The sequence below is a fragment of the Podarcis muralis genome, chromosome Z, assembly GCF_964188315.1.
Source record: "Podarcis muralis chromosome Z, rPodMur119.hap1.1, whole genome shotgun sequence".
Classification (NCBI taxonomy): Eukaryota; Metazoa; Chordata; class Lepidosauria; order Squamata; family Lacertidae; genus Podarcis; species Podarcis muralis.
The window spans coordinates 13,816,686-13,888,102 of NC_135673.1; the positions used below are offsets into that span (position 1 = coordinate 13,816,686).

Genomic DNA, 71,417 nt, shown 5'->3' on the forward strand with positions numbered 1-71,417 from the left:
TTGTGGGGGGTGGTCTTGGGTCACACCCCTTCTGTGATGTATGTATGATGTATGGAGGGGTGGTCTGGAGCTCCAGGGCAGGGAATTTAAAATGTCTATATAAGGCATTGCACACCATTGTTCTGGGTCCTCCTCCTCCTCCTCCTCCTGCGTGTGAAGGGGCACCCTGTTGCAACAGTTCAATAAAGATCAGGCTTACGAGCTGTTTTGCTTCTCAATATTCTCTGGTTGGCCTGTTATTTTCTCCTACCAATGAGGAACCTACGTAAGGACTCTACAAGGGACTCTATAAGGGAATAAGGGCAGATTTTTGTTTATTACACTTTAAAAGCATGAGCCTCCTCCTTCCAAGAGGTTGGAGAAGGGGGAGCCCTGACAAGGTGTCCCCACTCATTTGTGGGGTTGACTAGGCCTCACCCACATTATACATGTAGAGCAGTATTTTACTACAGCCGGCCATTTCGTCTGGGAGTTCCTTTCCCAGACGCTGGCCCTTTACATCTCGCCCCAGTTCAACCCTTGTTTTGCCTTCCTTGGGTGGCAACCACATGTCAATTGGAGGTGCCTAAAATGGCCGCCGCCTGTACTTTAAACAGCCATGGCTTCCCCCAAAGAATCCTGGGAGCTGTAGTTTGTTGTGCTGAGAGTTGCTAGTAAACCCCCATTCCTCTTACAGAGCTGCCATTCTCAGAAGGGTTTCCCCATCAATCCCCAGGGGACTCTGCAGCTTTGAATGGAATAGGAAGTGCCTTCTATCCCTGCATTATTTTCATTCCTGCCGGGCATTTTAAGTAAAATTTAAGAATTGGCACCCAAGCACCATGTGTTCATGTCTTTTAGACTGTAAATCTGCAAGCAGGACGTGTCTCATTTTTTACTGATGGCATGTATTGTAGGTCATCCTAGGTAGTTTTTTTAAGGGGGTACAAATGTCTAGACAAATAAACTCCAGGCAGCTTGTTCTAGGTCTCACACTGCAGCCCAATCTGACATGTACAGTTGTTTACTCCTGTAATAATAAACACACCATAAAACTAGACGTCAAAAGGTTCTTTTTGAAAATTCTTTATTTTGTTGTTGTTTTTTGTAAAGCAAATGTGTTGCTTTTATATCTTCTTAAATACCTCTTCTTCTTTTTTTAAAGTGTCCAGACTTGGTACATTTCCCCACCCCCACAAGACATTTTCACAGTATTTTTGCAAAGACCAAGGGACAGTTCTTATTGCTGCAACACAAATCCAGGCACAACTTTGAATGGGGTTATGGTAACCTGCCCCCTCCCCTTACAGGCAAAATGGGCTTTCTACCTTTTTATTCATAGCCAAGACCTGCTCCCAAAGTTATTCCCTTGGTCTTTTTCGCGTGTGGACAGGTACCGTACTAACTGGTGCATTTAACAGCTGGCAGCCACAAATCAAAGGCTTCGATCACAGTGTAGTAGTGCAAGAGAGAGAGAGAGAGAGAGGTGTGTGTTATTATGCTTACAAGTATGGATGAGGCCTGTCTCCTACCATGTTACCCTGCCCAGGGTTTGAAAACAGTTGGAGTAAATGCAATTTCAGCCACTGTTTCACCTCAGTGTTCCTACTCTGGTCCTTATAAATGCATTACAGCAGACTATTGCCACCCCAACTTTACAAGGTGAAAGTGACTATTGCAGAGAAGTGATGTTTGCTTCATTGAATTCAATCTGTGCTCCTCCAGATGTTGCTGGAGGATGGGAGTTGTAGTCTGAAAACATCAGGAGGAGTACAGTCCCGCCCTCACCGTTCCCTGATCTAAGGAGCAACCCTCACAGCATGCAAGAGATGGGCAAATGCCTGTTTAGAAAAGGCATTCACTTGTGAAAAAAGGAGAATGTTTCACGTTCTTAGATCAAGGGTAGGGGATTTCTGTGGCCTTCCAGATGTTGTTGGACTCCAATTCCCATCAACCTCAGCCAGCATGACCAATAGGAATTATGGGAGTTGTGTGTCTTAGGAACACCCAGAGGTTCACAATTCTCACACACACACACACACACACACACACACACCGCCTTTAAGCAGAAGCTGTATTCACATGAATGCTGTACATTGGGCAACAGTGAGGCAACATTGACCCACCCAAGCCCAACAGTTAAGTACGTTCTCATTTTATGTTGAAAATGGCTCAAAGCAGGGAAGCGTGAGAAAGGACGAAGGCAGGCCAGCCACAGTGATAAAGGTTTAGGCATTCTGAAGAGGGGCATGTGGAAAGATGAGTAACAACCCTAGGCCACGACAGTCCAATCTCCCTCTTTTTCCCTCTTTGTGTGAGTAATTTAGTCACCTGTTAACCTGTCTCCATGCAATGAATGCTGCAGGTCCCTGTGATCAACAGCAAAGGGGAGTGCCACAGCACAAGACCCTCAGGGTTTGCTGTGCTTGATTCATCTAAGGTCTGCCTTGATAGTCTGTCCAGCTAACAGTCTGTCCAGCTAACAGACACTGGGCAGGGAGAAGAGGAACAGCAGTGGGAATTGTCCTACAGCTTTGTTTCTCGTTGTCTTCCTGGAGTCTCTGGTTGGCCACTGCTGGGACTCAGATGATGCTGGACTACATGCAACTTCTTGATTTGATCCAGCCAGTCTGTAATGAAATAACACCTGATCTGCCTGCTCTTAATGTGAATCTAGAGAAGCTCCTTTCAGCATTAGCAGGGCTTTTTTCCCCAGCCAGAACTCACTGGAACTCAGTTCCAGCACTTCAGCTGGGCACCATTTCCATTATAAGAGAACAAGGGAGGTGTTCATGGTGAGTTCTGGCACCTCTTTTTCTAGGAAGATAGCACTGAAAATTAGTATCAGCTCCCATATCTCACACAACCCTCTTACCCCCACCACCCCACCTTCTGAACCCCTTCACCAGCGGTTCTATTCATCTTGAGGGCAGCAACTCAGTCCATCCAATCATTTTCAGACTCAACCCATTTTGTGTTGGATCAAGCCTGTCCGTGACAGCTCCTCCCCCTCCCCACTTAAAGCAGCAGGGTTGAGGAAAACAGCTGAATAAGAAGGCTTTAACAGGGAGGGAGTCTGCTTTCTTGACATGCCCCACAGAAACAGAAAGGACTGGGAAACCACTTCAGCAAGACAAAAGCAGCAGCCTCCTCTCTGAATTTTTTTTTTTTTAAAGGGCTGTAGCTCAGTGGCAGAGCATGTGCTTTGCATGCAGAAGGTCCCAGGTTCAATCCCCAATGACATCTCCTGGTGACAGCTGGGGAAAGTTCCCTGCCTGGGGCAATGAAGAGTTGCTGCCAGTGAGTGTAGACAGTACTGAGCTAGATGGATCAATGGTCCAACTCAGTAGAAGGCAGCTTCCTAAGATGCAGCTGTTATTTCCAAGTATTCTCAATCACTTTTGTAGGGAAAGCTGCTCAGTGTCACAACTGAGGGTCTGGAAACCAAGCTGTATGAGGAACAGTTGGGCATGTTTAGCCTGGATAAGAGGAGGTATGATCAGGAGATATCAGGGAACCACCTTCAAATATCTAAAGGGCTTTCCCATGAAAGTGGGAGCAAACTTGTTTTCTCCAGCTCTGGGGGGTAGGACCCAAACCAATGGATTCAAGTTACAAGAAAGGAGATTCTGACTAAACATCAGGAGGAACTTTCCTGACAATAAGAGCCATTCTGCAGTGGAACAGACTCCCATGAGAGGCGCTGGACTCTCCTTCCTTGGAGGTTTTTAAGTGGAGGTTGGATGGCCATCTGCCATGGATGCTTTGGTTGAAATTCCTGCATTGCAGGGGGGTGGACCTCAGGGTCCTTTCCAGATGTTCTATGATTCTGTGACCCTGGCATGATTCCTTGTCCTCAGGGATATGAGGGTGAGGACTCCAAAGCAGAAGGGAAAGGACAGAGAAGACCAACCACAGAAGCATGTCTGCCAGACAACCTACTAATGCCTGTGCCCCAGCCTGAAGATATAATGGTGCCATCCTTGGGGTTAAAAGACCTTTTCACAGAGGCCCCAGTCAGACCAGAGTCTCCCCTGCTCTGCTGGCAGCACCAAGACCGTTGGGGTGTGCTGTGGCCCTTTAACTCAAAAGGCACTGCTCACTGTGGGAAGAACTAGCAGGAGGGATGGAGATGATGCTGTTCTATCTCAGTTTGATGCTTGCTGAAGCAACATCTTCTCATAGCCTGAGCTGGTGGGGCAGAAGGCTGTGAGCCCATACAGTAGGTAGAGCCACAGTCCAGAACCAATGAGAGGCGGAACCAATTAATTCTGATGCCCCGCCCCATCCATCTCCTTGCTGAGTTCTACAAGGGCAACAGGAAGAGGAAGCCAACAGCCAAGTCTACCCCTTGGGCTGGTTGTAGGCAAGAAGGCAGGGCAGTGACAGTGGGCATTGACTGGTGTGGCAGTGCCCCATTTGCCTAACAGACCAGCCTCCACTGCTTGCGCTTATCCACACTGTGCAACTGAAGCACTCTTACCACTTTTAACAGTTGTGGCTCCCCTTCCCCCAAAGGATCCTGGGAACTGTAGTGGTGCTTTGTTATTTTAATAACTCTGTGAGTATATTACCCTTGCCTGAGAATCAGCCCATGCCTTGAGATGTCCAGGACTCTTGTTCTGGGCATTTTGTAAGTAGTTGTAAGCATTTTCATGCAGGCACAGTGACTGGTGCATTCTGAGTAGCATATTGCACACTCGTTTGGTGCTATATAGCTGTGACCTTCAAAAGTAGCAGCTGTCTAATTTCCTTGGCTTGATTACGGATCATACAGGAGCGAGGGATTTGGCTGATCAAAAACAAGCTTTAGGGCCAACTGCCGCCAAATATGAATTGTTTGGATGGATTAGGTTAATACACCCACACCCTAGATTCTGAATGTGTGGTTTCTCAAGACAAGTATCCATATCTCATATATATATATATATATATAGCTGGTTGTTGAAATTTTAAGCAGCAATGGTAAACTCCCACTTCTAACTGGAACAATAAAAGTGTGTCACTACTGTCCTGTTTTGGAAAAGAAATGGCTTCCATCAGGAGTAAACAACTCCTGTTTTACCCCTGTTCTGAAAACGGAGGGCAGTAACCATGGCTATAACCCCATATGTTGGGTGATGGAGGGAACATGTATATTTTCAAAAGGAATCACTAGCCAAATATTTCTGCAGGTAAACTCTTAATCATGCATTTTGGGGTGGTTGGATGGTTTGTTTTTATTTTGTTTTGCACCATCTCTTTCATGCCCTGCAGGGGGAAAACAGCAGATGAGTGACTTGCAGGCTTTTCCAGCAATAATTTAACACCAAGCTACCCCTTTGCCAAGTGCAAACCCTACAGCAGTAGCAGCAGCAGTAGCAGGGGTCAAATCCAGCAACAGCGGTAAGCGCATCTGATGGTAATCGGCTAGTGCAAACACACCATTACTTAGAGAACTATTCTTTTGAGAAAAAAACAGACAAGTGTGCATTTTAGAATCCTGCATGTTGAGTTGAAAATGTGGTCTCCCCTCCCCACTTCCTTTTCTTTTTAAATTTTAAACCAAACGGCACACTGGGCTCCCCCTTTGGTGAAGAAGGGACCCCTATATTGCCCCGATCCCAAGTGATCCGTGCTGAACGCTGGCTGCCCCGTATCATTAGAGGGGAAAACAGTCCTGTTCCTGTGAATACCAGAAAGAAACGGTGTGTCATGGAAGTTTTGTCCTGGGGCCTGTGCATTTTCAAAACTGAGTCTCTTCCCCTCCACCTCCCCATCCTTGCCACTGCTTAAAATATTTCATATGGACTGTATCTAAGCTTTGCTCAGAGTAGACTCACTGCAATTAATGGACACTGTGACCAATTTCATATATGTTAATAAAAACAATTGGTCCACCAGGCCCAGGACTTACTCTGACCAACAGCAGCTCCTAAAAGTTACATTCAGAGGTCTTTGCCATCACAATAAGCACCCGGACCACAGACTGCACGCAAAAGGTTCTGTGTTCAAAGCATGTGTTTCCCTAGTAAGTTACAGCTCTGCCCCTAAATTAAGTTATTTTCAATATGGGCATGGCTAGTTTAGGTACATTAATTCCATTGGGTCTACTCCGAGTTAGTTGGATACAACTGTTTCTCGCTGCCAAAGGGGAGAGGGTTGGATATGGAGAAGGAAGTAAAGAATCCAGAGTAAAGCATCACCCAGATCACTTCCTGCTATCCTTGCTTGGTACTCTGTTTTCTTTCTAGAAAGGTGTGGGGAACCTTTGGCCCTCCAGATGTTGCTGAACTACAACTCCCATCAACCCTGGCTACTGGCCATGCTTGTCGGGGCTGATGGAAGCCATAGTTCAGCAACATCTGGAGGGTCAAAGGTTCCCCACACCTGATCCTAGAAGCTGTGAGCCACGGCTTCCCGTTCTGGAGCTAAAATTCTTGCTTCTGGAAGGGAAGGCAGACAATTCGCAGCAATTGCACAGGTCACAGCATCCCCATCTAAGCTAGGGAGGATTACTTGGGGGGGGGGGGCTCAAACCAGATTTTTCCCTCCGTGACATAGAAAAATACAATTCCCCCCAAGCAAATGTTGCTTCCACACTAGTTGCTTTCAGTGCTGCTGGTGCATTTCTTTCCCTCACTGTGCAGAAAGTAAAATTAAACTGGTGGTTCTGCACAGCACTTAATATTACACTAAATAGATCAGCAATGCCACTCCCCATGGCTAAGAACCTTCTGTAATGCTTTTTCAGAAGAAAGACTCATTAAACAAAGATCCCCGCAACTGTTAATTAAAAGCTTACTGCTGGCAGGTTCAGCCCATTATATTACTTTTTCTTGAATACAGTTCTCCTGCGTTGCCAATTTCTGTTCCTGTGAGCAGGGAGGCTTTAAAGACTGATTGCCTCTCATTATTTTCTTATCATTTTTATGTAGAAAAATAGTACTGTCTATTTTGCTCTATACAAATAAAAAGGGGCTAAAATGGGAGGCAATGCATACTTAAAGCACCTCTGTTCACAGGATCAGAAACTGACAATATTCGGCAGTGAAGGGACTGCTAATATCCCTCCATTGAACTAAACAGAAAGCAATAAAGTGGGTTGAATCTGTACACAGGAAGTTTGTAATTAAAGAGGAGCCCTGAAAAGTCTTTTTAAAGATAATGGGACCCCTGACCATTAGGTCCAGTCATGGACGACTCGGGGCTTGCGGCGCTCATCTCGCTTTACTGGCCGAGGGAGCCAGTGTACAGCTTCCGGGACATGTGGCCAGCATGACTAAGCCGCTTCTGGCGAACCAGAGCAGCACATGGAAACGCCCGCTGGAGCGGTACCTAGGAGGGACCGAGCAACAGGAGCTCACTCCGTCGCAGGGATTTGAACCGACGACCTTCTGATCGGCAAGCTCTAGACTCTGTGGTTTAACCCACAGTGCCACCCGCATCCCTGAAAAGTCTTTTTTACAAGCCCTAAAATTACCAAAAAAATAGAGACCCCCACACCCCACTACAGATCAGATTTGAAAAAGATGCACAGAGGGTTGTATCCAACTGTGTTCTACTAAAGAGTAGACCCACTGAAATGTTAGTAGCACTGACATCGGAGGCAACACAGGAATGCAATTTGTAAAAACTGAGTAAACATAGGGTGATAATTTTAGGGGGAAAGAAGGGCTAGTGTGGAAGCAACTAGAGTCCCTGCACTACTAACAGCAGCAGTCAGGTGGAAATTAAGCAGGTGCAGTTTCCTTCACCGCCTCTCTGTCCCAAGAGAATCTCTGCTGGTGTAGTTTTAGTTTGTTTCAAAAGCAAGGGGGGAAAGATGGCAACCTCCTTTAGCAACTGGTTGCGATACAAGCTCAATGATTCATTTTCATTCCAAAACAAAACATCTCTCCCCCCCGCTCACTCTAATATCTAGTAAGAAAAAAGAAGCCTTCTTTGCTTGCTTGCTTTCTTATCCCCCACCCCACCCCGCTTTTTTAAAAAATGCAGCTTAAGGCAAAGGTTTGGCAATGCAAAGTAAAATCTACATAAGGCCGCGTGACTTGTGTTTGCAATTTGGAACATCATCTCCGTAAGAACAAAAAATCCACCCACCCATCATCATCATCCTCCAGGGAGAGGAGAAATAAACAAATTGTTGTTTTCTTTTCTACTCTGTTGCATCTGCATCCACTCCCCTTCCCAACTAAATAAAATTAATTTTCTCCCTTCCTCCTCCCATCTCAAAAATAAAACCTCCCTCATTTTATATATATATATTAAAAAACCCTTTTCGTTTTTTCTCTCTCTCAGGTGATCCAAGCTAAGTTAATGAGATTGAACTTGAAAACAACAACTGAAGGAAGGAAAAAAGCAACTTTTACAAAGCTGGAAATCAAGTGTGTGGACATTGATTTGTTCGCTCCCTTAGAAACTCGATGTCTGGTGACAAACGTACACACACACCCCGTCATGCTCTTGAGGGGAGCGTCCTTCCTGTTGAGCGTCTCTAGCACAGTGAGACCCGTTCCGACGGGAAAAGGTAGAATGGTTGCATTATTATTATTATTTCTCTTTTCTGTCAAATGAGTTTTAAAAGTGCATCTGGTTGGTTTTTTTTTTTGCTTAAATATGTTTTCTTAAATATGAAGCGGTTTTTTTCCTCCTCCTCCTCCTCCTCTCTCTGCCCCCACCCCTCCCAATCCACCCCGTGAGGCTGGACACACTTAGGGAGAGAGGGGGTCTCATTACCGATGCTTTGGAGGTATCACCACTAGAGGGCGCCCGTCCTTAGGCCTCCACATGAGTACCTGGGCGTCGTTGGCATTGGGTTTCACGAGGGCACTAGGTGGTATTGGCTCGTTCTTGCTTAGGATCTGTGGCTGCTCCTGAGCATGGGGCTCCTTCAGCTTGGCACGGTGCCCCAAAGGTTTGCTGGGGGTCACATCGATGCCCAGCTTCATCCGCCACCGGATTGTCTGAAGGATGACCATCTCGTTGGTGGCTGTGTTGGTGGCAACCAGCCAGGTAGTAAAGCTCTGATCCCTGTGGATGCTTGTGAGCTTGGCCACGTTGCTGTCACTCACTGGGACAGCCCAGGTGACACTTGGGTAGAAGTTATCGTTCATGCTGACGCTGAACTTCCCTTCCTTTTTGGTGGGCCCCACGATGGTACAGGTCTCTGTGGTGTTCCCATACCAGGGGTAATTGACCCCATCCGAGTCGCTGATCGCTTGGATCTTGCCCTCGAGGAGATCTGGGAGTTCCCAGCTTGACCTGCATTTGAGAGGGAAAGGAAAGGAGAAGATGAGCCTTGTTTCTCCTGCAGGGAAGACTTGCGAATCTTGTACAGTGTAACCTCAGGTTACAGATGCTTCAGGTTACAGACTCCGCTAACCCAGAAATAGTACCTCAGGTTAAGAACTTTGCTTCAGGATAAGAACAGAAATCGCGTTGCGGCAGCGGGAGGCCCCATTAGCTAAAGTGGTACCTCAGGTTAAGAACAGTTTCAGGTTAAGAACGGACCTCCAGAAGTTCTTAACCCAAGGTACCACTATATTCCAGTCTGTAGCACTTCAGCATTTTATCAATTAATGGGCTGCAATGATTGATTTCTAAAATTTATTTATTAATTAAATTTTATTTAATCCCACCCTACGCACAGAGCGGCACACCCTTCTGTGTCCTCTATCCAGGCAAGCTAGAAGCTTTTATCCAGAGTTCAAGGGTACATTCCAGCCAGGCAAAAGCATGCAAAGCAGGGCCAGTGAGCGAAGTGGCCTGGGGAGAGTCTTCAGGGGCCATATAGAGAGGCCTGCAGGGCCACATTTGGCCCTTGGGACTGAGGTACCTGGGAGAATCGGGTTCAAATCCTCCCTCAGCTATGAAGCTCACTGGGTTACCTTTGGCCAGCCACTGTCTCTCAGCCTAACCTACCTCACAGGGTTGTTGTGAGGAGAAAATGGGTGTGAGGGGAGAACCATGCACAGTATCTTGAGTTCCTTGAAAGAATAAGTGGCATCTAAGTGCCATAAATAAATAAATAAATAAATAAATAAATAAATAAATAACCAGCCAGCCAGCCAGCCAGCAAACCAACAGTACTGCAGTAAAATTTGCTGTGATTCCTCGGCCACTTTTGCCTTAGGATATGCCTACCAATGAGTTGTGGTCTTCAAAAGGTAGTCCAGAAAGTTCCCACCCCCTCAGAGCCGTATTTATAGACATATCTATGGACATATTTTTAGCCGATTTTGTGCCCCCCCCTCACCTGCACCCCTGGCAGGGGCCCACCTCACCACCCCCTAGCTATGGCCCTACCCCCCCTGCCATAGCCCCTGCCACAAAATCCAGAGTGTTGCTGTTTCTCTGCTCCCACAGAAGGCCATGTCTTGTCAAACCACAAATGTCCTGTAAGAAGGAGCCTGACCATCTCATTCTCAGGATGCACAAAAGATTAACTGAGCACAGGCTCTCTTGACAGAGGAAAAGGGGCTATGGGGCAATTCTTAGCATATGGGAGGCTGACGTCTGGGGTTACCACAGGACTGAGAAAAGCCTGGAGGATTTTTTGGTGGGGTGGGGGGAAGTACTCATCCAACTTTCTCCAGTGGGGGGTGAATCAGAGATCACAGTAAGAAAGCAGACGTCTGCTCTCTGTCACATCATGTGTGCCCATCTGTCTGTCTCAAAATCCCCAGTGAGAGACCCTTTTGGGGACAGGAGATGATGATGATGATGAATCTGGTTTGGTTTTATTTTCAGGCAGAAATTAAGGCCTAGGAAGGGCAGGGGGTTATCTCCCCAATCCATCACAGGCCAAGTTCAACAGGTAGGCAGAGCCACCTGACTGGCCCATTACCTGGCATTGCAATGATATCAGGTGACCTTTGGAAGCCCTTTCCAAAGTGTTACCTTGGGCACGGGGCTTTGCAGATAAGCTGCTGGGCGGTGCATTGCCACCCTTTCAACTTTTTACTTGGACTGCAGTTGGCAAAGGCAGATCTAGGGTTGTATGACCAGTGTGGTTGCACTGGGTATGGAGCATCTGGGGCGCTGCAACTGCAATATCCAACGGGGTGCCGGATATTGGCGTTGCACAGGGGACCACTGAAATTTGAGACGTCAAGGTCCGCCACTGCAGCGGGCGTTTTACAGAAGGGCATGGGCTTGGGTGGAATGGGCTACAGGGCCAAATGGGTGGGCCTAGAGGTTTCCGAAGCCCTGCAGTAGATATTACAGAAGCACTGCAAGGTGGACAGCAGCGATAAGGAACCTCAGCTATGACCATCCAGATGTTTCTGGCCTCCAACTCCTGGAAGCCAGCATGGTAGCAAATGGCCAGGGACGATTGGAGTTGGAGTTGAGCAATAACAAGGACCCCACAGGTTTCCCCATTGCTGGCACTGAGGGCTGTTTCAGGGCCTTGGCCTTTCTGTATTGGGGAAAGGATTAGGGTGCTCAACTTAAAGAAAAAGAAAAATAACAGTGGGGATTCCTGGAGGAATGCAGGAAGGAGGAAAAAGAAGTCTCCTAAATCTTATTTTAATTACTTGGTTTATTAGAAACATTTATACTCCACCTCTCTGCCTGGTGCTGTCAAAAGAGGCCTGCGGAACAGGCCGAGGCTTATCACTCTGAGCCAGTATGGCAAATCACCCACCTCCCACCCCCATTGTGTGTGATTTTCGCAATGAAAGAGGGGAAACGAGTGTGCGGCAGAGCGCTGTTTAGGAAACCGAAGGGAAGGGGAGGCGTAAAAAGCAGATGGTACGAGGCTGACAGGAAACGTTCTGGCACATACATCTATGGGGAGGAAACTTGCACAACCCCCCGGGGCCCTCGCTCGCCTTGCACGTGGCTAATACTGGCATTCACAAGCTATTAAATCCGCCTACAAATTTCAGCAGGAGGAAGGGAATGGGGATTCATTGCCCTTTTTATGGCTGACAAGAAAGCCCACTGCATACACACACAGAGTCCGTCCCATACCCCTTGCCAGCTGTTGTCCTTGACTCAATCTCACCTGAGGGTGGCTGCAGCTCAGTGGCGGAGCATCTGCTGTGCATGCAGAAGGTCCCAGGTTCGAATCATGGGAACTGGAGCCTTATTGACACTTAGATGAAGGACAACAATTCAGCAGCAGAATATCTGCTTTGCATGCAGAAGGTCACAGGTTCGAATCATGGGAACTGGAGCCTTATTGACACTTAGATGAAGGACAACAATTCAGTAGCAGAATATCTGCTTTGCATGCAGAAGGTCACAGGTTTATTCCCGATTGGCATATCTTGGTAAGGTTTGGAAAGGCTCCCATTTGAGTTTCTGGAGAGTCACTGCTGGTCAGGGTAGACAATTCTGAACTAAATGGACCAGTGGCCTCAATATAAGGCAATTTCCTGTGTTTCCTATGACCTTATCTCTTTCAAACCAGCTATTATATTCACCAGTGGCCGATTTGCAAGAGAGCATGGCCATAGTTCGGTGGGAAAAACCCACCCTTTGCAAGCAAAAGGTCCCGGGTTCATTCCACCCCCACCATCTCCAGTTAAAAGGAGCAGGAAGCAAGATCCCTCTCTGTCTGACACCCTGGACAACCACTGCCAGTCAATGTATGGCCACATCCACACCATATATTTAAAACAGTATCATACCACTTTAAATTGTCATGGCTTCCCCACAAGAATTCTGGGAGCTGTAGTTGGTTAAGGGGGCTCAGAGTTGTCTAACAACCAATCCCTCTTCACAGGGAACTCTGGGAGAGGTGGAAACTGGTGTCCTCTGGATGTTGCTGGCCAACAACTCCCATCATGCCTGGCCATTGGCAATGATGGCTGTGGGGTCTAATGGGAGCCCAACAAAATCAGAGGGCACCAGGTTAGGGAAGGCTACAACTCCCATTATCCCCAACCTGCTGCCTGGAGTTGATAGGAGTTTTGAGTTCAACAATGTCTTAGAGGGGACCAGGTTTGGGGAGGCTAATATGAGCAATATTAGGGTCAGAGGGGCAAATCAGCTAAGACAGAATGGAGCAGGGTTTAATCAATATCCACATTCATGCCTGACCCTTTGCTTCCACATTAAGTGTGGTGCTTTGAGTCCCTTTTTAAACTGGGGCACCTTGGTTGTCTGACATACAAATAGGTATGAGAAGAGGGTGGCGATTGATGGGGTGGCGGCTCAGATGTTGTAACAGCACAGAAAGCTCTGCATAAAGTAGTGGGGGTGATTATATTTTCCTATGAAGATTTTAAGGGGAAGGTGCATCCACAGAGCTTTCTCCCAATAAAAAGTTGCACGTTTCCCAGCTGTCTGTTACCTTCCTTCCCCGCCTCCCTGCTTTCTGCTTTCCAATGCATTTTGCATGCTTAAAAAATAAAGATGGCTGCAAAAGTGATTTAGTAATAATAATAATAATAATAATCCTGTTTTCCAGCCTTCTAAATCCTAGGCTAATCATAATCCTAATTTTCTTTCTAGGCACTGAGTGGTGTTTTTTTCCTCCAGGGTTTGTTTAACTTGAATAGAGGCAACGGAATTTTGTCCTGTTGAGGATTGGCCATCAGCACAATGCTGTATAGAGGATACAGGCAAGATTGTAAAATTCGTGGTTTTGAGTCCAAGGGTGCTAGACCTCTCTAAATTCCTGGATCTAGAAAGTGTTAGAATTTAATGAAGGCTTGAGGTGTTAAAACTGGTTGCAAGATCTCTCAAATCCCTGGATGCAGCAAATGTTAAAAGCTAATGAAGCCAGGCTAGCTTCCTATGTTGAGGTAAGTGACTGAGTTCTGGGCCATCAAGAGAACAAAGGATAATGGGCTTTTGTGAGGCAGATAAAGCCAGAGTTTACAGCAGAGAGGTTTGAGTTAGCTGTTATGTGAGCTAGAAGCTGGAGGCAGTAATGTGACCTAGAAGTAAAGCAGCAAGCCGGAAAGCCAGAGAGGCAGAGCACAATGTTGGATGCCTGTCTAAATGCAAGGCTGGGGCTACGGGAGAAACAAAGCCCTTTTGGGGTGTCAATACAGTGAAACCCTCCATCAAAGGCTCAGTTTGCATATACAGTGGTACCTCGGGTTACAGACGCTTCAGGTTACAGACACTTCAGGTTACAGACTTGGCTAACCCAGAATTAGTACCTCAGGTTAAGAACTTTACCTCAGGATGAGAACAGAAATCACACGGCAGCGGTGGGAGGCCCCATTAACTAAAGTGGTACCTCGGGTTAAGAACAGTTTCAAGTTAAGAACGGACCTCCAGAACAAATTAAGTTCTTAACCAGAGGTAACACTGTATGTGTAAATAAACTGTGTATCATATAAACACCACAGTCTCTGCTGTGTCCCATTCCCAAAAAGGGACACAGACCCTGGGTAAGTACCTGGACCCCCTGGAATCTTGCATCGCTCATAGAGATTGGGGTGCTGGCCAATAATACCTCGTCTGTGGATGGAGCTCGGGGTGGGTGGGAGGTTTAATTAAACCCATACGCTTATCCGCTAAGCTCCATCCTTGAAGCACTGGAATCCACCAGCCCCTACCGCTGCCTCCCCAAAGAAACCAATAGGCCTCACCTGGCATCTGTGCTACAGTGGCTACCATGGTTCTCTATGGGGAGATATTAAAGATGTTGGGGTGATGGTGGTGGTCATTCATTCATACATTCATTCAGTCCATTTATAGACTGTTTGGTTAAAATCAACTATAAGCTGTGAACAAAGGGCAAAGGCAGGTGGAAAGGACTGGCTCAGCATTGTGGCAATTCATAGACTAAGTCCAGCCCCAAAGATTGTGGGGGTGGGGGGAGAGGGAGAAAAAAGTATGGCAGCCATCTTATTCAAAGTGTTGGTGCTGACCTTTAAAGCCCTAAACGGCCTCGGTCCAGTATATCTGAAGGAGCGTCTCCTCCCCCATCATTCAGCCCGGACACGGAGGTCCAGCACCGAGGGCCTTCTGGTGGTTCCCTCACTGCGAGAGGCCAAGTTACAGGGAACCAGGCAGAGGGCCTTCTCGGTAGTGGCGCCCACCATGTGGAACACCCTCCCATCAGATGTCAAAGCGATAAACATCTACCTGACATTCAGAAGACATCTGAAGGCAGCCCTGTTCAGGGAAGTTTTTAATATGTGAAATTTTAGTGTATCTTTCATCTTGTTGGAAGCCGCCCAGAGTAGCTGGGGAAACCCAGCCAGATGGGCGGGGTACAAATAATAAATTATTATTATTATTATTATTATTATTATTATTATTATTATTATTATTATTATCTCTCGTGTAGAACTATGCAAGCTTTCTGAGTTTCACAGAACACTTCAGCAAAGCTACTAATGGAGGAAACCTAGACAAAATCCGCAATCTTATTCCTTTCCAATCACATCTCTCTCGCACAAGGGACAACAGGGAGTCTGCTGTTTTTAAGAGGATTGCAGATTTAGTGTTTGCGGCATTGAGCACATACAAGCACCAAATCCATCCCTGGCATTTCTGCCATTCTGAAATGTAATCTCTCAGATGGGGAAGGTTTTGTGCTTAAGGAAACACAACAGAGAACACAGGAGGGTGGGGGTGGGGGAATCTCCATGCAATTTTGTTCTTCACAATCCCTTTGGCCCTATTATTCTACAAATGTACTTGCCATTTCGCTTAAAATGATCTCCTGTCGCTTTTCAAATAGCAACCTTTAAAACCAGAGACTTGTCTAATCTGGCCAGAGTTCACCTCTGCTTCACACTACAAAGAGACCAGGCGGGTAGTATAAAAGCGCAGATTTTCCTGTGCCAGACATCAGCCCCACAGTTTGCCTTACTGCACTTCATAGTGGGTGGAGCAGGGCAGAGAGGCTGTGAACCAAATAGACAGAAGCTCTTGGGCAGACAGAATGCAACACCCCCCCCCCCTTAAAAAGCCATTCAAGAGATTTAATAGAAATGGGATTAAGATACAGACAGGGTTCTGTTTAAGCCATGAATTCTATTTTAGATTTGCCCTGAAATGAGTGGAATACTTGCAGGTCTCCTGAGCAGTTGGGGGGGGGGGGGGTATTTGGCCTTGCTACTGCTACTGTACAACCATCACCAGCCCCTGCATGCCTGGGATTTAGAAGTAAAGAGTAGGGTTGGTCCTAAGTGCCTTGGACTAAAACTCACCAGGGTGGGAGCTCTAGAAATCTGTTTGTAAAGAGCTTCAGCATGCATATAGGGTCACAAGCTATGTGACAGGCTGGCTGGAACTCCCAATTCCTTCTCTTTAGAATGGGGGGGGGGGAGGCAACTTCCTTCTTTGAAGTGCTGTTGACTCCACAAGAAAAAACCCAGTTGGAACCAACATTGGAGGGCCCAGAATGTCTGCAGGGCCACATTAAATTAAGCTTAGGGCCGCATGTGGCCCCAAGGTTTCAGGTTTCCTAGTGCTGCTTTAGAAACTAACCCTTCCCTTTCAGCCGTCTGCTAAGATGGGAAAGGTGAGCAGGGTAATTGTAGGCACTTAGACACACACACACACCCCTCAGAAGCTGGCAGAATTTTTGCCAACACACTGAAGAATGGGGGTTATAAGTAGGGCATTTCTTCTCCTGTTTTACTTCCTGCTTCAACCTGCTGTTTCCGTTTAGGTTCAGAATGCTGCAGACACCGTTTGAAAAAATATATATATATATATATATATATATATATATATATATATATATATATATATATTAAATCTTAGGATGGAGAATAAGTGTGTGGTAGAGGAGAGAAATCACTTGATAGGAAGCAATAAGATCTGCCATTTGGTCACATGGTGACCAACGAACGACCCATCGCCCATCTGTCTAGTGCCAAGGGTGAAATGCAATTGCAGTAGTTCATTCAATCTCCAGCATCTTAATGTATTTTAAAGTACACTTTACCCTAGTATATGCACGTTCGTATAAATTACTTGGCTGAAGAACTGCACTGGGGGGGGGGGATCAAGAGCATATTGAACTTCGATGCATGGCTATGTTTCAGTACGTGTGTTCTTTGGGAAGTGTGATTTAGGTAGGTTCTCCTTTAAATGCAGACTGAATCAAATTTACGCCCCAATCTAACCTCTGGATGAACACAGAAAGCTGCAAGATAATTGGACCATCTAGACAGTGTACTGTCCACACCACAGCCTTCCACAAATTGGGGGCTCCAAATGTTTTGTACTACAATTCCCATCCACCCCGGCAACATTGCCTATAGTCAGGGGTAGGGCTAGGTGCATGAAGTTTGTATTTTTTGAATTGCTTACAAAATATGTAATTCGCTAGGCTATTTCATGCCTTCATCAAAGCAAGCACACATCAAGTGAGATTCTGTGAGTGTTCATAGGATTACAATGCCATGAATTTTTTGGGAATAGTTTCTTTTTTGGAATAGGAGATGTTTTTCGTAAGTATCCTGCTAAGTTAGCTCCACTTTTCGCAAGTAATCTCATTAACATGTATATTGTACTCCTGTAGTACAATTATTTATACCAAAGAAGCGCTATTGATTGCGTGGCCAGAATCCACGTGATGAAACATACACCAAAGTTTCCGAAAATAATTACAAAATCTTAACACGGGCAAAGAGTGCAGGGATGAAGGAGAAACAAAATTATGGCTCTTCCCCTCACCACATTGAGGTCTGCCAGGCTGGAGCAATTTGAAGTACTTATGTTAAAGTCATAGATCAGAGATGGGGAGGGCCACATTCGCTCATGGTCAGCCTTCTGGGGGCCACATGTCATTGGTACGTGATGCCAGAGGTTCCAGGCAGACAGGAGCACCTATGGGTGAGGGTGTGAATTGGGGAAAGTCCCAAGGGCCAGATAGGCTTTCAGGGCCTCATTTGGTCCCTGCACTCTTGCCATTTATAATTTTTATAGTTTAGAGGGAGATTCCCCGAAGGACCACCAGCGCACACACCAGCGCTTGCCCTGGTTCTTATAATCAATTTCTATTAGATTTGGGACAGGGCCTTTTGGTGGCGGCCCCTGTTCCTGTTGATCTACCTCTCAAAGAAGGAATGTACATCTGGTCCCTTCTTTTTAGCTTTCAAACTGACCTTAAAAGCTCTTATATTTCAACATGGCGCCATGAGTCAATGAGTCTGGCTATTAAACATAAGGTTGATGGTTTGACTCCACCCAGGGATGGCTGTGGGCAGGATTCCTGCCTTGAGGGGGTTGGAGTAGATGACCCTCAGGGTCCCTTCCAACTCTACAAACCTATGATTCTATGATCATGCTTTTATGATGTGAACAGGGCAAATATGCTGCTTTAGCTAATCCTCTCCTTTTAGTTTTGGGTATGGATTGATCCTACAAGATTTTTGTTCTAAAACTTTTATACTGTATTAGTCACTTTGGGGGAGACTTTTCCCTGAGAAATGGCACATGCATAGTGAATGGATGAGCAGCATTTCACCCAAAGTGCATTTAAATATTTTGCTCTGTTGTACTACCAAGCATATCAAATACAAATAATTGGGGCAGGGAGCTGTAAAAGGGGAAGGGGGAAAGACGTATTTATAAAGAGATTGAATTATCATATACAGATGGTATCCAAACGCATTCCAGAAGGGAAGGAATCCAAATGACACCCAGTTTCACACACCTGTCTCACAATTTTATATAATTATATTTTTATATTACCTTTGGCTCTTATTAAAACCTCCCAAACCTTACGCAACCATTCATCCAGCAAGGAATATCTCCTGTATTTAGAGTGCTAAGTAGCAGCCAATATTGTAGCTGTTTCTAGGTCATGAACCTACCCTCCTTCAGGAGAAACTTTGAACCAACTCTGAACCTTTCAAAAGAAACAGCTCAGGTGAGCCTACGAGTGGGAAAATCTGAGCATTGCAGTTTCTCATTGTTTAAAATCGTATGTTCAGTTTGCTGCGTTACCATATCACCTTGTCATTTATTTTATTTTATTAGAAAAACAGTTTTCACAAAAAAGTCAGCATTTTCGTGTTCACTTTGCCTTAAAGGTAAAGGGACCCCTGACCATTAGGTCCAGTCGTGACCGACTCTGGGGATGCGGCGCTCATCTCGCTTTATTGGCCGAGGGAGCCAGCGTACAGCTTCCAGGTCATGTGGCCAGCATGACTAAGCCGCTTCTGGTGAACCAGAGCAGCACACGGAAACACCGTTTACCTTCCCGCCGGAGCCAGTATTTACCTACTTGGACTTTGATGGGCTTTCGAACTGCTAGGTTGGCAGGAGCAGGGACCGAGCAACGGGAAATCACCCCATTGCAGGGATTCGTATCGCCGACCTTCTGATCGGCAAGCCCTAGGCTCTCTGGTTTACACCGCAGCGCTTGCACTTTGCAATTAGCCGCCCTAACCAGTGCTGTTTTTCATGGTGAGGTACCAGAACTCACCATGAACACCTCCCTTTTTCTCTTAGAATGGCAATGGCACCCATCTGAGAGGTGCCGGAACTGAGTTCCAATGAGTTCCTGCTGAAAAAAAGCCCTGAGCCTATCCAGACACATAGATGTTCACCTGTTTTAATCTCTTTTACTGCTAATTTTATTTTTAAATATTTTAAACTTCTTTTTTTACAAGCTGTCTTGTAAACTGCTTAAACAATCCAGTGGTGTATAAATTTTGTTAACTAACTAACGGACGAACTAACATTATTATTATGTACTTATTTTTCTTATTAAATTTACTTCCTGCCCTTTCCCCCAAAGGAACCCAGGGTGGCAAACATACAACACTGATAAAACAAAATTTCTTAAAAATAACTCCAATACATGTGGTGACTTGGGAAAAATCTCAGCTTTAAAAGGCTTGTTGGAAAGAGGAAGGTAGGTCTTAAGTAGGCGCTGAAAAGACAACAGAGACGGCAACCTGTCTAATATTTAAAGGGAGGGAATTCGAAAGGGTAGTTACCACCACACTATTAAGGCCCTATTCCTACATTGTGAGGAATGGATATCCTAATAAGATGGTAACTGCCAGGGCTTTTTTTTTTCCCAAAAAGAAAACGAGGTGCTGGAACTAAAGTTGTTGATTGTTGAGACTTTTTTAGGGGGAGCAACCAGCCCCAAACACCACAGAGCTGCCGGAACTCGTTTCCGGTGAGTTCCACCTGGGGGTAAAAATCTAGTGGAGGATTCCATTATTTAACTATTCAGGCAAGTTTCTTGGTGAGTTAATAGCCCCCAGAACTGTCATCGGTCCCCTTTCCACAACAGGCTGGCAGTGGGAAAGATAACAGCAAAGTAGAGTGTGTGTGAATTGAGTGAGAAGCAGGCAGAAGCCAGAGAAGGAGAGCCATGCTTGATTGCAATATTTCAGCTTGATTCCAAGGCTGTGACTAATGGAGAAGCAAGACCCTTCTGGCCCACTGTGAGAAACTTAAGGGCCAGCTCACGAAATGGCAGCACACCAGGATGTGGGCTGCAGTACACTCTGAATCACTGGGGATACTTCCCCAGCGATGGCATATACACACCCAAAACAGAAAGCATCTGAATGATCTGGGCTGGCGCAGCAGCTGAGAGACTGAGGGTCTCATGAGCCCTTCAGATTAGCCAGACACAAACTCCCCAACTGAGCCCAGCCAATAGGGCCAATGGTCAAGGGTGAGCGGTGTTCTGCTTCCACTCTCAGGGCAACATGCCTCTCTGTATACCAGTTTCTGGAGATCGCAAGCAGGCAGAGCGCTGTTGCACTCAAGTCCTACTTGCTGGCTGGCTTCCCATTAAGGCATTCTGGTTGGTGATTAGATGGGCCTTTGGCCTGATTCAGCAGCCAACCTCTTCTTAAGTTAATTCAATGAAAGGAAATAAACGAAAAACTTAACCAGGCAGGGCTGCTCTTATGATGAATGAAAGACAGGATATAAACAGGATCAATGCATCAAAATGAGTAGCAGAAGGGGAATGAGTATAAACAGGCCCTTTTGGCTGTTTGAGGACTAGAAACTCTGTGTGTGGATTTGCAAGGCTGTTTTAGGACAGGGTAGCTTTTTTACAACTTGATTCCTTCTCACCTCTTTCTGTTTATCTAGCTTACTCACTTCTACAGCGGTTTCCCTTCTTTCAGTCCTCTTTTTTGGGGAAGGCAAGTGAGTGGCTCTCTCTTATTAATGTGACATTTCCATCTATCCTCTCACCCACGCACAACGCTCAGCCCCCAAGATTTGGCCAGTGTCAGAGCGGTCAGCCCTGCAGCCATCTGCTCCCTCTATAGTTTACGCTTGCCAAGTCCCTGTCATCCCTTTTCTGCCTGTGGGGTGCACATTCTTTTACTGCAATAATAATTTTAAAAAGCACATCCCCAGAGCTGCCCACCTCAACATGCCGCTGAAGGAATTCCTTGCTGTGTCCTGCATAAGAGTCTTCCCCACCCCTGGGTCCTTTTTATTGTGCAAATCATTACTATTTGAGCTCTGCTTAGTATCGGGGTGGTTATATGTGATGATGTTTTCAGTACTGTTTTGTTTTCTCATGCAAAGAGATGGAGGGGGTCTAACAATTTCAGTTCTCCATGTTTCTCACTTTTCCAATCTTCAGTTTTCCACATTTGTGCAGCAATTTGCAATTAATAAAATCCTAATGGAAATTGGGTGGCATTTCCATGCAGATTTCTCCTAATAAACTTTGGTACGCAATTCTGACTAATGCACATGTTTGCAAGCAATTTCCACCTAATATAATGCATGCTATGTATGTATATAGTTTTATATTCTATTAATCTTTATTTTTTAAATGTTTTTCCCCTGTGTTTTTATTGGTTCCTGTTTTTATCTGTAAGCCGCTTTGAGTTCCATTGGGGAAAATGCAGTGTATAATAATAATAATAATAATAATAATAATAATAATAATGTATGCTATATTATTCAGTATCTGGGGAACTGCATCACAAAATCTGGGTAAGTGTGAAATTGGAAGGATGGCTGTGTTTCGGTTCTGATATTATTTTGAAAAGTGTGGATCTGAGAGATTGGCTTTCACTGCCGACTGAGTGGAATCTCTCCCCCGCCCATAGTGCCTGAAAATGATACAGGAAGTTGCCTTATACTGATGTTTTCTTTATGACACTTTGCTCACAGGGGTGGAAAGTGCAGGAAGAGAGACAGCTCGTGTGCTCTGGTCTCGCTTGAGGGTTTCCCACCGGCCTCTGGGTGGCCACTGTGAGAAGAGGATGGTGGACTAGATGGGCCATTGGAATGACCCAGCAGCCAGGCTCTACCTATGTTCTCATGGCAAGAGGGAGCAGTCAGAATTCTTTTCAGTACAACCTTTTAAAGACAAGCCTACCATTAGGTGGAGCAAGGCAAGCACCTAAAACACACTGCCGTGGGCAGTGGGAAAGAGGGAGACCTCCTCTGGAAACCCCAACTATTCTCTGTGGGAGGACAGAGCTAATGTATATTTACTTCCCTGCACACCCCATAAGCTAGCTTGCTCTCCTGAGCTGCAACCAAAGTTGTAGCCCTTCAACTCCCCATCCAGTTGGCTCCTGTGCATGGAGAGGCAATGTTAGGATGCGATTTTGACACACAGCACACTGGCTTGGGTTAGCCTTGCTTAGGGCCTCTTTTTCATTGTGGCTGCTCTCCCCTCAAACTTCCTCAGGGCTATTTCAGGCAGCCCTCCCCATTGGCTTCCTGTTTTAAGGGAGAAGCAGAGTTGGGGGAGTGGTGGTGGGGGGGGGGAAACCACATGCCTCTCAAGTCCTTATGATCTGAACCTACTTTTTAAAGCCGCCTTTCTCCTCCCGGCTTAGTGGTGGCAAGCCTCAGGCCCAGAGGGGTCATGTGTAGCCCTCCAAACCTCTCCATAGTCACTTTTATTCCATACATGTGAGAACATTAAAAAGAGCCTGGTGGATCCAGCCCACACTGCCTCCTGAGGAGGCAAATTTCATAAATGTACTTCTTTACACAATGCACAATTACTTTTCTGTCTGAATCTTCCAACATTCAGCCTCCCTGATGTCCCTGAGTTTTAGTGTAATGAGAATAGGGAGAAGAATTTTACTCTATCCACTATTTATACATCTCTATCATGCCATCTCTTAACCTCTAAACTAAAAAGCCCCAAATGTTGTGACTTTTCTCCACGGGGAGCTGCTCCACTGCCTGCATCATTTTGGTTGCCACCTTAACTTTCATGCCTCCTTAACTTTCATGGTTTCACTTCACAGTCCTCCATCGTCTCCTGAGACAGATGGGTGCCAACAATAGTTTGCTGTGGGTTGTTAGGAGCTTCCCTCACAGAGATAGAATTCCCAGCACATGACTGCTAAAAGAGGTAAGAGTACTGTAAATGCATGATGGGGACATGGCCCACTCAGCTTTCAGGACTCTCCTCAAGCCACGCCTCCTTTGCTTGCCACGCCCCCTTTCTCCAGACTAGGGAAGGTAAAGGCACAGGTGCCTCTGTTCTAACTACAGTCACATGGAAGTAGTGGGCGGGGCCAGAACAAAAATGGGAGCAGCGAAGTGGATTTGAATTTGGCAACTGCACAGTAGGCTGACACAAACTCACCCACCCTTCTGTCCTCCATTCAAGCAACCAAGAGTCATAATAATTTTCAAGGACACATCCCAGCAAGGCCAAAAAAACACCCAAGGAGGGTGTGAAGTAAGGACAGTGAGGGCCAACAGGTTACATTTGGTTTCCCAACCCTTGGCTGGAGGTAAAAAATAAAAATAGGAGGGTAAATGAGATTCTGCTGTATTTGATGTTTGAGAAAATTATAATTTGTGGCAGACCCATGGTTGTAGAATGTCCTCACCTAAGAGATATGTGGGGGTTATCATTTCAGGGGGCTCTAAAAATATTTTATGCATGACTGCTTTTAGTGAGGGTGTGTAAGAGGCAAAGGCCAACATTTCTACTGGGATGCGAAATGTTCTGCTGTTGCTGCTATTATTATTGATAATAGTGTGTTGTTTGATACTTTATACAGCTTTAACTTTTTTTTTATGTTGTCAGGCTGCCCTGCAGGAGAGGGGCTATTCCAAAAGATGAGGCAGCGTATTAATAATTTAATTTAAATATAAATATAAATTTAATTTCAATATAAACAGCACCTCAAGAGCATGATGCATTTGTAGCTAGACTGGGGGAAGCTTTTTGCGTCTGAGGGCCACACTTTCCTTCTAAGGGCCCTATACCATAAGCTACTCTCCAGCCACTCAAAAGCCAGAGATTTGCAAATACCTCCATCCAGGGAAGCAAAAGGCATGGCAGTTCAAGGGCACAGTCAGGCCAAAAGTGCCCAAGGAGCACCCCAAATCACCCAGGACCCAGGGAGAGAGTGTTGCCTGGGAAATAATCCCGAGGACCAACGAGAGACAGCCGGAGGTGTCCCCCATTTGCATTCAATAGTGACTTTATTTAAAACAAACAAACAACCTGCTTTACTTGCAAATTGTACCATGATCCTTACTGGACTGAAGCAACTATTTCAGATTTTAAAGACTCAGAGGAAGGAGGTCAGATTTCTAAGAAATATAACTGTTTAAATTTCTGAAGAGCCTTAATTTCATATTTAGATATCTGGGCAAGGAGGTACCTAAGCTCCGTTCTCAGGACTACTGTGAGAATGAATGGGGTTGCCGTCCCTAAACCTTAACAAACACGGAATATCCTTGTAAGAGTTGCTTGTGCCCTGGGTATAATGAGATTCCTGTGCTACAGAGACTCCCCACTTCTTTGGGGGTGGGAGAGGGGGTGGAATACGGATGCATACGTGGAAAGTTAAAAAGAGACCCTCTCAGGGAGTAGAGCAGGCTCTGAGTCAGTGTAGGAAGAGGCCCCTGGCGACTTCCCCTGCTGCTCCCCTGTGTGAGAACAGATAAGGAAACTTGCTACAACCAGAAGGCCGCCTTTTCCTGTGCTGAAAGACCCAAAGGTTTCCTTGGACAGCCGTGCCAGTGAACTGGCAATTAGGGATTAGTGAATCCGTCCATTTCAGTTTCTCTCACTTTTCCCAGTTCTTAAATTAAGTTTTCCACATCCCCTTGTGATTAAAAAGACCCTCATGAAAATTAATAAGCGTTTCAGAGCACGTTTCTCCAAACATTCACATTTTTGCTATGCAATCTTGCCTAAGGGGCAGTTTTTGCAAACCACTTTCCCCTTAACACAATGTGTTTTTTATGCTGTTTTCACTAATAAAGGTGTCTTTATGCACACTTTAACCCTGTTGTATGCGGGTTTTGTACCCATTACTTGGTTGGAACAGTTCATTGCAAAATCTGGAGAAGTATAAAGTTCAAAGAATGTTTCAGGAAGTGCTAATTAGTGTAAGTTCCCCCTTCAAATGTGAACAGAATCTGATTTCTGTCCCATCCCTACTAGTGATGCAGGAAGCCAACTTTCCTTTAAACTCACTGCCAAGTTGTTGCAGTGGCCATGACAGGAAGAGATCAAAACACAGGCCATTTAAATTATAGCCACTCGGCTAATATACACCTACAAATGTGGCCTGCAGCAAAAGGTGGAAGTGGGGAGTGGTCCTGTTCAGGCTTCCAGCCAGCCATGCCCTTTCTTAGGGTACTCCATTCCATTCCCGCTTCCTTTCCCAGAGCAGATATTCTTCTGTGTCACCACTAAGAATTCTTAGTTCTATTTGGGCTATTTGAGGAGGACATTAGGATTTCACCATAAATATTTGCTATGCATTTGCAAAACTTTAGTTCCCCTCCTTGAGCATGCTATTATCCCTCATGTTTCTCAGCATGTCCAATTTTGGCTACAGTCCCACCGGTACTCACCAGCTGAGTTTGCTATTAGAAGAAGCCGGTTTAAAGAATTCAATTCCTCCCCCCCCCCCAACATTCCATCACACCCCAGCAGGACCAAAAAACAGGACCTATACAGATTGGGACTGACCCTTAACGGAAAGGGGAAGACACTTTTAGCCCCATTCACTGACAACCTCTCCCCAAAATTGCTTTTTCTTACATAAGTGAACGAGACGGGACAGCTGGGAGGTGGAATGTGTTGGAAGGAGCCATAGATCAATGGTGATAGGGCAAGTGCTTTGCAAGCAGACAGTCCCAGATTTGATCCTTGGCATCTCCTGCTAAACAAATCCCAGAGCAGGTGAGGAGAAAGACCTGGGAGCCTAGAGAGTCAGGGGCAGCCAGAGCAGGCATGCAGTCATTCTGTGACCTGGTATCAAGGCAGGTTCCAGTGACCTTATGAAGAGAAATGAAGCACTGGATTTGGAGGGAGGGTGATAATGAGGGACAAACCTGCCCTACAAAACTGGATGCCACCAGTGACAGGATAGGTAATGTAGAAAGCTACTTTATACAAAGTCAAAATCTTCGTTCCTCTAGCTCAGCATTGTCTACACCAGGGGTCAGCAAACTTTTTCAGCAGGGGGCCGGTCCACTGTCAGACCTTGTGGGGGGGCTGGACTATATTTTGAAAAATAATAATGAATGAATTCCGATGCCCCACAAATAACCCAGAGATGCTTTCTAAATAAAAGCACACATTCTACTCATGTAAAGGTAAAGGTAAAGGGACCCCTGACCATTAGGTCCAGTCGTGGCCGACTCTGGGGTTGCGGCGCTCATCTCGCTTTATTGGCCGAGGGAACCGGCGTACAGCTTCCGGGTCATGTAGCCAGCATGACTAAGCCGCTTCGGGCGAACCAGAGCAGCACACGGAAACGCCGTTTACCTTCCCGCTGGAGCGGTACCTATTTATCTACTTGCACTTGACGTGCTTTCGAACTGCTAGGTTGGCAGGAGCAGGAACCGAGCAATGGGAGCTCACCCCGTCACAGGGATTTGAACCGCCAACCTTCTGATCGGCAAGTCCTAGGCTCTGTGGTTTAACCCACAGCGCCACCCGTAAAAACATGCTAATTCCCGGACTGTCCACGGGCCTCATTTAGAAGGCGACTGGTCCAGATCTGGCTCCTGGGCCTTAGTTTGCCTACCTATGCTCTAGAATGTCAGGCAAGGGATAGCCCAAGCCCTCCCTGGAGATGCCAGGAATCAAACCAGGGACACCTGCATGCAAAGCGGGTACTCTAACACTGAGCTATGACCACCATCCTAAAACACAGGAGGGAGCTGTATATTGAGTCACACCATAGCTCAGCACTGTTTACAAGGCTCTCTGGGGTTTTAAGTAGAGAGACTTATCCCAGTCCTACTTGCAGATGCTGGGGAATGAACCTGGGACCTTCTGCCTGAAAAGCAGGTGGTCTGCCACTGAGCCATGGTCCCTTATCCAATTGTACAGCAGGTTGCACCCCTTGGCAAAAATCCTTGAAGGGTACAAGTCCCTCCCCTCCCCATCCCCAGGCACCATAACAAGTTAAATCTAATACACGCAGCCAAAACTGTACCACTCACATTCCGTGTTCCCCGTAGTGATTGTAGAACTCCATGTGACTACAGGCCTGGATCCAGCCGACGATCCAGGTCTCTTTCCTGGGGAGAGGAGGCACCAACACCTGAGCAGAAGCCCGGAAGTGCGGGGTCCGGTATCTCAGAACCACACTGGACGACTCATCAATGTTGGTAGGGACGGGGTCGATGGAGGCCTTAACTTCAATGACAGTAATACTCTCCCGAAAACCTTTTGATTTGCAGCTAATGCTCTGAATACAGCCCATGGCCCACAACACCAGCACGATTTCCAAAAGGCGCCAACAATCCTCATCTGTTATCTCAAAACCGATATCCATAGGATAGAAGAGTCATCGTGGGAAAAGTTTCGCTATATATACACATATAGATATAAATTTGAATCCCACTATTTGTTGGAGTAACAGGTTTTGCAGCGCTTTCTTTGTGAGTGGGGCCTTTTGGGTATGTAAACTTCTGTGCAATGGCAGACAAAAGTCTGATAAATACTATTTTGGATAAGCAAGGAAACTGTATATAAAAGAGATGCAGGTTCGGCAAATAAATATATCTTGGTTTTGTTTGATTTCCCTTCAGCCTTCCTTTCTTCGAATGCAGTCGGTTATTTACTCTTGTATTGCACTCTTGGCCTTTTATTCCCTTTTTATAGATTTCTTTGGATTAAAAAAAAATCCTTTTAAAGCAGAATGCTGATGGTCTATATGAATCATAAATCCATCCCTTTTGGTCTGTCTCTTCAGCTTCTCATAGACAACGTGGAGTTTTCACTTCACTTCCTGACATCCAGTTATTCCCAACTTCCCCTTAGTAAAAACAAAAAGGGAAAAAATACTTTAAACACACACATACACACAAAACACCACAATAAGGAAAAGACCAACAGTAAGTTTTAACAAATAACAAACTTTTCTACCCCTCCTCCCCCATGCTGGCTTCTGAAAAAACAGGTTTCGCTGATTTTTATAAGAAAAGAAACCCACAATAAATAGCTCAAAAAATAATAAAACACAAGTTTTACTAACATATCAATTTTGACCTGTTTTGCATTTAAAAAGAAAAATCCATGAAGGAGGAGGAGAAAAGGGAAATGGGTGCACTCAATGAGTTTCTCTTCCCAGTTAAGACAAAACATCAAACTAAAAAAGAAGTCTATGAATTAAAGTATCCAATTTATCGTGGCAGCCTTTTGAAGGCTGGGACCTCGTTCTGTCACATTTATGACTTCATGCACCTGATGAAAAGGCACCTCTGGAAGAAAGGGGATGGCAGCAACGCTGTAACAATGCAGTCCTAACCATGGCAACTTGAAAGCCAGGCTGCAATCCTCCACTTACCTGGGAGTAAGTCCCACTGAATTCAATAGGGCTCACTTCTGAGAAGACATGGTTAGGACTTAGGATTGCATGGCAAAATATGGTACGTCTTCTGGATAACACAGTGTTCTTTTTCACTGCAGCAAACAAGTTCCTCATTTCTAAACAAGAAATCTTAGCTACAACTCAGCCAAGAACAAGCCAGTTAAGAGTCCTTAGGGTAGCTGAAAGGAACAGGCTTAATGGGTGCTCAGCACCAGGCACTATTCCCTTCTAGTTCATCCCTTACGTTGATACACACATATACACACCATCCTTCTTTCACTTCCTTTCAGCATGCTCTGCTGGGCAGTAAAGCAAAAATAATTAAGAAATAAAATGAAACACCAAGGCAGCTAATTCAGAAACCTCTCTGTCACAATCACAGACACTATAGTACCTTGTTAAGTCACTTCTAAATATAATATATATGGGCCCTAGCCAGCAGCCAAACACTTTAAAAAAGTTTTACTAGATTTCAACAGAAGCACGTGCTTCAATTGTCTCCCTTTTTGAAATCGAGGAGGAATTATTATAAATGCTCAAAAGTGGCTTGGATTGTATCGAAAACACAATCGGTTGAGTCCTGGCTCTCCTGGGAAGAAAAACTTATTTATTTTCTAAGCCTCTAAAAACATCCGCGATGCCTTACTTTTCGAAACGCCCCACCAAGAGGGGAAGGAAGATGAATTTGAGTCTCTTAATAGATATATATCTATATACGTATATTTTAAAAAGACCAAAAAGAGGGGGGAAACTTTTGCGTAAAGTTTTGTCTCCTGATGCTGAGAGGGTCTGGTCTGGCGCTAGCGGCGGAGGCTGCTCCTGTGATTGCTGCTGCTGCTACTGCCGCTCCCCGCAGCTGGATGGAGGAGCCCAACCCGGCAGCCCCTCGGTACCGTCCAAACCCCGTTGCGCATGAATCGCGCCTTTAGTGACCCAACCGCACCTCATAATCGCTTTCCGTGACATCTCCAATGACACCCACCTGAGCGATACAGAGGGGTGAGAGAGGAGGAGGAGGAGGGAGGGAGGGGGAACCACCTGCAAAGCTCAGCCATGCATGGGTTGCCCCCCTCCTCCTTCCCCCCTCCTCCAATACCGACCCCCCCTTCCTCTCCTCTCTGTGCAATCTTGCAGCCGACGATCACTGCTGCTGCTGCTGTGGCCGCCGCCGCCGCTCTCGTCTCCTCCCTCTCCTCGCCCGCAGCCGTGTCCTCAGATCTTCTCTGCAGCTTTGCGCCTTCCTCTTCCTCCTCCACCTTTTCCTCCCTCTTTTTTCCTTGCGGGCCACCGCCGGTCACCCGAAGAGAGTCGTTTTGCAAGCCATGCCCAGGGAAAGAAGGGAGACCCTCGCCCGCAGTCGCGTCGTGTGCGCGGGTGCAGGCAGGCACAGAAAGGGTAGATCGGCCAAGGTGGCGCAAAAGGAGACTCTCAAGGCAGGGAATGTTTCAGATGCTCCTCGCCCGGGTCTGTCATCCCGAAGCTTCCTATTCCCGCCCCCAGCGAACGTTGGAACGCTCTGCAAAGCGCTGAAGATTTATTGCAATGAGGGTATAGAGTTAATTTATTTTACGTTATTTATTTCAACCCACCCACCCCAATTCAGCTCTATTGAGCCCACCACAAAGCTAGCTGAATGCCTAAGTGTGCATACGAGATATTATTATATTACCCCGTTTCACCTTTAAAAATTAATCGTCCAAATGCCATTCACAAATCCCTCCAGAACTGCAGCTGCAGAAGCACCCTCCCTCCGCCGCACAAATAAAATGTGTATACGAAAGGTGCCTTTTTGCAGTCAAGAGAGCAATGTAAGCAAACAGACTTGTGTGTGCAAATGACTTATCAGTGCATGACACGGTTTGGGTGGTTTATGTGCGTATCTATGTGTGCATGTGTGTCTGTTGGTTTGCTTGATATTTTTGTGCAAAGGGTATCTTGTTTTTTCCTCCCCGCGCAGCGCGCTAGGCTGGCGCTTGCGGGAATCCCGGACCGCGGGCTCCTCTCCTTTCTGCAGCAGGAGAGTCCGCACCGGCGGCCGCGCGACTCTGCTCCATCTTTCGCCCACCACAACCCGCTGCTTGCCCGGTTCCTTATTATTATTAGTATTTCTACGCGCGTGGTTGATCCGTTGCTTCCGACGCTTCTCCTCGGCTGGGGATAGAACTAAACAGCCAGACGCCCGACCCGCTCTTCGACTGCTGCTGCTGCTGCAACAACATCGGGTGACTGCAGGCGCGGGTCAAACTTTGCAGAAAGTCCCACTGGCCAGCGGCGCCATCCTCCACCTCCCCGCGTGCCCGAGGCGTCTTCTTTCCCCTCTGCAGTCCTGCTCCCCTTTTGCAAACGGGCTCTGCAAAAGCACACGCGCGGGCGCACTATCCTGCCCGCCTTTCTGCTTCACTCTGACGAGCAAGACGGGAATCCCAGTGAAGCGGAGAGCAAAGCAGCCTCACCGCCAGCCTCCCACTCGTCTCTCCTCTATCTGCAGCTGTTTCAGACCTTAAAGGCACTTCCTGCCAATCGGCGCAGGAATGCTGGGTATTGTAGTTTTGGTGCTTTATTATTCCTCTCACCCCCTCTTTCCAAAGTAAAGATTGGTTTTTTAAAATTTAAATTTCGGGATTGCTGTTCTTTGTTGCAAACGGGTTGTATTTGTGTTCCTCCTCATTCCAACAAACACAGCAGCAACGCTTCTGAGTACCAGTTGTTGTTGGAAACCTCAGGAGGGGAGAGCGTTCTGGTACTTGAATTCTGCACCTGACATCTGGTTGGCTCCTGTGAGAACAGGATGCTGGATCAGACGGGCCATTGGCCTCATCCTGAGGGTGGTTCTTTTATGTCTGTGGTCTGACACTCTAACTACTACACCACACTGGCTATAAAATGATGCGAGGTGTGGTGAAAGTGGATCAGGAGATGTCCTCGGAGTGTGAATTAGGTAGGTTGGTGTTAAAACGGGGACTGAATTAACAGCTCCTGCTCCAATTTCTACTCGGAATCCAGCTTCTCAGAGCAATGAGGGAGGGAAAAGGGGCTGCACAGGAATCTCTGAGATAAGGAGGTGTAGGGGACAGAGACCAGCTCTGGACAGAGCTGTTCAAGATACAACCCACTCATTAGGGAAAGCTTGTGGCTCAGTACAGTGGTACCTCGGGTTACATACTCTTCAGGTTACATACGCTTCAGGTTACAGACTCGGCTAACCCGGAAGTAATACCTCGGGTTAAGAACTTTACCTCAGGATGAGAACAGAAATCACGCGGCGGCAGCAGGAGGCCCCATTAGCTAAATTGGTGCTTCAGGTTAAGAACAGTTTCAGGTTAAGAACGGACCTCTGGAACGAATTAAGTACGTAACCAGAGGTGCCACTTTGGTAAGACTCAGTACAAGGCAGCTTCCTGTGGAAATTGGCTGTTGATTCAGAACCATGAGGACTAGAATCTTCCTTATGTTTAGGGGGAAATCAATAGCCCAGTGGTAGAGCACCTGCTTTGCATGTAGAAAGTCCCAGATTCAACCCATAAGGGTATATCCAGTTACGTCTGCAAAAGATTCCCTGCCTGAAACCCTGGAGAGGTGCTGGCAGTCAGTGCCTACAATACTGAACTTGATGAACCCGTGTTCTCACTCGGTATAAGGCTGCTTCCTAAGTCCCTGGAAAGGACCCCAGCTCAGTGGCTGAGCACCTGCTTCGCGTGCAGAAGGCCCCATGTTGAATTCCAGGCAGCATCTCCAGGGGAATACAGCATAGTACCCAGTCTCAAACGCTGGAGGACCACTGCCTGTCAGAGTTGACAAAACTGAGCTTGATGGTCCGTGTGGCAGAGCACCTACACTGCATGCAGAAGGTCCCAGGTTCGGTCTGCAGCAGCATTTGCAGACAGGTCTGGGTGAGTCCCCAGTCTCAAAGCATGGAGAACATAGGAGCCAACTCCTAGGGGCCGAGATCTCTTCAGCCCTCCCCCACATTGCCATTCAGATAGTGTGGGTATGCTGCATCTTGTGATCATTTATACAGGGCGGGGCTTACCTGCCCCCCCCAGCAAATATTTTATTCCAGTGGGCTCCCCTGCTGGGGAGCCTCTGCCAGGCAGCGTTGAAGATACTGAGCTTGGTGAGCCTAACAGTCTGACTCACTGTAAGGCAGATTTCTGTGTTCCAGTGCAGTGCTGCAGTCGATCATGCTGATAAGCCACAAATCTGCTATGAAACACAGAACGCTTAATAGGGTTTTCCCCAAACCTTCATTGGTGTGTGTATTTGTGTGCACATGCGTTCATGTCAGTAGGTTTCATTTTCCAGTGGTTTGCTTCCTGCACAGAATCAAAGCAGATTGCGATGCTTTGGGCTATGCTTTCTGAACGCAAGGTCACTGATGAGAAGCAAAGCTTTCTGCCTCCTCACCCCTCCTCTCCCCACTCACGCCTGGCGGGTATTTTGCTGGCCTGGTCAATTTCTAATTTGGGTGAGCCCATGCTGCCTAGAGGCAGCTCATCTCTCCCGTTTTTCATCTGGGAGTTAGGGACATAGGAAGCTGCCTTACAATGAGCCAGACTGCTGATCCCATATAGCTCAGTACTGCCAACACTGGCTGGCAGCAGTTCTGCAGGGTTTCAGGCTTCTACAAAGCAGGAACGCATATCTAATATATCTCTTTACACTTAAGGCTCTTCCCTGCCCTCTGACTCTCTCTGTTTGCCACCCCTTTCTCTCTCATTGAACCACACACACTTCCCCCTCTTTGACATCCACATGAAATTAGGCTGAGCTGTAAGGCCAGGGGTAGCCCCCCTGTTGTTGTTGCACTACAACTCCCATCATCCCTGACCATTGAATATGGTAGCTGAGGCTGATGGGAATTTGAGTCCATAAAAAAAACACTTGGAGGTAGGCTAGGTTGAGAGAGACAGTGGGGATTTGAACCTTGGTCTCCCAGGTCCTACTCCAACACTAACCACTTGGCCTAGCTGCAGGGGAGCTAGTGGGCAGAGGGGTAGCCTTTGCGTTGAGGGACTTGGGTTCAAATTCTCCGTCATGATGTTCAGTACGGATGACCTCAGTCCAGTCACTGGCTCTCAGCCTAACCTCCCTCCCAGGGTTGTGAGAAAAAGGGGATTTGGCTGTACTATGCCATTTTGAGCTCCTTGGAGGATTAGGGGATTAAAACACTAACAATAAATAAATAATAATAATGCAGTGTGTTAAAGCTACACACACTCCAGGTTACAATGGCTCTCTCCACCAAGAGAAGATCTCCCGAGTTTCCTCGCTAGTCTGCTCAGTCTGTGTGGCTCTCTGATTGACAGACTCACCATAGCAACAGCTATGCAAGAGATTCTAGTGCCAGGAATGTGCAGCCAAGGGTGCTTCCTCAGAGTTTGGTGCCTAAGGGTGAAGAGGCACGCTGTCTTGCAAAATGCAGATTCATTTGGCAAATGCAGATGTATCCGTGTCCCCGGATGGTATCCATATCAGATTTCCGATCAATTTCATCTACCCTATTTTTCGCTCTATAACACGCACCCGACCATAACACGCACGTAGTTTTTAGAGGAGGAAAATCCGTAGGCATGCCACCCGTAGGCATTCCCTCCATAACACACACAGACATTTCCCCTTACTTTCTAGGAGGAAAAAAGTGAGTGTTATGGTGCAAAAAATACAGTATGTGATATTCCTTATTAACCTGTTTTTAAATATATAGAATTGCTAAAAAATTTTTTTTAGATATGCAGCAGTTTTTATATTTGCACCTGTTATATATGCTTTCATCGTATTGCATATCACTTTGGGATTTCTCATGGAAATAATGCCTAAATTTAATATATGCCCACTCAGCCACTTCAGTCGTCAGACCTGGCACCATCACAGACGTCACACAATATTTGTTGTGCATTTATAAGAAATAGATCTTTTAGTGTGGTGGCTTTGGAACTCCCTGCCTATTGTCACCAAGCAAACCCCTTCACTGTACTCTCTTCGGGCCCCTACTAAAAACATTTGTTTAGAGAAACCTATCCAGCTAGGTAGAATGCTGACATGTGCTTTAATCTAGTTTTTAGTTTATTGCTTTTTTTAAAAAAAATGCTTTAAATAGTTGTTTTTGTCTGTTCTTAACAGATAATGTCATTGTCCTTTTCTTAAAGAGCTTTGAGACAGTTGTTGCTTTACAATCAAGTGGTATATAAATTTCATGAAATAAAATATTTATGTATGTATCCGTTAAAATACTTAGCTGGCACAGTTTCATAAAAATGGTTCCCACACCTATGTATTTAGAGGTTATAATCAAGGTGACTGGTCCAAGGTCACTCACTGAGCTTTGTGGCTGGGGGGCATTTGAACCCCATTTTTAGCCCAACACTTTAACCACAACCACCCACTTCCTGACCTCTGACCCTTTCTTTGCAATTATATCAACAGTGTTTCTGAGATGAAAAAAGGCTTGGGAAACCCCTGGGTATGTAACCTAACGTGCCATTCAGCTTTAAGGCGAGAGGATCTGCTAACACTTATGGATAAATCAGTTCCACTTGTATTTTATTTTTTTTAAAATATGTATCTACCTAATTCATCCTTCCCCACCCAATACATGAACTGAAATTGCACTAATCTTTCAAAATTCACATTTCTCTGAGTTTTGCAGTGCATCTCTCCAACCAAAAGTATGCATTCAAAAATGCAAATATTATGGGGAAACTATACAAATGTGTGTGTGTGTGTGTGTGTGTGTGTGTGTGATGAAAATGACATATGTTATATTAGGGGAAATGGCTTGCTAAAACACACATATATATGTATTAGTGAAAACAACACACAACAATGTTATTTGTTGAATTTATATCCCAACCTTCCTCCCCACTGAACCCAAGGCAGCAAAAGATGCTATATCGGGGGGGGGAAATGGCTTGCAAAAATGCATGTGTCAGGCAAAACTGTGTGCAAAAATCCCTGTATTGTGGGAGGGGGGGCAGGGAAACAGGGCAAAGTGAGCTGATGCTTGGGAAAATGAGACTGATATGTTCATATAGAGGAACATCCAGAGAAAGGGAAGAGCAACCTCTGGCCTTTGGGGGAAGCACTCTTCTTCTGCAAAGAGGTGGAATTCCATGCACTGGGGACTTCTCCAAGGTGCTAAAATAGACTCCGGCGAGGGATCAGATTGCAGCACCAAAATAGCCAGGAGGCAGCAGCAACAGCCATTGCCGCCTTGGAAATCTGAACTGGAGAGTGCAACAGCTAAAGGAAGACAAGGCCTGGAGCAAGAGGGAGATACGGGTGGTGGGGAATGAAACAGAATAATAGTTTAAACCTCCCTTGCTTCAGCCAGTGTCCAAACTGCCTGTTCTGGGACTGCGCTTACCATGATGGCTGTGGTGGAGAGTCCCTGAAAGAGCTGGGAAATGGTTGCTAAATCCTAGCCATGGAAATTCAGGCACAGATAGGCAAGGTAGCATATTTGAGATGTCCTTTGAATGGTTCTGAAGCTTCAAAGTGGAGGGGGCTGTAAGGTAAAGGTAAAGGGACCCCTGACTGTTAGCGTGAGTCGCGGACAACTCCGGGGTTGTGGCCCTCATCTCGCTTTACTGGCCGAGGGAGCCGGGGTACAGCTTCCAGGTCATGTGGCCAGCATGACTAAGCTGCTTCTGGCGAACCAGAGCAGCGCACGGAAACGCCGTTTACTTTCCCGCCAGAACGGCACCTATTTATCTACCTTCACTTTGACATGCTTTCGAACTGCTAGGTTGGCAAGAGCAGGGACCGAGCAACAGAAACTCACCCCATTGTGGGGATTTGAACCGCCTACCTTCTGATCGGCAAGTCCTAAGAGCCAGTGTGTTGTAGTGGTGAAGAGCAGTAGGTTCGTAATCTGGTGAACCGGGTTCGCGTCTCCACTCCTCCACATGCAGCTGCTGGGTGACCCTTGGGCTAGTCACGCTTCTCTGAAGTCTCTCAGCCCCACTCACCTCACAGAGTGTTGTTGTGGGGGAGGAAGGGAAAGGAGAATGTTAGCCGCTTTGAGACTCCTTCGGGTAGTGATAAAGCAGGATATCAAATCCAAACTCTTCTTCTTCTTCTAAGCTCTGTGGTTTAACCCACAGCGCCTGTAACTCATTGGTAAGCCAGTCTATTAGGGCAAAAGGGGCATTTCTCCACCCTGCCTCGGCCTGCCCTCATCCAGCTCCCACCTGCCTACCTTACTTAAAACCAGTTCAGGCAGTGGCCTTGACTGTTTGCTTCCTCCTCCTCGTTCTCAGTTTCATTCTTATAGGAAGATGGGGACAAAATGAGAAGGAGCTGGCTGTGCCTGTGATTGGCTCTGGCTCCCCTGCTGTTGGGTGCTCCCTGTCTTCTGCCCTACCAGTCCCAATGAGCGTCAGCCATCTCTTTTCCACGCAAAAGGTTTAGTGGCAAGGAATGTAAACCCATTTAGGCAAGGAGGTCTCCGAAGGGCATCTTTTGAGTCCACACCTGCTCCTCTCAAATGGAGTCATCTCCCCTCCATGACTCACCAGTGGCGTTAGTTGGTTGCCGTTGACAACACGCTTTTACAGACCTTTCTGCTGCTTTTAGTTATCTTTTTTCTTTCAACTGAATTCTGGCTTGTTGTGTGGTTTTCAATGATATTTTAAATTGGGCATGTGGCTTCTATGGGGCAAAGCTAATAGGAAAAGAAGATTATGAAGACTGTAATAAAAATTCCTTGGCTGAGAAATGTTCTACAGAATGAGTTGCGCACTTGTCCAGATGCTTTCTGGGAGGTGGGACGCTGATGTTTCTGGACATGTTTTCCCCTTGCTCACCTTTGAACATCTTACATCTCCCATTTTTAAAAGAGGCAGCTGTTTCTCCAATAACAGAGCAACCCAAACCCCTGATCTTCCATGCACTTACCAAAATGGTGGCAGCAGTAGGTACCACCAGTGGTATCCTCCACTGGTGATAGCCAGTGGAACCCCACCCCACCCCATTCGGGCATTTCTGGAACAGAGAGGGGTTGTTGCTGTTGTACTATACAGTTACTGGCACACACTTGCATGCATAAAAGAGTTAACCTGAGCCCTGAGCTTAGGTTGCAAGTGGGTGTGGCTTAGCAGGCTTTCAGCAGCCCCTCTCCTCCCTTTCATAGTCTTTTACTCTTCTTGCTTCCTGGAATGAGCAAAGAAGGAGCCATGTCACCAATGGCTCCCAGCTGCAAGAAAAACCAAGTGAACTGAATCTCCAAAAGGGAGATTTTTTAGCCTGCATCTTTGTTGACTTAAAGATTGCGTGGTTTGTTTTAGTAAGGAAACAGTTTTTGGGGTATGTAACCTGAAGCGTATGTAACCCGAGGTACCACTGTATAAGTAAAGGTAAAGGTACCCCTGACCATTAGGTCCAGTCATGGATGACTCTGGGGTTGTGGCGCTCATCTTGCTTTACTGGCCATGGGAGCCGGCGTACAGCTTCCGGGTCATGTGGCCAGCATGACTAAGCCGCTTCTGGCGAACCAGAGCAGCACACGGAAACGCCGTTTACCTTCCTGCTGGAGCGGTACCTATTTATCTACTTGCACTTTGACGTGCTTTTGAACTGCTAGGTTGGCAGGAGCAGGAACCGAGCAACGGGTGCTCACCCTATCACGGGGATTCGAACTGCTGACCTTCTGATCGGCAAGCCCTAGGCTCTGTGGTTTAACCCACAGCACCACCCGCGTCCCTCTGCCAGTATATGCACCATTAAACAAAAGCCATACAAGGGAAGTGTGTGTGTGTGTGTGTGTGTGTGTGTGTACAAACATATACACACAATTTCTATGACCAAGATGTGTTCCAACAAGTGACAAAATATATCAATTTATCTTACTTTTCTTACGTATATATCCTGCTTCCCCCTGTAATATAATCCTTTGTTTTAAAATATTTCTATGCTACTTTTCTGAGCACATACTGTATTCATCCAAAGTGGTGTAAAACAATAAATATAAGTATATCTGCCTTTTAAGATCTGCTTTTACAGGTGGAGAGAGAGAGAGAATGTGTTCTGATTTTGTATCACTTTGGGACACTTTACATGACTAATAATAAATAAATAAATCTAACAGGACTACAACTCCCTTAACCTTGACTGTTGACCACACTTGCTAAGATTGATGGGAGTTACCCATCTGATATACAGTACACATATTGAGGGACGAATAGAATAAAGAATTATAGATCTCAATTTTGACCATACAGTAGGAAACTGTTTTAAGTGCTATAACAAGGGTGCCTCTGGACCTTAAATTGAGGTTCATACAACAAAAAATAATATTTTTAATATACTGGACCCCATTACGTTTGTTTAAAAAAGGGCTACCTAAGGTACCTAACTACCTAACTTTTGGAGATGCAATAGGGATAATGTTTCTCTAAAACATATTTTTTTTATTGCCTATACAGTCATACCTCATGTTACGTCCGCTTCATGTTACGTTCTTTCAGGTTACGTCCCGCGGCAACCCGGAAGTACCAGAAAGGGTTACATCCGGGTTTCACTGCTCGCGCGTGCGCAGAAACACAAAATGACATCACGCCCATGCGCAGAAGTGGCGAATCGCAACCTGCACATGCGTAGACGTGCCGCTGCAGGTTGCACTCTTTTCATGTTGTGAACGGGACTCCGGAACGGATCCCATTCGCAACCAGAGGTACCACTGTATTGAAAGATTTCTGGCAGAAGGTAACTGAATCCATCAACAGAATTGTACAGAATGATCTTACATTTACAGTGGAAAAATATTATTTTGAATTATATACCCAGCACATGGATCCTTACAAAAGGACAATATGAGTGGATTCTCCATGCCATGATCATGGCAAAAAGACTGATACTGGTGAATGGGGGGGGGGTGCAGCTCCCTTCTACACTTGGATCAAAGACTTCTACAAACTTGCAACATATGAACATCTTGCATATAAATGCAGACTTGCCATGGACAAATTCAATATTTGGAACCCATTCTTACAAATACTGTAATAGGTTAAGATCTGGTGAATTACAACAACTCTGTAAAGTATACAGTTTTGGTTCTCCCCCCCTTTTACTTTGCCTTCTACACAGCTGCTGCTTCTCTTTTTCTTTTTCTCTCTTTTATTTATGTCTCGCCAAGTTTAGTGCACATATAATAATGTATTTCTTTTTTTAACTTTCAATAAAGATGCCTGTTTTTTAAAAAATAAAAGATTGATGGGAGTTGTAGTGTAGCAACATCTGGATGGCCAAACGTTTTGCAACCCTTTCTTTAAATGTCGATTCTTAGGTAGGCAAAACACCACCATAAGGTCACATGTGGGAGGGATCAGTGGCCTTGGGGCTGGGTACAGGGGAAGAAATTCAGCTTGGTTTGCAAAGGAAAGGTAGATTTGATGCAGAGGCTCAAAGAGCTTTAGTTCACCTAGAGCAGGGGTAGTCCACTGCCCACTAATGCATCTTTCTTGATGGTAAAATTTCCTTACTGCCCACCAGTGCTCGATGGAAGGAGGATTCAGCTTGTGCCATAGAACCCCCTACCGCCCACCTAGAATCCTGAAACGCCCACTAGTGGGCGGTAGGGGCCAGGTTGACAACCCCTGACCTAGAGCCATTGTTGTGGCAAGTTGCTCGCATGGAGTTCTCCATGGTGCTGAAACAACCAACCTGCCTTGCTGTGCTCTTATTTGTGACCAGGACAGGACATTCCAGGTTCATTCTAGCTCTGTACTTGTGGGTTTTGGTCCTTACTAGGAACAGTCTCACCCATGGTAGGCAAACTAAGGCCCAATAGCCTTCTAAACCCGGCCCGCGGACGGTCCAGGAATCAGTGTGTTTTTACATGAGTAGAATGTGTCCTTTTATTTAAAATGGGTTATTTATGGGGCCTGCCTGGTGTTTTTACATGAGTAGAATGTATGCTTTTATTTAAAATGCATCTCTGGGTTATTTGTGGGGCATAGGAATTCGTTCATATTTTTTCCTTCAAAAAATAGTCCGGCCCCCCACACAGTCTGAGGGTCAGTGGACTGGCCCCCTGCTGAAAGGCTTGCTGATCCCTGCGTTCACCCATGCCTGATTGGTTTTTCACATGGTGCTCCCAGAGAATAAACCAGAGACCCTATAGGCTGAGGACCCCTCGGAGCAGGCAGGGTCCCTGAAACCAACATTTAGGATCCCTTTGAGGGGCCCTCTGAGTTGAGACCAGCTGAAGAAGAACTGGTCAGACGAGAAGGTGGGGGAACCACACACAAATACACCAGCCTCAAAGGTTTGGGGTCAGGCTGAAGAGCAACATCATAGCCTACACATGATGTAGCTACAATTGTTTTATGTTTACGTAGTTTTTAGGTTGTAGCAAGTGTTAAGTCTTGCTCCAAGTAGGCCCATTGAAATTGATGGATATGACTAACAGGTACCTTAATTTCAGTGGGCCTGCTCTGGGTAAAAATTCAGCCCCACCTGCACTATACATTTAAAGCAATATTATGCTACTTCAAACAGTCATGGTTTCCCCTAATTATTGTGTATGGAAAGGCTTACAGAAACAGAATGGTTTTAAGCAGGCATCTAAAACAGGATAGTGAAGGCGCCTGCCTAGTATCAGTAGTCAGGGAGTTCCAGAGCACATATGGAACAAACATTCTCTGATTATCTTACACCTAAGATTACCACCTTTTTTGCTGACCATGTGCTTTTGCCTTTACCAGCAACTTGACAAAGCAGAAATCCAACAGGTGCAGCTTTTTCCACCTCTCCAGTAAGAAAACTTCACATACAGTTTATATGGCATGAGAGAAAGACCAGTTTGTTTAAGTGGCAGCTTACTCCTTTATCAGGGATAGGGGAGAAATTGTATATTTTTGTGAGTTTTTTGTATTTTAATTATAAACTACCTGGTTTGTACTTCTTCAACCAATATGCAAGCTGAATCACAGCTAGCCTTTGAAATTCACACTTCTCCAAATTGTGTGATGCAGCTCCCCAGCTAACCAATGTTTACCAAAAAAATGCACATTAGGAGAAAGTGCGTAAAAATTAATCTATTAGTTAAAATAAGTGCATTATGTTAGGATTTTTTTTTTTAAAGGGTACATTCATCAAAACTGCATACTAAAATGTGTTTATAATGATATATTTGCACTAAAATGTTGGTGAATTTTCATAAGGGTTTGTTTTCCCTAAGAGATTCACAAATTACTTCAGAAATATGGAGAACTGGATGTAAGATTATTATTAAGATTGGAAGAAAGAGAAACTGAGAGAAACTGGTAAAAATTGACAGAGAGTTTCTCTCTCATAGAGACTGAGAGAAACCGGTAAAAATTGACAGAGCCGTCCATCCCTCTCCCCACCCCCTAATTCCCCCCAAAGTTGTACAGCGGTGACACTAATTGGAAGATAACTGTAGCAAACAGGCAGAGGGAAGCGAGGGAACTACATTTCCCATCCTCCTTTGAGGCCCACAGAAACAAGCAATTGGAAGATTTAAATAGACCAAGCCAGAAGCAACCAAACCTTTTGACTAGTCAAATTGCCCTCCTTTGATGCCTGCCTATTGGCTTGCTTGGGCATTGATCAGGTGCCAGACTGGCTGCTGTTACTGTCATTTATCTCTTTCTTCTCTGCCCCTCCTCCTCCAAGCTTGGTGGGCCTGCAAAGTAAACAGCCATGTGCATTGAGCATTCCTATCTCTATATTTAACAGCTGCCCGTCTTACCAGGCTCATGACTTTTGAGGGAGGTGGGGTAGGGGCTGCTCAGGTCTTGGGGAGGGGTAAAAAAAAGAAAGAAGAAGTCTGAGGATTATCTCTCTTTTTCTTTCCCCCCCTCCTCTTTAAATTTCTTTTTTAGAGAGACCTGCACCATGCCGGCATCTCAAAGTCGGGCCAGGGCGAGAGACAGGAACAATGTCTTGAACAGGGCTGAGTTCATGTCTCTGAACCAGCCCTTGAAAGGTGCCCAAGAACCCAGGAGCGCTGGCCGGAGGCAGAACAGCCAGCCCGGCCCCACTCCTGCCCCAACCGAAGGTGCCAAGGAGCGGAGGCAATCTCAGCAGCTGCCCGAGGAAGACTGCATGCAACTGAACCCTTCCTTCAAAGGAATCGCCTACAATTCCCTCCTGGCCATCGACATCTCTCTCTCAAAGAGGCTTGGGGTGTGTGCCAGAAACGCCTCGTCCTGGGGCAATGCCCGCTCCATGATCAACCTCATCGGGATCACCGGGCATGGGATCCCTTGGATTGGCGGCACACTGATCTGTCTGGTGAAGAGCAGCACCCTGGCAGGCCAGGAGGTCCTCATGAACCTACTTTTGGGTGAGTCCCTTTGCACCTTCCCACTTCTTCCTTTCCTTTCAAGGCCTATCTCCAGTGGTGCCCAGTGCCCAGTGGGAATGGTGGGGCGGAAGGCAGGGAGCCCGAACAGTAGGTAGAGTCACAGCCCATGACGGGCAGAGCCAACTAATTCTGGTTTGGTCCCCATCCTCCTCCCCACTGCTGAGTTCCACAAAGGCAACCCTGAGACTACAGAGGGGCAAGGTGACAGTCAGCGCTGCCACCACCCCTGGACTGGTTGTGTGTAAGAAGATGAGCAGGAGAGGGCTTGCTGAGGGCAGGCTGAGGTTGGTGGGGCAGTGCCCCATTTGCCCTGATGGACTAGCCTGTGCTGCCCATCGCCTCGCCATGTGGCTTAGCTGGCTTTCTTCCTAACCTCACCTACATTCCTTACCGTTCTTAGCTTTTGCTTTCTTGAGCATCTCTTGAAGTCATGGAATAGGGAAGATGGCTTTGGATGAAGACCAAGATATTGTCTTAAGGTGTGGTGTAGTGGTTATTTGTAAGTCTGCACCTTTGGAGGCCCATGTGCAGAGCAACAAGTGTCTGGTTTAGCCTCCTTCCAGCGGGAAGGTAAACGGCATTTCCGTGCACTGCTCTGGTTCACCAGAAGCGGCTTAGTCATGCTGGCCACATGACCCAGAAGCTGTACCCTGGCTCCCTCAGCCAGTAAAGCGAGATGAGCGCCGCAACCCCAGAGTCGGCCACGACTGGACCTAATGGTCAGGGGTACCTTTACTTTTACCTTATATATCTCACCATTTTCCTCCAGGAGCCCAAGGTGGTATACATTGTCCCCCTCCCATCATTTAATCTGCACAACAACCCTGTGAGGTGGACTAGGCTGAGAGGCAGTGACTGGCCCAAGGTGAACTTCATGGCTATGTGGGGATTTGAACCCTGGTCTCCCAAGTCCGACACTCTAACCACTACACTACACTGGCTGTCTGAAAAGCCTAGAAAGCCAGATTCTGTCAGGCTAAACCCACAACCCAACAGGTTATGCCAAGTTCCCACTCATAATCTTGCTAAGTTCTTCTCAGAATCGTCCCCCGGCCACCATGTTCTTCCTCTTCTATCTCACCTCCTTAAACATTCCATCCACATTCTCAGATCTCAATTCTGCAATATGGGTATGGATGATTATACTCAATGCTAGTATAAGCACATACTTTGCATATGTTCCTAACTTTGCCAGTGTGGTGTAGTGGTTAAAGAGTGGTAGTCTTGCAATCTGGGGAACCGGGTTCGCGTCTCCGCTCCTCCACATGCAGCTACTGGGTGACCTTGGGCTAGTCACACTTCTCTGAAGTCTCTCAGCCCCACTCACCTCACAGAGTGTTTGTTGTGGGGGAGGAAGGGAAAGGAGAATGTTAGCCGCTTTGAGACTCCTTAGGGTAGTGATAAAGCGGGATATCAAATCCAAACTCTTCTTTGGGGAAGGGGTCTAGCTCCAGAGGATTTACATCGCATGAAGTCTGAGGTTCAATCCTGACATCTCCAGGTAGATACGCTGATCTGAAAACCTCAAAAGATGCTGCCTGTGAAGGTAGACAATACAGTAGTACCTCGGGTTACAAACACTTTGGGTTACGCATTTTCAGGTTGAAGACCACGGGAAACCCGGAAGTACCAGAAAGGGTTACTTCCAGGTTTCGCCACTAGCACATATGCAGAAGCACTAAAATGTGCTTCATGCATGTACAGAAGCACCAAATCACATCACGCGCATGCGCAGATGCAGCACTGCAGGTTACGAACACTGCAGGCTGCGGACGTGCCTCCGTCACAGATTACATAGAGGGAACCCCGAGGTCTGCAGAATATTTATGGGGGGACACTAAGGGGAGGAAAAAAATACCCCTCTCAAAATAACTGAACAAGGACTGAGTATACTCAGTAGCCACAGAAAGCTGACCAACCATGAAAAAGGGTGAGAGTGAGAATGGAATGGAGAGCCACAGAAATGAGTATGGCTGGCTGGTACCTTGAATTGGAACCCTCTGCTCTGCAACATTTTGTTGTACCCGACACCATTCTTCAGTGGCTGCTAGGGGTGCTAAAACTCCATGGGTAGTGTACCTGATATGCATGCCAAAGGTCCCACGCTCAATTCTGAGGGTCTTCAGCTAAAACAAGGAAGTGATAGATGATAAAGACCAACCTTACTGTTAACCACATATGCGTTTTTACTCTAGCTCCACCCTTCCTGGTTTCCATGGCTTCAGAGGTCATATATAACACCATCTGTGAGTGTTTCATGAGGATAATTGAAACATCTTAGACTAGCCTTTCCCCCAAGCTGATTATCCTCCAGCCATTACGGACTACAGCTCCCATCAGTCCCAGGCTCCACCTCTGAGCCATAGGCTCCTCCCCTTTAGTCTCAAGAGTCTGAGCCACAGAAGGCCTAGCAAGCCCATCTCAGTTATCCTTTAAATAGGGTAAACCATACAGAGGTTAAAGGGAGTTCAGGGATTATCATCCCATTAGGCATCTGGCTTCCCATTTGGGCATCTGGTTGGCAACTGTGAGAAGAGGATGTTGGTTCCAATGGGCCTTTGACCTGTTCTAGCAGCCAGGCTCTTATTACGTTAGTATAATAGTGTGTGAAAACATGTTGCTGTTGGGTTGTATACAACTAAGTTCTGCTCAGAGTAGACCCATTCAAATTAATGGAACTAAGTCATGCCCATTATTTTCAATGAGTAGGACTAGGACTGGCTATAACCTATTATTATTATTATTATTATTATTATTATTATTGGTGTGTGTGTGTGTTTGTGTGTGTGAAGGTGCTCACCAATACACCATCACCTTTTCTTTTGCTACTCATGGCAGCCATTTTGGATGGGCACCCACAGCACTTTTAACAAAAGTACCAGCACCTCATTTCTAACCATTAAAAAAAAAAATCAATCCTCCTCCTTCTCTCTTACTTCTTCATCTTTGACCTTTCTTAGCACGCTTCAGTGATGTCTCGAAATATCTCCAGATGGGTCCTTCCACGTCAGTTCAACGCAGTCATGCCACCCACCATCTCAGCTTTTGATGAAACTTGGTGTACACCCTTCCCTTATGCAATCAAAAGTTTCTGATAGTGAAAATTATTGCAAAGATTTTTTTTTTTAGATTGATTTCACGATATAGCCAATTTTCATAGTTTTAAATACCTCAAAACTGAAAAACAAGTCTGCACTTTTGGGGGGGAAACCCTGTAATAACCAATATTATTTTAGATTTTAAGAGGAACAACTTTGTTTCATTATTTTTTTCTTTTACACCTATGGATTGTAGGAAAGTTGTACCCAGTAGCCATTTCCCCCCCATGATGTCCAAAAAATGTAAAATTTTGTTACAAGACATAAAAGACCCATAAATGTTATTCTATGTTGAGAAAGAGCATGTCTTTGCAATAATTTTCACCATCAGAAACTTTTGATTACATCATGCCCTAACGCTGAAAATTTAGGATTTATTAACCTAGTTTTTCCACCAAAAAAGCTACATTTATACATTTTTTTAGGCATTTATGAAATCTTTTGAGTGCTGGTGTATTTTTTCCTGAAATCCTCATCATGTTATTGATCTCTGTGTAAAATTTCAAAGAGATCTGATCATTGGTTATTGAGGGGAAAAAATGCACACAAGGCCGAGGATCTCAAGAGGGACAGAAACACAGATTTCACGAAACTTTGAAGTGCTATAAAATTAAAACCGTTTGAGATAGAGGGAAAAAATTTAAAGGGGTTTCTTTCAACCATAAGGGAAGGGTGTACACCAAGTTTCATCAAAATCTGAGACGGTGGGTGGCGAAACCCTTGTTTTTTGCGTTGATTTGATGTGGAATGACCCAGATATTTTTTGCCTTAAGCCCCAAAATACTTTTGAGACCACCTCCTCCACCCTTTGGTCCTATTACAGCACTATCTCTGAAGCCCACCGAGGGCAGCTTCTGAATTGCATTATCTCAGTGTTGGTTTTCAACAGTGAGGGTGGGAAGGGGAGGTGTTCTTGGTGGCTACCTCTCCATTGTGAGAAGCTCCCCACCACCATCATTGTACATGTGTAAGGTAAAAGTAAAGGACCCCTGGGCAGTTACCGTAAGTCCAGACTATGGGGTGCGGCGTTCATCTTGCTTCAGGCCAAGGGAGCCGGCGTTTGTCCACAGACAGCTTTCTGGGTCATGTGGTCAGCATGACTAAACTGCTTCTTCACAACGGGACGTGGTAACAAGTGTCAGAGTGCACAGAAATGCTGTCTACCTTCCTGCCGCAGCAGTACCTATTTATCTACTTGCACTGGCATGCTTTCAAACTGCTAGGTTGGCAGGAGCAGGGACCAGTGGCGTAGCTCGCCACTTGAGTGCCCAGTGCAGTGTGCGCATCCTGCAGCTGAGGATTAAGCGAGCCACCCATGGGGGTGGTGCGAGCCAAGGCAGGGCATGTTGTGTGGAGCCTCTCGCTGTAGGACGGCTGAGGCAGTGGGCAGATGCAAGCACTGCGCTGCTCGAAAAATCAGCGCAGAGCTTGCAGGCAGTCCGCCCACTGCCTCCCCCTCAGGGGAGACATGTGGCTCAGGCACACTGCAGGCCTTGTGGTGTGACACCCAGTGCCCCCCACCTCACCTAGCTACCAGTGGAGTAGGAAGGGTGTGTTGTGGGTGCAGGAGTTGTTTTTTTTTTTTTTTTAAAGGGTTGTGAGCCCTAATTTTATTTTATTTTTAAAACACATATTTTTGCCATTTTGTCACCCCCTCAGTGATGATACCCGGGGCGGCTTGCACCCAACACACACCCCTTCCTACGCCACTGGGTGGGACAAAGCAATAGAAGCTCACCCCATCACACAGATTTGAACCGCCAACCTTCCGATCAGCAAGCCCAAGAGGCTCAGTGGTTTACACCACAGCGCCACCCGCATCCCTGCATGTGTAGACCCAGCATCAAACCCTGAAATGGCTGGGTATCTGCCGAAGGACCACACCCCAGGAAGAGGTGTGGCAAGAGCCACATAGACCTGCTGCACTGAGGTCTCTTTTACAAGAACCCTGCAAAACCAGGAGACAACATAGCACATTTGCCAAGTCTCAGAATTTTGGAAGCCCTGTAGAAACTATTCTAGCTGTGGTTAGTGTGTATTAGCATACCTAAGTGTGTGTGGGAAGGGTGGTCCACATTGGGCAGCAGGCTTACCCAGACGGCCCAAAGCTCAACATGGGACACAGGTGGTACGCAGCCTGCACGCCCGCCAGCCACCGCCTCCGCTTGACGGTGGCTGCCTTCCAGCAGGTCCAGCACTGCCAGAAAAAGAGCTACACAGGGTGTGGCGTCAGGAGGGCACCCAGGATGGATGCGGTTGGTGTGCGCTGGCCTGCAGATTTCCCTCCCAAGTCCCAGTTGCCTGGGCAGAAGTGGCAGCAGCACCATGATACCTGCTGGGCTGTGCCAGGTGGGTGGGGTTGCCAAGATGGAGCAAGACGAGGTGCCACCAGCCCCCATGAGTGCAGTCACAAAATCAGGATGGTCCAGGGCTTGGCTCACTCACCCCTCCCCTGTAGGCGGATCATCCCACCCCCTTGGGCGGTGTGTGTGTGTGCCCCCACAAGCACCCAAATGGCTTGCTACACTGCTATTAGTGTGGTGGACCAGAAGCAAGGACTACAGCTCAGTTACAGAGCATCTGCTTTGCATGCAGAAGGTCCCATGTTCGATCCCTAGCATCTCATGTTCAGAATATTGAGGACTGGACTCTTGGGGTTTTTTTAAATGAAGGACAATAGCTCAGGGTTGGGGCATCTGCTTTGCATGCAGAAGGGCCCCAAGTTCAATCCCTGCTATCACCAAGTGGGCATGGGAAAGTCCATTGCCAGTCAGTGTAGACCAGGAGTAGCCAACATGGTATATTCCAGGCATTGTGGACTACAACTATCATCAATCCTAGCCAACATAGCTAATGTTCAGGGGTGGAGGGAATTGTATTCCGAAACACACAGAGAGCACGTTGGCTACTGTCCAGTGTGGACAGCCTTGCACTAGATGGGTCAATGATCTCATTTAGAATCAGTTCCTACATTCTTAAAGCTCACTGAATAACCCTGGGCCGATCACCATCTCTCAGCCTAACCTAGCTCACATAAGGTGGCCTGTTTTGCATTGTCAAAAAATGAGAATTAGCATCACCAAAAAACAGAGGGCAAAGGTGGGTGCCAATTTGCTTCAAATCTGCACATGATAATTTATATGTGTAGGTGCAAATCTAACAGCCCTCCAAAATAGAGGAGGGCAATGGCTGTCTCTAACCTCACAGGGTTGCTGTGAGAATGACCTTTGCCATGCAGCCCTCACCTGGGCTGCTGCCACCACCCTCAACCTCTTAGGGCAGCATAACTATCCTCTGCTGATCTTAACCCCTGGGAGGGTATGTAGGGTTGGTCTCCCAGATATTTGAGGCCTCAGTTGTTTAGGGCTTCAAGCACTAACTAAGCACCTTCACTTGAGCCTGAAAATAAGCTGGCAACCAGTGCAGCTGTTTTATGAGATCTAAACGGAAGACCAGGCAGTAACCTAGCCGCTGCATTTTGGTTCAATTGACATTTCCAAGTTGTCTTCAGATAAAGAAATAATAGATATCCTCTTGGGCTGGATCTCAGGGTTAAGTTGGCAATGGAAATAATGGGGGGCGGTGAGTGCATTCTGGTTGCTGTTGTGGGCTTGTCTCAAAAAACAGCACACCCACCAGCTTTTATCATGGCACTTTCATAATTATTGTTGCTGTTGTTACTATTTAATTAGTATGTGACGTAGTGCCAAAGTGGGCTTCTAAATGATTTACAAAGTATAAAAGCTTGTAACACAAAGATTAAAATATAAATACTGTACTTGTAATTGAAATACACAATGAAACAATCTTGTCAAAATAAACAAGTATAATTATAGACATAATGAAACTATCCCATTGAAACAACACAGCATGTCAAATGGGAGGCTCAAGTTCTGATATCCAGAGAATGCCCCTGTAAATAGGTGCATCTTCAAAGCCAGCAGAATGCCAATAGTGATAGGGCTTCTTGTATTTCAGTGGGGAGTGTGTTCTGTAGCACAATGGAAAAGCCAACAGGAGAAAAACCTGCTGTTGTGTTTCCATAAGCTAATAACTACCAGGCCTTGGCGAAACTAACCGGCTTCCAATTGTAGTATCGCTACGCTTAAGGCTGCAGAGCCAAAAAGGTGTAGCATGGCTTGGGATGCTAGGCCTGACCCTGGACGCCAAAAGGCTGCCATTGCAATAGGTTTATCCTGACCTTTGGGGCCTCTCTGGTTCTTCTGATGGTAAATTGTTTTAGCTCATTTCAATATTGTGTTTTTATATTGCTATGAAAGGCAGGTAAGGAATTCAATAATAAAAACATAACAAGCATGACGTAGTTCATGATGTTGCAGATTCCTCCCTGCTTTGCGGGCATTAGCCACCTATCTGCCGGTCATCAGATACCAGGTTGGGTCATAGGTTCCATTGCACAACCCACTCTTCTTCTTTTTAAAATGTATTTTTATTAATGATTTCTTGGTTTACAAAAGTACTGTAGATTCCGGCATATTAGGTGACTGGGCGTATTAGACGACCCCCCAAATTGGCAGCCTCCAATTTGAGGGTTCGTCTTATAAGCCCAGTCACCTAATACGCTGGGCAGCTCCGCACCAGGAGAAAGCCGTCCGGCGTATAAGACGAGCCCCGACTTTTTAGCCTCTTTTCCGGGGTTAAAAAGTTGTCTTAAACGCCGGAATCTACGGTATGTGCAATTTCTCTTTTTTCAAGTTGCATTTTCTACAGATCAGTTTCATTTGTTGAGACATTAGTGTTGCATTAGGAAGAAAAGGGGAAAAGAGGTGGAGGGGGGAATGGTGAGTGGGATTGGGGTTGGGTGGTGATGTTTCTATTTTACTTAATGTATGTGTGGGGTTTTGTGTCGGCATTGCTTGTGCAGGTCCTCTTCGCTATTCGCTTGTGTTCCTTTGGTTGTGAGAGAGGTTGATGTTGGCCTAGGGTGTGGTTGTTTGTTTGTGATTGGCTGTGGTGAACTTTGTTTTCATGTGTGAGTGGGGCGGGTTAGCCATATTGATTTGTATGCTGTTGGTGGATTCTTGTCGTTGTTTTGTTTGGTTGTGTATGTGATAAAGGGGAGCCATACCGGGGTGAAGGCATCTTCTTCTATGGTGAAAGCATCTTCTATTTGTCCCTGTGTCAGTTTCAGTTTATTGGTTAATTTTTCTAGTAAGGCTGTTTCCCATACTATTTGGTACTATTGGTCCATGCTTACTCCTGACAGGTCTCTCCAGTGTCTGTTATGATGTTTCTGGCTGCTGAGAGTAGGGTGCACAACCCACTCTGAAGCTTTGACAGAGCAAAATGGATCCATTCGCTGGCTCCAAAACACCCTAGAGCTGTTTCTGTGATTATAGCTTCAGAGTTAGGTCCTGACATCATCCCACGAGTGTGAAACATTGCATCAAAACTAACCCTGTATAAGTTTCAAAATCCAGGCCTTTCAACCTTATTATGCATATGGGGCGGGGGTGTTGTTCCAGTGCTTTGCTGCTTGCTTGTTGCCGTGGCAATATGGGCCAATATGACCTGCAATGCAACCTGATACGGAAGGTTTTGTGTAGCCACCTCCTTGCACCAGACAAGTGACTCTGACCTGGTTTGAACTCGCTTTGCAGGGAGAAATTTATTGCTTTGTGTCCATTGAATTGCAGGCAAATTTGATGCTGAATTTCCAGGATTCAGGTGTGCCTGTATTCAGGGGGGCTAGGTTACATGGCCTGTGACAGATCTGGTGGGACACTGTTGCTTTGGGAAATGAAAAGACAGATTGTTTAAGCTTGTCCACTTTTGGATTTTGACACACCAGGCAAAATTTCTGATGCAGTCACTGGGCTGAGAGCCAACCTCTGGCTCAGCCTTTGCAGCCAGGCTGTTGAGAAAAGGATGGGATTAGAGAATGGCTGGAGATAGTGTGCTCTCCCCACTCTCTCTCTCTTTCTCTCTTATATCTCCTCTGTTCTAGGAGGGAATGTCAATCAACCCAATCTGAGTTGGAAGCCTCATTAGCAGAAGATACGAGCATGTTCTCTTTCTTTCTCATCTCTCCTCTGTTGGTGGAGTGGTAGTCAACCTAATCTAAGGAGGCTAACCTACTGACCATTAGCTTAGTAGGTAGCCCAACACAAGTTTCATTGGCTGCGTTAAAACATAACAAGCCAGACTTACTTATTGCTGCTCCAAGCCACAGTCACTAGCTAACCTTAACCCGTGATTTGTTGTTGGCTTGCCGACTGCAAGAAACAACTAACCACACTCCCTAGGTCAGATGTTACAGCAAGCCATTGTTTCTTGGTTTATTAATTCCACCAGCAGCAGAATCTCAAGTAAAAAAACCACAGGGCTTTAACCAACTAAATTCTACTCAGAGTAAGCCCATTGAAATTAATAGGCCTAAGTTAATCATAATTATACATTTCAATAGGACTATGGGATAAGATGTTGGATAAAACCCATAAGTTCAAAAAATAGGCACAGTGCCGTGTGATCCAGTGTGGTGTAGTGGTTAGAGACTAGAGCCTGGGAACGAACAGGGTTTGAATCCCCACTTTGCCATGAAGCTCACTGGGTGACCTTGGGCCAGTCCCTGCCGCTGATGCTAACCTACCTCACAGGGTTGTTGTGGGTATCAAATGAGGAGGAGGAGACCCATGTATGAAAGGTGGAATATAAAAGCAGTGAATGAATGATAAATAAATTTGCCTGCTAGAGTGGTTGTTGTCCTGGGGATAACATTCTGCTCAGAGTTAGACCCACCAAAGTCAATGAATCTGTCAGTAATTGCCATTATTTTCAACGGGGCTACTGTCAATAGAATGAGGATTGTATATAGCCCATAGTTTCTAGGTTACTTTTTACACTCTGAAAAGTCGAAGAGATTTGTGCCACCTGTGTCTTCATGACATTAGCAGCCATTGCAGCATTTGCCACCCTCATTTCAGAACAGTAACAACCACACATTTTAGGAAAGGGCCGATGAGAGGCAAGGGTAATGAATGGTCTAGAATAAATGTGAGTGATACACATCTAGCATTAAACTGTTCCACGCATCTTTATGATTGCATTTCAATAGCAATTTCCATAACACTTTTATTTTATGTGTGCCTAAGCATGTGTGCTCTCTGTTGGCAGTTGGGACACTGTACATAAAAACTCAATAATTCTCAAGTATCAGAAATCAATTTCAGAATATTTCACACAGCTCTCTTCCTCTATGGTGATAACATAAATTCTTCTGCAGTAAGATGTTGGTGAATATACTGTGTGATATTACACACAGAATTATGGAAGGGAGCTTCTGAGATGGTCAGTGATGTGCATTCATGTTTCATCCTTGGCCCCTTCATTGTTAGATTTATAAACGCAAGCAGGAAGATGTGCTTAATACCAGGAAACACCACACACACACACACACTTTCTGGGCTTTGCTTGACCTGCTGTGATCTCGGTAGGTGTGCAGTGATGTGGGATAAATTCCAAATGTTGTGCAGGCTGAAGAAGAGGCAGGCAGGGGCTGAGAGAGAGAATGCTTCCTCTTCTTCTCTTGGAATATGACGTCCAACTCCTCACAGCCTCGGGATGTGAATGAGAGTATCTATTGCCATCAAAGTTCACACCACGAATCTCACTCTTTTCTGTTCTCCTTGGAAGCTGCGGTAAACACCTTGCCCCAAGTCCAGGAGATGATGCAGGCTGCTTACTCTCTCTCTCTCTCTCTCTCTCTCTCTCTCTCTCTCTCTCTCTCTCTCTCATTCTCTCTCTCCTGTCTCATCTGATGTATTAAATGCACTGACAAAGAGCAAACTGTGTCTGAGTAGGACTGTCTTTGTATAAATAGGAGGAGCTCCTATTTTACAGCCACTGTAACTTGCACCTAGGGAGGGATGAATCTGTCAATTTCAGTTTGTCATTTTCCCCAGTCTTAAATACAGTTAATAAAAGTTCTTTAGGCTGCATTTTCTGATTTTTAAACATATATTTTAAGAAATCCCCATGAAAATTCATCACCATTCTTGTGCAAGTTTTATCAATTAATCACATGTTTGCAGGCGAATATATGCATTCTTGCAAGCAATTTCCTCAGCGTAATGCACTTCTTAAAAAGATACTTGCGCTGATATATGCATTTTGATGCACATTTCCCACTAATGTGTGCATTTTTGCACACACTGCTTGGGTGGAGAACTGCACCACTAAATTCAGAGAAGTGCAAATTTCAAAGCGCAGCCATGTTTCACTTCACACATTGGTTGGCAAAGTGTGAATTAAGTAATTTCTCATTAAAATGCAAACAAAATAAAATATCTCCACTATCCCTACTTGTAGCATAATAATGTTTAATCACCACCATTGCCATCATTCAAGACTCACAATTCACAACTTTACTTGTGTCCTCTATTTGCAATTCTTTCTCTCGCTCGCATCCAACCATTCGCACTGTTTTGCACATCCACTGTTTCACATGGACACTGTTCACTCAACACAGCTTAAGAGCTGACTTGTCATCCTTCTGTTTCCTTTCCATCTCTGCACACATTACCGTATCTGCTCTTTCTGTCTCCTTGGCATTTTGTGTGTCCCTATGTTGAAAATAACTTTTGAGCAGGTGGAGTGTTTGCAGACGTTCCATAGCAGGCTCAGGCACTGGCTAGAGGGTTTGGTTCAATCAGCTGAAGCCAGAGATCTTGTAAGGCACAGCTGGTACGGCATCTACTTTGCATGCACAAGATCCCAGATTCAGTCCTAGCATCTCTGGATAGAACTGGGAGTGTCACCTGCCTGAAACCCTGGAGAGCAGCCAGTGTAGCAATACTGGGCTAGATAGAACAAGTGGTCTCACTTAGTATAAGACAGCTTCCTAGATTTGTATTGTTGTTGTTATTACTACAGCAGCAACCATTTTGCATGGGGGTTCCATTCCTGGGGGACGTGGGTGGCGCTGTGGTCTAAACCACTGAGCCTCTTGGGCCTGCCGATCAAAAGGTCAGCGGTTCGAATCCCTGCGACGGGGTGAGCTCTTGTTGCTCAGTCCCAGCTCCTGCCAACCTAGCAGTTCGAAAGCACGTCAAAGTGCAAGTAGATAAATAGGTACCACTCCGGCAGGAAGGTAAACGGCATTTTCATGCGTTGCTCTGGTGTCAGTGTTCCGTTACACCAAAAGCGGCTTAGTCATGCTGGCCACATGACCCAGAAAAACTGTCTGTGGAGTGGACAAATGCCGGCTCCCTTGGCCTGTAAAGCGAGATGAGCGCCTCAACCCCAGAGTCGTTCGCGACTGGACTTAACTGTCAGGGGTCCCTTTACCTTTCTTCCATTCCTAGACTCCGCATACATCAGCAGAGCACAAATAAGCCCCCCCCCCCGCCATTCCACCCTCTTCTGGGTCTAAAAGGAACCTGACGGTCAGCAATCGTGTGTCAGTTGAACATGTGCAAAATGGTCGCTGTCTGTAATTTTGTTTCTGTTGTCAAGGCTAACTTGATTATTGTTTTGCTTTGGCTTTTAGGAAATCTGCAAACCAATTTTGGGGGTGGGAAAGGGAAATCTGTGTGTTCTGTTCTTTACTTTAATAATTGATAGGTAGGTGCCTCTGCAAACATAGTCTTGCCCTAAACTGCTTGGGACCAGGTTGTGTGAAGAACCACCTGCACCACTCTGAGCTTGCCTGACCTTTAAGACTTGCCACTGGTAAGATCCATCAGGCAGGGACGTTTCAGTGGTCGTTCTGTTTTTGTGGAACTCTTCCATGGGAGACATGCTTGACTTCCTCACTGACTGATTTTACATGGACTGCACTTCTGATTTTGTGTTGTGAACCTCTCAAGATCCTGAAAGGTGGTTTTAACATTTCTGAAATAAATTATTATCCTTAGCCACTTTGCTGCTTTATCACAAGAGGTTGCCTAGTGACCACTATAGGCCTACTAGCCTGTCCCCCAAAGTGACTGGAATTTTGAGGCCTAGCAACCATTGTAGGTCCATCAACTGCTCTATCAAATAGCTGAAATATTGAGGTCATACCAGTTGCCTAGTGACTACTATAGACCCACCAGCCTGTCCCTCCAACCCAAAGTATCAAGGTGGTGATAGCATCATAGTAGTATAGAACTGTAGAGTTGGAAGGGACCCCAAGAGTCATCTGGGCCAATCCCTTGCAATTCAGGAATCTGTAATGCAATAGATGGTGCAAATATGTGTCAAAAACTAGATCCTGGACCAATGACCATTTAGTGCAGTGGCTCATAGAGTCTGGTAGTGAGAACTGTGAGGCAGGCCAGGAAGTGACTGGTTAAGATTTAACTTCAGCTGTGAATTCAGGAAAACTTTAGGTCAGGGCTGGAAAATCTTTAGCCCTCCACATGTTGCTGGACCACAGTTCTCATAATCCCTAACCATTGGTTGTGCTGGCTGGTGCTGATGGGAATTGGAGTCCAACAACACCTGGAGAGCCACAGATTCCCCAGATCTGCTTTATACCCCATTTGCAAAATTGGTTAATAACACAGATCTACCAGGCAGGGTTGTCATAAAAGTGACTGAGATCATTGTATGCAAAGCACTTTGAATGCTCAGAAAGCAGCATAGAAATGCCTTCACATGGGAGGTATATGTCATGTTCGCCAAAATCAGGACATCAAAGGTCAGTAGTTATTTTCAGTACTGAATTACCAGAGCCAGCCTCAGCAACTGGTACCTTTGTGCAGCTACTAGCGCCTAAGTGCCTTGGTAGGACTCTGGTGTGACACTCGGCACACCCACTCCCATAGTGCTTTGGCCCTCCAGATGTTGCTGAACAAAAACTCTCTCATTAGCCCAGCAAGCATGGCCAGTGGTTAGGGATGAGGGAGTTGTCTTTCAGCAACATCTGGAGAACTAATGTTGAAGGAGTCCAGAGAGAAAAGTCTTGACAATACCTTACTGAGGAAATTGAGCAGCGTACAGTATATAATTTGATGGGGGGGGGACCAGGGGTGTTTTGTCCTTCTTACTTCAGGCTTTGAAATAACAGGGCAATGTACATTTATACAGAAGCAAAACTCCATTGGAACCACACAGCCAGGCAAAGCACAATGCTACCTTAATGAAGATCATGCCACCCTGCAGGGTTACTAATCAATACCCCCACCCGTCTTCCTCTTTGCTAGTTGTCTTTAATATCAGCAGAGTTAACCTCTTGGTGAATGATCTCTGCTGTGGGACTTCCAATGCCCTACAGGTGCTCTCAAGGGGTTATTTGTTGGCGCATTGTGGGTCATTAAAATGCTGGGTGGTTCACCTGCCACCGAGTGAGATGCTGCTGCCTTCCACTACAGTTAAGCCCACCTTGGGGTACAGTGGCATGAGGGGCACACCAGATGGCACACTGCCTGTGCAGGAGGCTCCAAGCCAGAGCCAGTGCTGTGAAAGATTACAGGGAACGGCTGCACCTCCACTTCCTTCCGCAGCCCCCTTTTCCATTTATATTTCCACCCTGGTGTGAAATGTGATTTGCCTTAATAACAACCCTTCCAGGCAGAACTTAGCAGGTATGAACGATGGCACGCCAGCTGAATCGAGAACGGAGTGTGGATAAATGCTTCTGTGATTCAGCAGAGCTATTGATGCCGTCAGCACTTAAAAGCATCTCCTGCAGGGGGGGGGGGGGTTGACTATAGTTGAAGTCCCACCTCCAGTTTGTGACCTTGGCAAGGTACCCCTGCAGGGAATGGGGGGACAGACAGAAAGGTTCCTCCCCCCACCGAGAGTGGTTTTGCAGCTGCAAGGAAGAGACTTCACCCGAGGGGGAACCCGTACGCATGTATAGCCTGCCTGGCCCTAATGCGACTTGACAGAAACATGAGCAGAGAGAAGAAAGGAAGAATGGAGAGAGGAGAATTCAGGATATTTCTTGAAAGCTGCTGAAGATCTAGGTTTTTGGGTGCGGGGCAGGGGTGTCAAGGAGAACAAGTCTAAAAAAGCTTTTTTCTTTTTTGCTGAGAGAGAGAACTGGATGCCAAGGTTAAATGCTAAAAATGGAACTTGGGGGACCTGGTCTACACAGTGCTCCCGAAAATATTGTGGTCTCACACTCTTAAGGCTTGAAACATGCCTTGGTGCTCATGGCAGACACACAATGTACCTTCTAAGAGCACATAATCAACACTACATAGGAGTTCATTGATGAAGGCCAGCTAAAAGGCAAATATATTGATGGAGAATAGCTAAATGGAGCTTCCATGTTCAGGCACAGTATACCTGAAGGACCAGAGGCTTTGAGTAACCATCAGAGCAGCTTAGTTCTTTCCCGCTGTACTTCTAGGGTGGGGAAATTTTTTGGCTTTGAAGGCCAGGTCCTTATCAGCATTGGCCTTGCAGTTCAAATTTGACAGGTAGATGGGATGGCCCACTTGTCAGTCACACAGTTTCATTAAGAAACCATGTGATTAACAGGTGGGCCGTCCCATGCGCTTCTCAAAATCCTTTTCACAGGGTCCCAAGCTTGTGTACTTCCTAGAGGCATTGAAATGGCTACGTCTGGATTGCCACAGTGAGAACATCCAGGATGTTGGACCAGGTGGGCGCCTGGCCTCATCCAGCAGGGCTTGTCTTACATTCTTGTGCTGCTGGGGAGAAATTTCTGAGCTTGGTCTGATCCAGCATGGCAGCACCTGCATAGTTACGAAAATGTCCCTTTTCTAGTGAGCTGTGCTGAATTGCTTATTCTACAACGTCAGAGCAGTTATCTAATGCAGCAGGCTTGGTTTGTTCATCAATCATTGTGCATCTCTAGGGAACTCTGCAACTACTCTCTGTCTTCCTCTGCATTCTAACGACCTTGCTGCTGATTGCCAACTTCTTCTTTTTTTATTGGGCTATGCTCCTCTGTCTTTAATAGCAGCATGGCATGCCAGAAAATTAAGGAGACGAAGCTTTTCCTGTATAGAGAATGAAGTCTGGGAAGAGATTCAGTAGCTCAATTTGTATTTGCTGGGCAACTTTCAAAGGCAGAGGAGCAGGGCCCAGGGGGAAAAGCTGGCCACCAACCTATCTATTAATGTGTATGGCTGAAAGCAGAGCTGGGGGAAATTTGGCCCTTGGGTCCAAATGCAGCTCTCCAGGCCTCTCCATCTGCACCTCGGGACTCAACCCAGGTTACATCTCCTTAGCCACAAACCCTCTCCCGAAACCACATCCCCCACCAGATCTGCTCCGCAACCTCCTTGTTACAACTAATTCTATTTCCACGCCTGTTACTTTACAATTTATTCCTTGAATATGTAAGGAAAGATGTTGGAAGAGAGTCAACGGGAGGCTACTCTCTCAGGATGTTCCCGAACTGCCACTAATATAATAAAATGCTAAGCAGAAGATCAGCATCCCTGTGTAAGATCTCTTTCCACCGCTCACCCTCCTGATGAGCTTTGTCTCTCCAGAACAGCTGCAAAGTTGCTGCGTTTCGCAGCAATCTGGGAAGAAGCCACACTAAAGTAATTCGTTCAGAGATACAAATTGCCTTTGCTCACAAGGGCACAGTGTGCAAAAAGAATGGAGGGTCTTGGGTCAGCCAGCCATTTTACTCGTTAGTCCTAATCATCTTGGACAGGGGAGTCTAACATATCTTATACTTCTCATCTCTTCCTTGACCCCATACCTCATAATCTTTTTTGATGATTTAGCTTATGAGGCAGTTTATACCCACTCACACACTTTAGCCCCCAAATCTGCTAAATATTGTGGAAAGTTGTCTGTATGCTGTGCAATCTAGGCACCTCTTAAGATATCATAACCACATTTTCTGTGACGTTTCCTGAGATCAAGGAGCAGATTTTTGTCTATGTTTGGATATGATTGGATGCCATCATGAATCAAGATGGTGGACTGAAACTTTCAAAACAGCACTGATCTTAACCAAATATTGCATTACAGTCCTTGAAATCAAGGAGCAGGTTTTTGTTTATATTTGGATACAAATGCACACCATTTTGAATCAAGGCGGGTGGCCAACTGGTTTTCAAAACCAAATATTGGTTTCTTACCCTTCCCAAGCAACTCCATGGACTAGGCTACTAATACCTATGGACATGACCTCTTGTTTAAATAATAGCCCTTTTTTCCCTACTGTGAAATGTGTGTCTATGGTCACCTCCAGGTGATCTCTTTATTGGGTATTCATCTTGATTTGTTTCCACAATGTTTGTGGGGAGGTTAGATGACACTGGCTGTTTACTGAGCATTTGTTTATTTAGAGCACTTATACCCTGCTCTTCAGCCAAAAAGGCCCCCTAGAGTAGCTTACGTAAAATTAATTAAAGCAGGACAGTGCCTGATGGACCTGGGCTTTCGGCAAAGAATGAACCCTGCTTCCTATCTCTCCCAGTCAGGCAGAGAGCATTCATTCTAATTTGTCTGCGGGGAGTTTATACTGTGTTGTGTTGTTATCCCACATATTCCAATGCATTTCCCCTTCACTTTCCTTATCACAAAAAGTCCAATCTGGGGATGGAATGCCAAGTCAACTTTAATTGCACAACTTGGACCTGCTGAAATGTGACTGACTCCCATCTGAAAATAGCAGCCGCCTGGAAGTGTGCACTCTCTCGCAATCTCAATCTCTCCCTCTATCACGCATCCAGACGGCTGACTTCTATTTTTATGAAATCATTGTTCCACCGTATGCTGCATGGGGAATTACAGTTAACCTTTTGAATGTTAAGGGTGTGGGGCATATAGGAAAGAGGAAGAAATCTGAATTAGTTAAAGGCAAGCTTAACTAATTCTCACTTTCCAAAATAATGCACAAACTGAAATGCAGCCACTGTTTGAAATTTGCACTTCCCCAAGTTTTGCAATGCAGTCCTCCAGCCAAGTAACACATACAAACATGGATTTACTGGGGTAAAGTGTGCATATAAATGCATATGTTAGTGAAACTAGTCTACAAAGGTTATATTACTGGAAATTTATTTTCAAAAATGTATGTGGCTGGTTAAAGTGCATACGAAAATGTGTTTATTAGGGTAAATTCACTAATATGTGGATGAATTTTCATAAGGACTTTATTTCCCCCCTCTCCTGCAAATTAACATAGTAATATGGAGAACTGAACGGGGAAAAAATGAGAAGCTGCGAGAAACCGAAACGAGCATGTTTGAAATTGACATATAGCTCTTTTTGTGTGTGTTCATTTTTTAGTGTTTCAGTCACACTAGTAGGCACAACACAGCTGTGTGGGTGGGAAAGAGATGGTGCATCTGAGCATGCCATTTAAAAATAGCAACACTATCATCTATCATTGTTGTCCATTTAAAAAAAAATGCACAAAAGCCCTTTTTAAACTTAGGCACTGCTGTCTGATGTTATCAGTAGAGGTGTGCTCAAGTGCCTGTGCGTCGATACAGCCACCCACCTAGCGTGTCATTGCACACATCAAACCCATGCCTCTTAAAAAGACAGAAGAAGAGTGCCAGGGAAGCCTTCAGCCTGCCTGGTCCCCTCTAGATGTTTCAGACTACAATTCCCATCAGCTCCAGCTGTATTAAGATGATCTACACCTGCAGAGATGGTTCTGCTGTTCTGTTCTACCACCAAGCAGCCAATTAACATTCGTATTTTACAAATCAGGAGCACTGAGACTGAGAGATTTTGCACACGCACACACACACACAAAATTGCTAGAAATTTTACTTGCCATTGTTAAAACTACTGGGAATCAGGAACACTTACTGATCTCCTGCAGCAAATCGCATAGGGAGATCTTCAGGTAGAACTCAGATCTAGCTCCTGCATACCCCGACCCATTTTTATTAGGAAAGCAGAAAGGTGCCTTGCAGCCAGCAAGTTAATCCATTGCCCCATCTAGCTCATTATCCTCTCCAACGAGTAGCATAGTTCTCCAGTGGCTTAGACAGGAGGCTTTGCCTGCCCTATCTGGAGATAGCAGAGAATTCATCCTGGGACTTTCTGCGTGCAGAATATGTGCTCTGACACCGAGTTGCGTTCTGTCACCTTCAACAACTGGGGCAGGGAGGAGGAAGATTATTACCCCATGGGATTCAAAAGCAAGGCAGACACTGTCTGGCCCTGGAATATCCCAGTGGCTCACAGTGACCCTGCCCTATAGCTGAAGCGATTGGGGCAGGCAGTCCAGGCAGCCAAAGCCTTGGTTGTTGGTATGTAGGCCACATAAGGAAACTTGAGCCTTTACTCACAGAGTGACGGCACCAATTGTATCTATTTCTGAAGGCCTTGTGCCCCTGACAGGCCTGATTTGCTGTTGCCACCGAACCTTCCCAGTGATTTGGTGAAACGGGCACTCCAGCTGATTAGAAACACCAGAATGTTTATGCCCCTGAACGATGTGCCATGACACAGGTTAATTGGAGATGGAGGCTGAAATAACAGTGCCTTGCCCAAGGTTACTCTAGTGGGTCTGTGATGGATGTGAGGCTCTTTGTGTGGGTATAGGTCTCCGAAGGCCTTAAGTATAGAGAGCCTGTGTGGAATACCGAGCAGAGCAAGTGTTTCCAGCCTTTTTGGGCCTAGGGCTATGTTTGGAAGCTCAGGGAGGCTCCCCCAGGCACCACAAAATACCCATTTCACAGAAAGAGAAGCAAAGATGCTCAGAACCCCAACTTCCTCCGGAAAAAACAGGAAAAACATCTACACAGTACACTCACACCCATACAAGTCAAATCCTTTCTGTTTTTAAAAAACGTGATGGGCACATAGCTGTCAAGCGTCCCTTATTTGAAGGGACAGTCCCTTATTCCAGCACCATGTCCCGCTGCTGTCCCCTATTGATGGATGTCCCTTAAATGTCCCTTAAATGATGTCCCTTAAATTTCAAAGGAAGCAGCTCCTCTCCCTCCCTCCCTGCCGGCCAGGGAGGAGGGAGGCTCCAACTGTGTTGCTTGGCCGTGTTGCTCACCCAATAAGAAGTCTAAGAACGACTGGGGAGCATGAGCTTGTATGCCTTGTGCTGATCAAATTGGCTGCGTTCCCTGGGGACTTGCCTTTGCTCAGCGCTTCCCAGCGGAGAGGTGACGGTGGTTTTCCTTGAGGCTTCGTTTGGCTGCTGGCTGGGCTTTCTGCCTTTGGCTCAGAGGGGCTCAGAAGTTGAGCATACCTGTGCTGAGTGCTTGGATCAGAATCGGATGGATACATCATTGACGGCCCACTCACCCTTGCCGGCGAAAAGGTCTGTCTGGAGCGGGGGCACACAGTGGGGGGAAAGCAAAGGAGATCTCGTGGGAGGGGGGCTTTTGAATTTGTTTTGGAGGCTCCTTCAATTGACTTATGGGGGGAAAGAAAGGAGCTGGTTGACTAAAATGGTGGGTGACTGGCGATCTTGTGGCGAGGGGGGGAGGCTGTGTGTGTGTGGCTAGTTAATGCAAGCTGAGGGGGTTTTTGAATGCTGGACGCCATTTTGTTGCACGTGCTGCTGCAAACTTTGCAGTGCAAAGCCAGGCTGGGGAGCCATCTTAAGCTGAGGCTGCATAGGCCTTGTGGTGCATGTGATTCAGATTCTATTCAGTTGAACCTTTGGTTAAAAAGTTGGTTGGACAGTGTTCTCGAAGCTACCAGCATGAGTTTGACCAGACTGCAGGAGGACAGGAAGACTGGAGTGCCTGGAATAGGTGAGGCTGCAGGTCCCTTAATTTGGCTGCTGATCCCTTATTTTCAAGGCCGCTGGTCCCTTATTTTCAAATCTGTAAGTTGACAGCTATGGATGGGCATGGGGATTTTGTGGGCACCAAGGACGTGTCTGAGGGCATAATAGGGTCCACAGGTTCTACACTGTGGGTCCCAAGAGCTAGAATGTCAAACTAAGACAGTGGATAAAACAAAAAAAATTCCTTCCAGTAGCACCTTAAAGACCAACTAAGTTAGTTCTTGGTATGAGCTTTCGTGTGCATGCACACTTCTTCAGATATCTGAAGAAGTGTGCATGCACACGAAAGCTCATACCAAGAACTAACTTAGTTGGTCTTTAAGGTGCTACTGGAAGGAATTTTTTTTGTTTTGACTATGGCAGACCAACACGGCTACCTATCTGTAACTAAGACAGTGGATGCAAGGGTTCAAATCCCTACTCAGCCATGTCACTCACTGGGCGATCTGGAGCTAGCTACTATATTCCTCAGCCTACCTTCCTTCAGCACAAACTTTAGGAATTACTGGTCTACATTGTCTAAACAGACCTTTGGCAACCATCTTCCAAAGCCAAGCTACCTTTCAATTGACTGTCATTATCTTGTCATTGCTCCCCAACAATATTTGACAGGTGCATGTGTTTTCTCTCTTATATAATTCTGTTCATATCCCACTTTTCCTTCAAAGTGGGCTTTTGCCAACATGGCATGCCTGATCTCCTCATCTGTTATACTCTCAACAACATTGTGATGTAAATCCAACTGAAAAATAGTGGCTGGCCCAAAGGCACCTAGTGACCTTCATGGCTGAATGGAGATTTGAACCTGGGTCCCAGTGCTATCGTGGCACTCTGTAAAAACTAAGCCCTACTTACACACTCAGAAAGTAAACATTTTCATGGTGTAAGTATGCCTTTCAGATACACCCCCCCCACACACACACACTTGAGGTAGAAGTCTGAGAGCATTGCTTTAAATGTTTTAAGTGAACAAAATACTAATCAGAGGAGGCTGCTTGTTATTTGATGGTTACTAATGGTGGGTGAATCTCATGTTCCCACTTTTATGTTCAGTTTGCCACATTTCTGAAGCAGTTTGTAGATTACTATTTTTAAGTCACAAAAATTCACCAGCATTTTAGTGGTCATTGCTCCTAATAGACACATTTTTGTATGCAATTTTGCAAGCAATTTCCCCTAATGCAATGCATTTTCATATGTTATTTTCACTAATATATGCATTTTTATGTACAATGCTGTTTGCTTTTTGGTCAAAGAACCACATTGCAAAAATCTGGAGAACTTCAAATTTGAAAGGATATTTGTGTTTTGGTTTGCATATTATTTGAGGAAGGGCAAATTACGTAGGTTTGCATTAAAATGTGAACATTTTTTGTTAGCCTTTATTTTTCAGTTTAGGGAAATGCTTGTAGCAAAGAATCACCATCTACCCCCTCACCCACCAAGAAACACTTCATGCATATGCAGTGTGAATTATAGTAAAATATTAAGCAGGTTTGGATAACACTTTTGTTTCCATTATACTGTACCAGTTATGCACCTTAACTGCCTTAACAGGTTCCCAGAGTGAACCATGGGTAGCCAGTGGTTAAAGGGTTACGCTGTGTTTTCTCAAATGTACTTAATAAACATGTACCATACAGTTTCAAAATTGCCTTCTGTCTTCCGTGTCTCTTAGTGCATTAAAATGTGAAATGAAATGAATTTCTACCCTAATGGTTACCACTTCAGATAATTATTTTAACCTTTTGCCTCAGACAGCTCGTCTCTCTAATTCTCTGCCTTGTTTTCTCTCTCTTCTGCTCCAGCCTTATTTCTGGACATCATCATTGTGGCTGGCTTACAGAAGATGGCCAAGCGAAAGGGCCCATATGACGTAAGCCCAGGCCTGTTGGACTACTTGACCATGGACGTCTATGCTTTTCCAGCAGGACACGCCAGCCGAGCTGCCATGGTATCCAAGTTCTTCCTCAACCACCTGGTCTTAGCTGTGCCGCTTCGGATCTTAATTGTGATCTGGGCCTTCTTGGTGGGACTTTCCCGGATCATGGTTGGGCGGCACCATGTCACCGACGTCCTTTCTGGATTCGTGTTTGGCTATTTGCAGTTTAGGCTGGTGGAGGTGATGTGGATGTCTTCTAATACTTGCCAGATGTTGATCTCCATGTGGTGAAACAGCAGCAACGCACTGTCCTTTCCCCCTTATTTTTACATAATGAAGACTTGAATACACTTTCGAAAACGAAACACGGTACACAAACCTCCACGTGCTGGGAATGAGTATCAACTTCCACCAGGGTGGTGAAGACCTGGTTGCATCTATTATAGCACAATGTCTTGGGATGATTTCTTGCCGGTTGTGCTGCCGAGACCCACTGCTACATTTTGCCATGTTTTCTTGACTCCCAAGTGGATGGAAACTTCATTTGGTTGTAGGGAGAGAACACAATTACATTCTGTTGCTGTTTGTTTGTTTAGATGGCACGCTCTTGACACTGTTGGAATGCCTACCCCTTGTTGTTGAATGTGGTTGTGCATTGATTTTCTTTCATGGAGGCCAGGAAATTTGACGTGAAGTGAATTATAAATTTGTAATCTGGAACTCTAGGATTCAGTCCCCAAGTCATACTCAGGGTAGGCCCACTAAAATCAATTGACTTAAGGTCCTCATCTACTCTAAGCATTTTAAAGAAGGACCGTGCCAGCCATGGCTTACCCCTATAAATCCTGGAAATGTAGTTTGTTATGGTGCTGAGAGTTGTTAGGAAACCCTTGTTGCCTTCATAGAACTTCCCTGCGAAGAGGAATGGACTGTTCAACCACCCTGGGAAATGTGGCTCCGCGAGGGGAATAGGGGTCTCCTGAGAACTTGCAGCAGCTTTAACAAACCACAGCTCCCATAATCGTTTAGGGAAAGCCATGACTATTTAAAATGCCTAGAGCTTGCCGATCAGAAGGTCAGCGGTTCAAATCCCTGCGACGGGGTGAGCTCCCGTTGCTTGGTCCCTGCTCCTGCCAACCTAGCAGTTCGAAAGCACATCAAAGTGCAAGTAGATAAATAGGTACCACTCCAGCGGGAAGGTAAACAGCGTTTCCATGCGCTACTCTGGTTTGCCAGAAGCGGCTTAGTCATGCTGGCCACATGACCCGGAAGCTGTACACTGGCTCCCTCGGCCAATAAAGCGAGATGAGCGCCGCAACCCCAGAGTCGTCCGCAACTGGACATAACGGTCAGGGGTCCCTTTACTTTTAACTTCGTCACATCCAGCAATTTCGATGGGTCTACTCTGAGTAGGGCTAACACCAGCTATCTCTTAAAATTCCTCAAAGCAGCAGGATCTGAGGGCATTTATTTGCTCCTATTGCTGTAATTAGCATGATTCTGATTTTTTCTGCTCGGCAGACTACAGATGGGTGACAGTAGGGTGGCTACTTAACATATCACCAAAGAAAAGAGGACACAGATTCACATAAAATTTGCATGTACCACTTCATATGTATGCATGCAAATATAGTGAATATGGTTATAATTTAAGTAGAAATACACTGCAAGTCACCACAGTAGGAAAGACAGAGACTAGGTGACCTGCTTGTCTCAGGGCTAGCCATTGACGGATGGCTTCAAGGTGCTGGCCAGGGTGATGGGAGTTGTAGTCCAAAACATGTGGATGGCACCAGCTTGGTGAAGAGTGAAGTAAGTTAGTGCTGAGTGAAACCATGTCTGCCTTACTTCTTGCTGCCTTGAGCAATTTAAACCTATGGTCCAGAATCCCAGATTGCAACTGTCACTCTCCCACCTTCTGCTGCAGTGAATTGCAATTCTATTTGGGTTACTTGCATCCATTGTCCCTCATGCAAGCCAGGCACAGAGCCAGAAATTAACAAATAATAAAGGATATGTCAAGTTTGGCAATGGGTTTCTTCCCCCCTTAATTCAATTAAGTATTTAAAGTCTTCCAAGGAGGAACCATTAGGATGGTGGATGCATCAGTGGCGGAGCATCTGCTTTGCATGCAGAAGGTCCCAGGTTCAGTCCCCAGTGGCATCTCCAGGTAGGGGTGGGGGAGACTTCTGCCTGAAACCCCGGAGAGCCTCTGCCAGTCAGCACAGGCAATACTGAACAAGATGGGCCAATGGTCTGACTCAGGAGAAGGCAGCATCCTTTGTTTCCAGGTTGGTGTTGCAGGATTGAGACCTAGTGCAACCCAGAACGGGGTGAGAATGCATTTTAAAGACAAGGCGGATGTCACATCCCAGAATCTACAGGCCGAAAGGGAGAGGGAGTTAGCAGACCCACCAAGTGCCCCTACTTTCCAGGGACGTCCCTGATTGAGAGAAGCCGTCCCGGAATGTCCCGCTTTTCCTTAGGACATCCCTATTTCCATTGGAGAAATGTTGGAGGGTATGGAGTTATCCAGTCCCCCAAGCCATCTGAAGGCAATCCTGTATAGGGAAGGTTTTTTAAAAAATATTTCATGTTTTATTATATTTTTATATACATTGGAAGCTACTCAGAGTGACTGGGGCAACCCAGTAAGATGTGTGGGGTATAAACAGTAAAATTATCATTATGGAATGGGATGTCCTGATTTTCATCAGAGAAATGTTGGAGGGTATGAGTTAGTTGAGAGTAAAAGGTAACCCACTGGGGATCAAATATGGTGAAACTGTCCAGAAATTACACACAGTGCAAGAGCGGCTTCAAATCTCCACCAACTTCCAAGAGTTACTTCACACATTTAACTGCAGAGATGTGGCACTTTAGGCCGGGGGCCAAATGTGGCCCACTGGCTCTTTCTATCTGGCCTGAAGGCCTTTCCCGAGGCCACATCCCTCACCACCCCCACTTCACCACCCCACCTTTACCTGGCTAGGGTATATCCTGAAACACTGGTGATTTTTCCTTGCATGCTTGGATCAAGAATCGAGAGTGTGTGTGCAGGCATATGCACATACGCATGCGTAGAAACTAGCCTACTGAACAAAGGCAAAAGTTATATTCATTGCTCTACCCTCTTTTGGCTTTGGTCTTGCCCACCACTGGCATGTGGTCCCAGAAGGTTACCCAGATGGGAATGTGGTGCTTGGCTTGAAAATATCCCCTACCCCAGTAGGGTCGGCTTGGCTAACAACCTTTATAGGCAATGCCTGTTGAGGTAGGTGCAGGTAGATTTTTAGCTGTGGCTGTTTTGTGAATGTTTGTTGTTGGGCAATCAATGCAAGAAGCAAATAAATAGAAAATCTATCCCTGGCATACAAGTTGCCCTCTCCCCAGGAAGTCACTGGAGAAGCACTAGCTTGCAAAGCAGACAGAAGGAATCCTATTGCAACCAAGACGCAGGAGGGGATCCTATGCGGCTTCTCCTTCTGCCAAAAAACAGCCACCACTGCTGGGACTCTTAAGCTGGCCAGTCTACACCATCAGCAGTTCCAAGCCCCAACACTTTCCCTGGGCTCAAGAGCAGCCCAAAATGAAATAAAGGAATCTCCATCCTCTCTGAGATTCCTCTCTCCCTCAACAAATTATTCCCCCTTCAAATAATTATCCTGCCCTGCTACAAGCGTCATCTTCATTGAAGATTCCCCTGAATAATTTCTATTTTGATTAACTCCCCCCACACACCCTAGACAGATTTGTGGAGCAGAAGGCTACTGATGACTGCTAGCCACAATGGCTACGCTCAGCCCCCATATTCAGAGGGAGTAATGCTTCTGAATACCAGTTGCTGGAACCTGCAGGAGGGGAGAGGGCTGTTGTGGTTGGGCTCTGCTTGTGGACCTCCCCCAAGAATCTGGTTGGCCTATGTGAAAACAGGATGATGGACTGGATGGGCCACTGGCCTGATCCAGGAAAGCTCTTAACAAGTTATTACGGAGGGTCACGGGTTCCCCATCCTTGGAGAACAAGATGGAACCCTGCATGTGAGAGTCCCTGCTTGTGGCCTATACCTTAGCAAAATTATTTCTCCCACTAAACCTGCATTTTTTTTTTAAAAAAAAACATTTTATTACAGGGCATGCATTTTTAAGCTGCCACAAAAGCAGCAGCTTCCTTTGTTAACTACCGTATTTTTCGCTCTATAAGACGCACCAGACCACAAGACGCACCTAGTTTTTGGAGGAGGAAAACAAGAAAAAAGATATTCTGAATCTCAGAAGCCAGAACAGCAAGAGGGATCACTGTGCAGTGAAAGCAGCAATCCCTCTTGCTGTTCTGGCTTCTGGGATAGCTGCGCAGCCCGCATTCGCTCCATAAGACGCACACGCATTTCCCTTTACTTTTTAGGAGGAAAAAAGTGAGTCCTATAGAGCAAAAAATACGGTAATTCTGGTTCGGTGTCATCCCAAGTTCTTGAGTCACTTGGTTTTTTCCACTTGCACCCACTCACTCTGGGTTTTTTGCACATCTACACACAGGGGTGCCAACTTGAATAAAATATTGAGGGGGGGGGAGGTAATCCCCGCCTCGCATAATCAATCACATGACACAGTGCATGCACACCATTTGAATGGCAACGCCCATCAACCTGGGGGTTGACCCCCTCAAATATTTTATTGGGAAGCCAAAGCCCCCTCAGGCCCTAGGAGTTAGCTCCTATGTCTCTACCATATTGATTGTTTCTCCCACAACAGCTGGTCCCCTTTTTCTTCACTGCTGGCCAAATGCATCTTTCTCTGAAGGATGCCGTTCTGTTAGCATAGCCAATAAGCTCTCACTCTCTGCATCCGGGTTGAGCTGCTCTGTTCTGTGATTTGTGGCTTGCTCTCTCTATCAGCAGCGAAAGAAACTGCATAGTCATCTGTCATTTGGAATCCTTATTTCCTTTTTCTTTACATCTTTGCTTCCTGTGTGATGACATCTTTCACTTAAAGTGGTAGGCATTGTCCTGGCACCCAGGCTGTCTCAGAAGTCCAAAGAGGGCAGGGCACTGCTACTTTGGGCCATAATACCGTTAAAAAATGATACTTTAAAACAAAATAAAACACAAGGAAGGAAGGAAGGGTGTTTTTTCCCCCCTGTAATCAGCTGGTCTGGACACGTTCATCATGGCCTAATCTTGTTGTCGGACACCCATCAGCCCCAGCCAGCATGTCCCAGTGGTCAGGGTTGATCAGAGTTGGTGTCCAACAGCATTTGGAAGGCACTACATTGGCTACCTCAGGGTTGCTGGGTCTGAGCTGCCATTTAAATGTCCCACAATGCCGTCAAGCAATGCAAGGAGAATTGTAAGAAATTAAAATGGCAGGGCAGGTTCAGCTACCTGGTATGGCAAGAGTGGGCCCTGGATTCTGGGGTCCTGTTAACTTCCCAGTAGAGTTGCATGTAGACCCCCAGAGCCTGTCTGTGTGCTCTTCCCTTGAAGAGCAGAAAACTGTAGCCCTGAAATCTCAAGATTCCCTGGTTTGTTTTGTAAATAAAGTGCCAGGGAGCGAATGATAATGATGGATTGGCACCTACCCACTAATGATAGTGACAAGGTGGGGGGATAAGTTCAGCTGGGAATTTTAATGCAAAACTTACCAATTCACTCTAACTCGATCTTAATACACAAATGGGAACATAACCACCCTTCAAAATTCACACTTTTCTGAATTTTGTGGTGCAGTTCTCCAACCAAACAGTGGGTAGAAAAATGTGTATACTATATGAAAAGGTGCATTAAAATGCCTATATTACA

General features: G+C 45.9%; 2 protein-coding genes across 5 annotated transcripts; one reads left to right on the forward strand and one right to left on the reverse strand.

The window, feature by feature from the left end:
- Nucleotides 1-1,049: 1,049 nt before the first annotated feature.
- Nucleotides 1,050-31,141, reverse strand: FAM78A (family with sequence similarity 78 member A). Of its 3 annotated transcripts, none has more exons than XM_077922761.1 (4): nt 29,641-31,141; nt 27,286-28,103; nt 8,698-9,222; nt 1,050-5,644 (listed from the first exon to the last, which is right to left on the reverse strand). In XM_077922761.1, the coding sequence occupies exons 2-4, from the start codon at nt 27,618-27,620 to the stop codon at nt 5,512-5,514; spliced, it is 993 nt and encodes a 330-aa protein (XP_077778887.1). In that variant the 5' UTR covers nt 27,621-28,103; nt 29,641-31,141; the 3' UTR covers nt 1,050-5,511. The 3 variants fall into 3 exon arrangements, with proteins under 3 accessions (XP_077778887.1, XP_077778888.1, XP_028570870.1); XM_077922762.1 differs by having other exon boundaries at nt 29,602-31,141; XM_028715037.2 differs by lacking the exon at nt 1,050-5,644 and having other exon boundaries at nt 8,613-9,222; nt 29,641-31,140.
- An 11,148-nt stretch (nt 31,142-42,289) lies between these two features.
- On the forward strand, nt 42,290-68,314 carry PLPP7 (phospholipid phosphatase 7 (inactive)). 2 transcript variants are annotated; one of them, XM_077922203.1, is made up of 2 exons: nt 42,290-42,966; nt 47,745-48,746. In XM_077922203.1, the coding sequence occupies exons 1-2, from the start codon at nt 42,516-42,518 to the stop codon at nt 47,813-47,815; spliced, it is 522 nt and encodes a 173-aa protein (XP_077778329.1). In that variant the 5' UTR covers nt 42,290-42,515; the 3' UTR covers nt 47,816-48,746. The 2 variants fall into 2 exon arrangements, with proteins under 2 accessions (XP_077778329.1, XP_028571244.1); XM_028715411.2 differs by lacking the exon at nt 47,745-48,746 and adding an exon at nt 65,547-68,314 and having other exon boundaries at nt 42,298-42,966.
- Nucleotides 68,315-71,417: the final 3,103 nt, after the last annotated feature.

Coding starts and splice junctions, on each gene's coding strand:
- FAM78A (XM_077922761.1), bottom strand. CDS start 27,620: ATGGATATCGGTTTTGAGATAACAGATGAGGATTGTTGGCGCCTTTTG. Junction 9,223..27,285: donor CACTACGGGGAACACGGAAT/GTGAGTGGTACA, acceptor TCTCAAATGCAG/GTCAAGCTGGGAACTCCCAG. Junction 5,645..8,697: donor GTGATACCTCCAAAGCATCG/GTAATGAGACCC, acceptor TGGTATTCACAG/GAACAGGACTGTTTTCCCCT.
- PLPP7 (XM_028715411.2), top strand. CDS start 42,516: ATGCCGGCATCTCAAAGTCGGGCCAGGGCGAGAGACAGGAACAATGTC. Junction 42,967..65,546: donor CCTCATGAACCTACTTTTGG/GTGAGTCCCTTT, acceptor CTTCTGCTCCAG/CCTTATTTCTGGACATCATC.